This window comes from Amphiura filiformis, chromosome 11, assembly GCF_039555335.1.
Source record: "Amphiura filiformis chromosome 11, Afil_fr2py, whole genome shotgun sequence".
Classification (NCBI taxonomy): Eukaryota; Metazoa; Echinodermata; class Ophiuroidea; order Amphilepidida; family Amphiuridae; genus Amphiura; species Amphiura filiformis.
Window position 1 is genome coordinate 16,292,404 of NC_092638.1, and position 65,394 is coordinate 16,357,797.

General features: G+C 38.3%; 1 protein-coding gene and 2 long non-coding RNA genes across 3 annotated transcripts; all 3 read right to left on the reverse strand.

The window, feature by feature from the left end:
- Window positions 1-1,458: 1,458 nt before the first annotated feature.
- LOC140164433 (squalene monooxygenase-like) lies at window positions 1,459-50,568 on the reverse strand. Its single transcript, XM_072187712.1, has 10 exons — window positions 50,454-50,568; window positions 46,180-46,331; window positions 11,160-11,370; window positions 8,084-8,243; window positions 6,743-6,839; window positions 5,156-5,444; window positions 4,725-4,943; window positions 4,377-4,493; window positions 4,006-4,108; window positions 1,459-3,303 (listed from the first exon to the last, which is right to left on the reverse strand). The coding sequence occupies exons 2-10, from the start codon at window positions 46,288-46,290 to the stop codon at window positions 3,138-3,140; spliced, it is 1,473 nt and encodes a 490-aa protein (XP_072043813.1). The 5' UTR covers window positions 46,291-46,331; window positions 50,454-50,568; the 3' UTR covers window positions 1,459-3,137.
- On the reverse strand, window positions 25,737-30,830 carry LOC140164430 (uncharacterized). Its single transcript, XR_011860525.1, has 4 exons — window positions 30,545-30,830; window positions 29,039-29,167; window positions 27,787-27,848; window positions 25,737-26,023 (listed from the first exon to the last, which is right to left on the reverse strand). It is a non-coding gene; the product is annotated as an uncharacterized lncRNA (long non-coding RNA).
- LOC140164431 (uncharacterized) lies at window positions 38,386-44,159 on the reverse strand. The gene is made up of 4 exons (XR_011860526.1): window positions 43,874-44,159; window positions 42,362-42,490; window positions 41,102-41,163; window positions 38,386-38,671 (listed from the first exon to the last, which is right to left on the reverse strand). It is a non-coding gene; the product is annotated as an uncharacterized lncRNA (long non-coding RNA).
- Window positions 50,569-65,394: the final 14,826 nt, after the last annotated feature.

Below are 65,394 nucleotides of genomic sequence, written 5' to 3' on the forward strand. Positions count from 1 at the left end.
TTATTTTTGGCCCGTGGACACTTTTGGTTGGATTCGACCATAAAATATGCTGACAAAAACTAGCAAGACCATAATTAGTGTAATGTGTTTACTTTAGTGATAATAGAAAAATATTCAACAAAATAATTTGAGATGTATACCAATTTAAACATGCAGTGTTCCTGAAACACATTAGGCGATTTGCTTCCAAATAAAATTTCCTTTAAAAAGGAATGGGGTGTCGAATGGGAAATAACATCTGATGGGCTGATACAGTGGACATTTTGATGTAAGTTTGTTTCCTGTAGGTGGCTTAAAAACCTAATTTAAGAGACATTTCTAGACCCATATACAGAATTTGTGTAGGGCCTCTAGAGTGGTTCAGCCACAAATGCGCTTAAAATCGGCAAATTTTGACCCCTAATAAATTTAGGTGTTCTAGTTTTTTGTAGCCTATCTGAAAGAATGTAGTCTAATGTTACTAGGAACATATAAGATTTGTTTTGTATTTTTTGTGTTTTGATACTAAGTTGACGCTTCCAAAATTGCAAATTTTCGACTAACGTAGTCAGTCAGGTGCCAAAGTGACGCATATTTGCCTATGTACAGCACCAAAGTGGAACTTTGACCCGCAATAAAAATGTGCGCCAACAAGATCCCATCTTACTTTTTGTGCCGGATGCCGAATTGGCATTATTTTGCATGAGCACTTTGACCTCTATTGAATTAGTGTGCCCACATGATCCCACTTTTTTTTTACTTGTTAAATCAGTTATAGGGCCTACATAAGCCCCTTTATCCAATCATCCAAAAAGGAAGATGGGATCTTGTTGGTGCACATTTTTATTGTGGGTCAAAGTTCCACTTTTGTGCTGCACATAGGCAAAATAATGCCAATTCGGCACAAAGTATGAACTTTGACCTCTATTGAATTAGTGCGCCCACATGATCCCACTTTTTTTTTACTTGTTATCAGTTATACATAAGCCCCTTTATCCAATCATCCAAAAAGTAAGATGGGATCTTGTTGGCGCACATTTGTATTGCGGGTCAAAGTCAAGTTCCACTTTGGTGCTGCACATAGGCAAATATGCGTCACTTTGGCACAAAGCTTGACCTTTGACCTCTTTTAATTAGTGCGCCCACATGATCCCAATTAGCTGTTGCTTGTTTTTTGTCTACTGGTCGCCAAAGAAGCTAGACGATGAAAAATAAAATTGGGATCTTGTTGGCGCATCTTTTTGTGATGCAGTAAAAAGCCCACATTGTGCTGCGCGTCATTGTTCGAGTGGGAATCCGGAAAAAGAGGTCAAATTGACCTCCAAAAGTCCATTTTCAAAAAATCAGAAAAATATGAAGATCAAGAGATCCCAAGCTAATTTTTTCAGTTCTTGCAGAGAATTACCTCTTCTTTGATGAAATGCTATTCGGAGAGTCAGGTGATGTTGGCGCGCGATAATATAGGCGTGCAAAAATAGGAAATTTTGACCTTTGACCTCTGTTAACTCGGTGCACCAACGAAATCCCAAACATTTTTTGCTGAAAAATGAAACTTGCCATGGAGGTCTTTAATTTCAAACTTGTTCGGACTTGGGATCTTGATGGCGCAGCCCGTTATGATGCTTTGAAGTTTGCACGAGGGCGCTTTTAATCAAATCATTGGATTTGCTGATTTTGTGCGCCATCAAGATCCAAATTTTTTTTCTTGGTTTTTGTAATGTAACCATTTGGTACTTTGTTTGCTAGCTTCCCAAGTGGACTACTTACTTTCGATTGTGGTTAACTTGCTTAACATGGTTGTCTATGGATGAGATTGTCGGATTTCTGGCCTACTAAAATTGGCCATGATGTAATACATCTTTAAATAAATCTGGCTTGTGATCGGTCGCCCAGATCTCGTTATGGTTTAAATCCTCCGGGCACGTGCCATTACCATGAACTACATCGTACACAACTATCTGTGGTATTTGCGGCGCTTTTGTGTTGGCGCGAAAGTTAAACTCTCATCATACATCTAGCGCGTCTAGTACTATACCATGCTTAGTGCTTGTGGTTAAATGGGATTGATAAACAAGTATGATTGACAGCGTGTATTAGAGAACAAAGTCCCGGGGTAAAGTTCTTCTTGAATCCAATGTACATAGTCGGATTTTTTACTCGGGCTTTCGCGATCAATAAACTGGTAGATTCCAAAATCAGAATTGTTCAGTATTGAAGTGAGCCATTATAATTTATGCACTTGCATTCAATAACATAGGCCTACGTATACTTTATTTTAACTGTCACTACTTATATAAACACTTTATGACCATTTTACTGTTTAATTTTAATAAACATCAGTATAATTTTGAGTCCAACAGGATGTGTTCATCATGATTAATAATAACATATTTTTTCTTATCAGAACGTTCCGATTGAAATGTACACTATTTTACATTTTTACAAGGTTAAAACATGAAATTATTTGCCTAAAGAGTCACGTGAAAGACCTTGGTTTCATACAAAAAAATAACCTGTAAAAGTTAAATAATATATTCTGTGAATTTTGTTCATTTTGAACAATTCCAAGTAAAAACGAGGTGATTTACTCACGTTTTTAGTGACGTTTCACCAATACACTAGTGGCTTCTTCAGACTGGCAACTCATCACATCTGACTGCTTGGTTTTATAGGGAACAGGATGCACCGTGGAGGGCGTGATGAGTTGGTCAAATATGTTGTTGAGTGCGTAGGCCCCATCGTCCTTGTTTAGAGTGTCATGTCCTTTTCGGCGGATCCAGATGGCTTCTTTCAGCCACCTGGTGGTCTTGTCGGCTTCACGATCAATAACTTTTGAGTCCTCCCAATTGATGGAGTGATTTGTAGAGGCCACATGGTGCATCCTGTTGCCTATAAAAGCAAGCAGTCAGATGTGATGAGTTGCCAGTCTGAAGAAGCCACTAGTGTAGTGGTGAAACGTCACTAAAAACGTGAGTAAATCACCTCGTTTTTACTTGGAATTGTTCAAAATGAACAAAATTCACAGTTTATATCAACATTCCTAATGAACTTGTTCAAAGATTTAAATAATATATAGTTACAAATTAAGAAATGGACAAAAAAGATGTCCATTTATCTTTGTATTCATTAACGAATATGGGAGAGAAAAATTTACAGTTTTACACATCGGCAGAAATAATGCTCCGATATTTGGTGATTATACCATAGATATCTTGAACTGTTTTCCACGGTTGTATCAGACTACGCCATGTTATACATTGTAGAACTGCATCGCGACAAGTGTTGTACATCAACGTCCTCAGCAAACCTTCATCAACATTCAGCCTAGAAAAAACACAAAGACAACTAAATAGTAATACCATATTCAATGACGTTGTTCAAGTAAATGTGAGTATAAATGTTAATCCACCTTCACAAAAACAAAGGGCCAGGTATAGATCTGTCTAGAAAAGAAAAGAAATAATTATGCACTTTTGCTTAAGGCAGAGGTAATTTGATTTGATTATTTGGGTAAATTCAAGGAAAACACACGCGCAAAAAATGGCCTCCAGAATGCAATGCGCGCGGGCTAGTTTTTTTGGCCTTTTATATGACTTCGGCAATCACAACATTATGCCTTATATGTTAGAAAAATAATTATCAAGCACGAATCACATGGTTTTATTTAAAACAAACTCATATTGACCGTAAAAATGAATAAAAACAGCTGGCTCTCAACACGCGATATTTAAAATTCCCGCGCCAAAATTATCCAGTGCAATGACGTCATGGTTATATGTGCTCATTTGTTGTCAGCCTTCATTGTATTACTGGGACGTCATTGCACTCGACAATCTTGGCGCCCGGGGATTTTGAATATCGCGTGTTGAGAGACGGCTGTTTTAATTCGTTTTTATGGTAAATATGAGTTTGTTTAAAATAAAACCACATGATTCGTGCTTGATAATTGAATTAACATTAAGGCATAATGTTGAGATTGCCGGAGACATCCTTTTGATTTCTTCTACTGAAACCAAATTGACTTACAGAGAAAACAAGTCGTATGCCGCTTGTTGTATTTCACGTGGAACGCCTTTCTCAAGATCCTTGGTATTACGCATAAGAGCATGTCGTAATTTCACTGAAGAGCCTTCGAAAGAACAAAACATATTCAGACGAATATGCAGGATTATCAGAGACACAAATGATGTGATAATCATAATTTGTGCTTAATTGGTTGCACAATAAATATATTAAAAATGATTCTGATGAAAATGGACCTTCTTTTGTAATACTAACGTTTGAGTGTCTAAATATACATATCATAATCCCCCACACTCCCACATCCTATATACTTTCGCGTGCGTGCGTGCGACCTTAAAAGTTAAAGGCTTAATGTACGATCTGAATCTACGTACTTTGTCGTTCTGCTCCCAGTACGTTGACTATGTGTGATGTCATGTTAATGGTCCACGAGTAGGATTTTCTTTGCTTCATAAAAAGCTCCTTCTGCTTCAAGAATGCTTCATCGTCACCTGGAAACAATAACAAAAATCAATTTGGTGAATTTTTGTTTCCATTTTATTCCATTTTATATAAATGATACATCTGAAAGCGCTTTAACAGAGAATACACAATAAAAAAAATTAACTTACATATTGACATATATTGACATTTATTATACTAAGACGTCATAACACTGTTGCAAATAGATGTTCATTCTTAAGACACACTTTGATACGTCAGTAAATGACTAAAATCCTTACTTAAATCTGGAATATCACTCAAAGCTCGTTGCCAAAATTTGACGTCGTTGAGAGCAACCGACATACCACTGGCCCCCATTTGATCTCTGGAATTAAAGGCTTCACCCAGGATTAACACACCCGGGAGATTGTCATTTGAAGCTGGGGTTCGCTTACATTGAAGACACTTGAAGTAGGATTGACGCTTTAAAGTTTCTTGTGCTGGAATTTGAATAAAATCTGGAAAAAAACATTTCAAGGGAATAATAAAGTAAAAATGCATGGGTTACTGCAAGTTTGTGACACTTTTAATACCGCAATTTATAGGAAGTTTTTAGCAAGTAACTTTATACTAATTTTTGACCACTTTGGACAATTTCCCATGTGTCATGGCATGGGGCCGTATGTTCAATATTATGTGTAAACTGCTATATTGCGTGAAATAGTAATACCTGGAAGATTTGGTACGACCTTAGTCTCCAGAAATTGGGCAGTATTATCAGGTTTGTTCCGAAATGCGATGAGCACCCGCGATGTTGTATCGTCTACCCTGTATGTTATAGTCTGTACCAGTGGACTCCCGATGCGTACCTCAGCATACGATGGGTCAGGGTGCTGAACGTTTCTAAGCTCGATGCCGATGATGTAAGATTCTGTTTCTGAATCCGGTACATTTGGGGATACCTTTCGGAACTTAGAATAAGGTCCGTCGCTAATAACAGTCAGCGGTGCTCGTTTTAACTGTAAAAGTACATAAAAACATTAACGTTGATTAGTCCGGCGGATGATGATTTGTAAACCCGATTTAAACCAACGTCAAAGATATGTTGTACAAATGGTCCCAGGTCCCGGGTTTGCCCTCACATCGCGCCGCTCCACGCGTTGATCAATTACCCGGGGGTCCCAAATTTAGTTTAGGTGGGGATGTGCGACTGGGATTACGAGCTATTACGAAAACTACCCGACTTTAAACCAAATTTGACGAAATACACATAAATCAATACACAAGCCGATTTTCAGCAATTTTCAAATCGATCCCCGCGCCTAAGAAGCTATAGGGCTATTCCCTACTTCCCATCATTACATGCACTATTCCAAGGGGTACTTCCGCCTGTCGGGTGTCGAAAAGCACATCATCTCCCCTGTTCATCACATTCTGGAATACGGACATTTCGGCTGGTGCCGTCATCGAAAAAAGGATTCACAAAACAACATTTCTATGCGTTATTGACATTGAGTCGTCAGGAAAAAGTTTCCTCTTATCGAAACCTAACCTAAAAAGAAAGATTTTCAAAAGTGATAAGAATTTGCATTGACTTCCCCTCAAACACGCATCACAGCATCACATTCGCCCTCAGATACTGACTGTTCCCTCGAATCCATCAAGAGCTTCCATCATGCTATACTCAAGGAAGATGTTAAAGATGGTTGGTGACAGCAGACAACCTTGTCAGACTCCATCTCGTGTAAGAAACCACTCACTGATTTCATCTCTTAGCAGTACAGCACTCTTAGATGCGACGTACAATGCTTCAATTGCATTCACAATTCCATTTACTGATGTTGAACTTTCCGATATATCGACCACTCCACCGCTTTGCTCAAGCGGCAGCACGCACCGCTTGGAGTTGAATTCAAATCAACCCGGAGCGGTGCCGCTCTGACATATGAGAAAAAAATACGATTTGGAGCGGTACTGAGCGGCAAGAGTGGGTTTAAGAGGCATGCCGATGCCGCTCAGCGGTGTGCCGCTCCGCTTGCAGACAAGTGCAAGCATCATGATGAAGCGTCACGCCGCTCAGCGGCAAGTGGCAGAAAGTATGAAACCAACATTATGGCCAATTCAACCTCTGAAGTGGAGGAGCATGGTTCGGCAGTAATAGATGTCTATTTTAATCTGTTCTAAAGGAAATTTGTTCTGTGTATGGGGTGGGGTGGGTGGGGATGTGTGGGGTTGTTTCCGGAGCGAAATCAAATGAGTAAAACATCATACATTTATTCTACTATAGGAGAATAATGTACTGAATCCGATAATATACCTTAACATCTTGCGAATCCTTTTCCCGATATTTCACCCCGGTAACGCGTCCGTTGTCTTTCACCAGTTCTGTCACGACTCCTTCGATTAACTCTACCCTAAATTAAAGAAAACAGTATGCAACATGTTTTAAGGGAAGTAGCATGCTAACATGCTACCCACCGCGCCAAATACAGATGAGGTAGGCTCAATACTGATGTATTTAGCCTACAATAGTATTAGCTCATTGTTTATGTTCTTATGATTGACCCTAACGATTCATCCTGTGATAACAAAAGAAATGACGACAATAGGATGAGACCGAATTGGAATATCTTCCCACATATGCGCGGGGTATCCCAGATGCCCGCGTTATTTTAAGTTTGGATGAAATATCTGTTACGAATCAGGACCATTATTAAACGATTATCGTCCAGCAAGGGGCTGTGCAATAATTATGAGCCCTGGGAGAGGGTAAAATTGGAGGGGGGGCAAGAATTTTTGGCGAGCCGAAAGGGGGGCGCAAGCAATTTTTTGGCGATCCGAGAGGTGGGGGTAAGCGATTTTTGGCACACATTCATGGGGCGCCTTGTAAATAAAACGCTCTAAAAAGGTTTAGGAAAACATGCAAATTTCCTGTTCGCAACATTATCTGGACCATTTAAAGGTTTGAAAATTGGGATCCCAAAAATTTGGCATGTGTAAAGGGGGGGGGGACGAAGATATTTTGACGGGCCGAGAGGAGGGAAAGCGATTTTTGGCAGGCCGAGAGGGGGGATAATAATTATTGCACAGGCACTAAGTCGCCATATAACATGACTGTATAAAATATAGGCTATTTTGAATTACAGCCTAGTCTTATAAGCTCTTATATAGGCTATAGGCAAAAATCGCTGTATGTACACATCATTGGGCAAATTCTTCTATTCAGTGGCGTAGCCGGGGGAGGGGCAGTACACGACTGGCCTTGGGGGAAAAAGTTTTGTGCGCACTGCTTGTGCATGGTGAAGAAACAAAGTACATGTTGCACCAATCTGCCTGTTGACGTTGCCACATAAGTTTGCCTCTCACACTATAAGGTACAACATCTTTTTGGTCCTATAGCGCTATCGGTGCCCGAATAGGTACCGATGACTCGTACCCTGAACATTTGTACAGTGTATGCAACTGTTAATTATTTTGTTTGATACAATTTATTACATCTCCAGGAGTGATGTTAAGTGTCATCGGTACATAACCGGGCACCGATAGTTCTATAGGACCAAATTCAATGTGGTGCCTAATGGGCTAAGCTTCACTACTGCGTAAAGACACCACCTGTCCCTTTATACACGTGATATTATGAAGTTGATTCAATACTTACGTAGGTTCCGCCTGTGCATGTTTTCGCAGGGGCTGCACGATGTTCCAATGACGAGTTATCATGCCAACTTGGGAGTAAGTTATTTTAGTTTTCAAACCAGTTTCGTAGTCAGATACAACCAGGCCAGCAAATGGCATTCCTTTCAAGTCCTTAACTACACCTGAAAACATAATGTGATGTGCCCAGAGTAATTTAATTTGATCACAGTAAACAAAGTCGGGACTAGTTATGGATTGGGTATTCCCTATAATGTGAAATGGATATGACATCATGTTGGAAATTCCATGAAGAGTTGTAATGTGAGAGGTTAATGTTTATAATTGGACTTGGGAATTTCCAGATTATATCATGTTGTTTATGAAGTAATTGGCTATTAATAGAATGGGATATTTTGGTATTTAGTATGTAAGAAAATGTACAATGATTCTTGAGAGAGATTATTACGGTGTTGTTGTGGGCTAGTTCATGTGCTTACAGTCCATATGCCTGAGACTGTCCTACTATCCAGTAATAACGGAGAAGATCTCAAAGTGCGTACCTCTTCCGAAAGGAATATATTCTTCTATCGACTTAATTGCTGAAGTCTGGTTTATGAAGTGTAAGTGGAAGCAGGGGGACTGCATGCTAGGCAGGGCAGTTTTCCATTGAAATTGTGTGAAAGGTGAAAAGAGCACCATTTTGGAGATTGTCATCTGTGTCAGCATTTTATGCAAAGGATATACTAATTAAATAAAAGTCTTCAGTGGACTTCGCTGAACAGTGATCTTCGCAGGACAAGTGAATAAGGATTATATACATCAGAACATTGTAATCAACAATATGAAGAAGGCTGCTGTTTAAATCCATATTATAACATTTCCATACAAAATAGATTGTACTTCTTTGCCATAAAATGGTAGCTTTCAGTGTCAGATATATCCCCTTTTAATTTTGAGCCGAACAACTAAGGCAAAGCAAAGAAAATTGGAATTAACTACCAGCGCCGATGTCGCCAATACGTATCACTCCTTCGGTCACCGTAACGCACGCCATGTACGTACTGTGTTATGAACATCGCGTATGCGTTCGACTAATATTTCCATCGTAATAATAAAACAACGGCCACGATCGCAAACCGTAGTCTCCTACAAAACTAGTTTGGTTACGCCCCCTCCACATGTGGTAGGAGCGTAACCAAACTGGCCGCGTAGGAGACTAACTCTGAGGCCGCACTCGCTGTCCTAATCCAAATAGTGCGAGATGTTTCGAGTGATAGAGGTGAAGTTTATGATGTTGTTTCTTTGCAAATTCCCAATGTTTTTCGCGTCCAAATGTATTGGGAACTTTCATAATGATTGCATATGATCACTTTTTAAAAAATTAAAAAAAGATCGTACATTAAGGCTTTAAGTAACATTACTAAAGAGTGTATTAATTTGATTGATTCTGACTGATTGTTTGTATTTATGTTGACTCACAAAATTATTTTTAAATCGTACCTTACTTTTGATTTAAGATTTAGATTTAGAAACTTAATCAAACAGCGTATTTTGAAGTGAATTCGGGTACAAAGTGTTTTTTGCCCTTAACAATCCTTTGAATAATAAATCCTGCTTTTCAATCACAGATACGTGTAAAAAGAAACATTTTACAATGTGGTTGTTTTGAATTCAGAAATGATTTTACTAAACAATTAGTTATTAAAATTTCTATTAAAAATTCGTTACAAACCCGCATGGTCAAAACATCTTCGCTAGCGAAGTGTTACGCGTAATCCGATTATCTCTATGTCACTGGATCATGCTTTTGAGTTCTGCACGACGATCGAAATGATCGCAACACGGAGTCTATGGCATGTACTACCAATATCAAAAGGTGCGTGATCCAGTTACCAAGGAGTTATGTAACCACTTCGCTGGCGAATTATTTGGTTGCCTTAGGAGGCCGAACAAAATTAGGTTTATATCGAAATTGCAAAGAAAATGTTCCGAAATTCGGACTGTCTTCAACTTTTTGAGTATTCCTCAATTACTATATCAGCTTTTATTTTGATTGAAGGACTTCGTTGGTATTAACCTGAGCAGTAACTCCGCCTGTCAAAACAATCAAGTCCGTTCTACCCTCGGCATTTACATTACAGAGAAGAAATGTTGAAAGAAGAACATCAGAGCATACTGCTTCAATAAATACTGACTGAAAAAAATGTGTTGGGTCTTTTTGTTACGCTTGTACAACCTTCGCAAATGTTTGAAATTTCGTTTTGTAGAGGTTTCAGCCGATCCAAAAAGATGTCCAAATGTGACGAAATAAGATATTTGAACAGACACAAGGCCAAGGGACGCCATCACCTTCCACCCACCTATGACTCGGTCATCCATTCACCTGACCGGCGGAGGTCAACATCCGTTGCTACTTCCGGTCAGATGACCCAATCTCTCGCTATCGACAAAATCAACATTACTCGGCTTTGAAGACCAGTGGATGCTGGTCGCAGGCCACCAAACTTCACAATGTATATTCGTGAGAACTTTGTTTAAACTTGTACTTTCTCGATAAGGCTGAGTAAAAAAAAATACATGTTTCTCGTTCGCGCCCTCCTCATTTTTTGAAGATTTTTCAAATTTCTTTTTATTTTGTAAACTTTCAGATATAACTTGTTGAAAAAGATGTTTCAGAAGTTGAAACTTATTTTATGGCTTTGTAAATGCATAATACATTATTTAAGAAGAGTTTTGTGATCACTAGAGGGGTCTACCTCTCAAAACAATAATAAAATAAAAGGGCCTCCTCCTTTTCTCAGATATCAATCTGTATGTCGAATACCCGAAATATGGTGTCAAATACATGTATTTAGTGTCGTTTTCCAATAAAAAATAGAAAATAAAAAGCCCCTCATTCTCCTAATTTTTAAAAACCCGGACGAGAAACATGTTTTTATTTTTACTTGGCCTAAGATATTTCAAGTATTGAAACAATAATGTATCCAATTGTTATTTAGTTTTACAATTATAGGTTATTTTCCAAGGGTTTAGGCCCTAGACACTTTTTGAGCGCAGTATATCTTTTAAGGCCTATTCTTGGAGAATGTTAATATTACCATTGAGGCCCATGTCTAGTAGCGTCCTCATTCCTCCAGGCTGAAGTCCCTCTCCTTTGAAATCAGTACTGGGAGGCTGCGACATATCCCGTTCTATCATCACAACTCGTCTTCCACCTTTACCTAATACTGCTGCCAAAGACGCACCTGCTATGCCCGCTCCGATGATAACTATTTCCGGGTCATTGGTTGAAAAATTACAACTTTTACTCTATTGAAATAAACAAAGACGTTACGTACATTAATATAGGCCTACATCTAGTATTATTAGTGTTACTCGGTGGCACACAGTGACATCGCCCCGATATCTTCATGGTAGAAATCGCCATGGTAGGTTGAATCCACAGCCACCCATGGCCATTTTATTCGGACCTTATGACATGCATAATTAGCGAAGTGACCTGACTCAGGCTACTGTCAATAGATGGGGTATTTGATTTCTCGCTGTGTGAGTATGCTTGTATACGACATTGCGGTCAATGGTTATACTGTCTCCACTTGAGTGAGTGCCGCTATAGCCTGCTGCACGCTGTAGTCCATACAGGACCAACGCAATATAAAATTAGAGTTTTGGTCAAATTTTGAGTTCAAAACGCACGGCCAATTTTCAAAGCGCACGCTAACGACTATCATATCTGTTCAACACGTATTTTCAAGTGTATGAGACCAAATCTGGTTTCTTGAGAAAAAAATCATGGCGGGAGATATTCATCATTTTCTAACCCAGTATCCGAAGATTTTCGTCTGATATCAAAATCGTGCATAGCAATTCACGTGTATCGATCCCGTGTATTCATTTTAATGTCTCTGCTACACCAAATAATTATTAGCCAGGCGATGTCGGTGTGTGGCAGTGGCGTAGGCAAGGCTGTGTCAAAGCCGGGCAAGCTGGGCGGGGCAAGGGCAGGACAACTTATAAGGGGGGAAACATTTGACGAAACTTGTCACAAATGAGCTAAAAAGTAAAAAAAATGCCAAAAATTCTTAAATATTAGGGCGGCCAGCATCCTGGAGGGGGCAAGACACAGGGAGCATGTTGATGCCCTCGGCTAAATACTGCTGTATAAATGACCCTTAAGCAGACATCAGGTGTAGGCTATTTGCGTGACATTGCATATAAATACACCATTAAAATGGAAGTAGAAAAGTTACAGGATAGAAAAGCTACACCCCTGAACACCAAATTCCTACGGCCCTGGTGGTCTTATTTACTATTTACAAATTAACCAATGTATATCACCATTCTTCCATGATATCACGGTTTGTTAGCATGCAAAACCGCGTCATTATTTTAAAGCTGAACACTGATGGCGCTATTTATCTTAAATCGTGTTTTCATCATTACAAGGAATAGACACTGATATAATGGCATTAAAACATCAGAAAATTAAAAAAAACACCTTTTTATCATGATAACTTATATTATTTGGCTAAATTGATTTCAATATATTTAAATAGCGCCCTCAATTTGCACACAAATATACAGTTTATAGAATAAAAAATACCTCAAAAAAGCAGAAAAAGATGAATTAGTTGGAAAAGAAAAGAAAATCTATGTTAAAAAGAGCTGGAAATATAATGTACATATTAGTGTGATAGTTGTTGGTATTATCCAGGTCTGGAATTGAACATTAAATAATATTTTGTTAGAAAATTAAATACTGTGATCACATCATATGTAAAAGATGGCTCTCGCACGTTGCTGTTCGTTTAAGGCGGGTGACCCAATCGAGAGTCCCATTTCCCACGTAACCCCATCAAAATAGAGAGAGTGGGCATCAGACGAAAGGTCATAATTTTAGGAGTGTTTTCTTCAGACATGTTACATAATTATGAACAAAATATCGGTTGCCCCATGCATCCCCCATGATGGAAACCACAGGACCTGTTCTATGAAGGCACTGTGACAGGATTTCTTTTAATATTCATGTTGGAAACAATCATATTACATGTACGCAAAACTGGGAATCAGATTGTTTTAGTGATAGGATTGTTTTAGCGATAGGTCTGTCTTTAATAGGTTTGTTTGGCAAATCGGAATTTATCATACTGCAGTTAATGTTCATTTTCCTATACATAATACACAGTACTCTGACCATTCACGCGTGACCTCTACAAACAGTGTATGTTATAGGTATATGGGTATTGCCGTTAACGTCACTGTGTGAAAAATAACTGGCCAATATTTAAAGTACTCTCTGAAATTCTAGAAAATGTAGTTTTGTAACATGTCCTAAATTTTTAGCTAATTTAGGTGTTTGGAAATATTCGCACTTTGGTGTTTTAGTGTATGTTATAGGCATAGGGCATTGCCTAGTTAACGTCACTGTGTGAAAAATAACCGGCCAATATTTAAAGTACTCTCTGGAATTCTAGAAAATATAGTTAAAATTGTAACATGTCCTAAATTTTTAGCTAATTTAGGTGGTTGGAAATACCGTATTCGCACTTTGGTGTTTTAGGAAGGATATGTAAACGACAGATGACACCAAAAAAAAATGAACAAATTATTTCCAAACCGTGTTTAGTCTACAACCATTATGTTTCTCATTTTCAAGAATGCTGGTTAACAATATGCAGACTATTGTCTCATTTGAGAAACACAGGCCCACCAGTTTTGTTACCTTTCGTTTGCTTTATAATCGTTCACCCAACTGAAACTATAATACCAGCTCATTGCAATATCGCACAGGTAAAACAGAAATATGTGTAGTGTGGATTTAACCAGAGAAGATCTGATTTAACATGAGCTGGTTTTCAATGAGTGTTATCTTGGTTTAATAGCTTTTAACGGGGTTCAAGTCAAAGTTCGTGGTGAATTCTACTGTAGACAAAACTGCATCATGTCCAAATTTGATAATAATGTAAAGTATTCCATGCCTTATTCAGGAATAACCAGGCTGTCAAGGGAGAAGTTGTGCCCGGTAGATTTACATTCTTAGAACTTGAGGGATCCTAGATGGTTCAAGGTTACGAGCTTCCTCTTAACTCACATTCATAGACTTCAAGAAGGCCTTTGATTCCATCAGCAGAAAGGTTATGTTCTTATAGTGATGCGACATTATGGAATATCACAAACTGTAGTCAACGCCATTGCGCACTATACGACAACTCAAAAGTACTGGTAGAAGGCAACATTGATGTGTCCACAGAAGTTGTGCAGTGTGATGTTCTGTAGTCAAAGCCATCACTTTTGAGCGCACTATACAACAACTCAAAAGGTACGGTACACAGTGTCAACACCCTGTATTATAAATATTTTTGTGTCAGTTCCTGAAGAACTGACTCCTTCTCCTACAGGTTTGACGATCACGTGACAAATCGAATCTGTGACGTCAATATTAATATCGATATCAATTTAAGGCTGTTCTAGTTAAATTACATACCCATTGGCATTTTGGCTGTTCCATTTAATTTACATACTCCCTCTGAAATAATGACCCCAAAATAGCTGTTCCATTTAATTTACATACTCCCTCTGGAAAAAAAATGGCTGTTCCATCCGCTGAGAAATCAACATTTCCTTCTGCCTGTGCACTTAGTCCATGAATTGATCCTGATTTGCATTGTCGTATAGAGTTATTTTTTGTACACAACAGGGATAAACAGGGATGTTACTATTGTTTAACTAAATGAAGCATACTTTTGCTTTTATCTTTCTTTGTCCTTTATTAATTATAAATTAGGTGATTTTATTAATATAATTCTTTGTTTCAGCGACCCTGGGGTAAACAGACAAACAAAAACATGGGTCAAAATCCTTCAATTTCTGTGAAAATTGAACAAAAAGTACCCAAATCCCTACATTTTATATCTCCCTGTGTTATAAACAAATTTTATACGTCACATTTAAAATCATTTAAAACGACTTACAAATTGCCTTATGCTATAATGGGGTCTTATACATTTGTATTGTGTGAACTTTGTTTTTAAATGCCTTTGGCTTCCAGGTTAGTTTCTCGAAGCTGGTGAGGAGTATTGGGGTGTAACTTGGTAGGGTGGTGGTAAGTGGCTGCCCTAAGACTTGATGCAATTTTTGGCGCAAAATATGCAAATTACGTAGCTAATTTGCATATTTAACTTAAAAATTGTTTTTGTTTTTTGTTTGCCATTTCGAAGAACCGGTGAGGCGTATAGGGATGTAACTTGATGAGGTTGTGGTAAGCGGCAGTCGTAAGATCCGATGCGATTTTTGTCGCAAGATATGCAAATTAGTCACCACATTTGCCTATTTTTTATTTGTCGAAATGATTTTGGCCATTTTTCGGAACTGGTGAGGCATATAGAAATGTAATTTGGTGGGGTGATGGTTAAGAGCAGTCTTAAGATCAGATGCTATTTTTGTCACAAAATATGCAAATCAGCAACCTCATTTCCTTTTTTTCTATTTTTAAAAACGCTTTTTGCCATTTTCCAGAACTGGTAGGGGGTATATAGATGTAACTTGGTAGCGTGGTTGTAAAGGGGCAGTCTTAAGATCCCACGTGATTTTTGTCGCAAAATATTCAAATTAGTCACCTCATTTGCATATTTGTTTATTTTTAAAAGGCTTTTTGCCATTTTTTGGAACTGGTGAGGCGTATAGAGATTTAACTTGGTGGGATGGTGGTAAGGGGCAGTCTTAAGATCCCATGTGATTTTTGTGTAAAATATGCAAATTAGCTACCTGATTTGCATATTTTTTTATTTTTAAAAACGTTTTTAGCTAGAATAGAAGGCTGACGTTGCGCCAAAACACGTATGTAAGTGTATAATTATTTAATGATAAATGAACTACCACTAAATGTTCCTGTCAGTGCTGCAAAACTTCTCATGCAATTCCATCTTTAACATTACATTCAAATAATAATTACATTGTAAATTGGAATTGACACCAATTTTTTTAGGAATTATTGTTTTCATAGCTCCATACTCCGTGAAATCAATATTCTATTGTTGACATAGATAAAGAAAGTTTACATATGCATTGTGAAATACACGTGTGATCGAATATTCAATACGAGCACCTGGATTTTAGGTGAATGGGCTATTTGTGTTCCTTTATATAATTGTAATTCTCAAAATTAAATATATCAGAATTTTAACTTACGATTTAAAAATCGTTACGCCAAAAATGCAGTAAAAATGTATCCAGAGCCAACAGCAATGGTCGCTAATCCGGGGGGGGGGGGGGCACTCACATTTTTTTTGGGTAGGGGTGTGCCACCGCCAGTTTCGAACTCGGGGTCTAGGGAACTGATCGCCCGTCAAATAAGGAGGTCTAGGGAACTGATTGGCCGGTCAAAAAGGGGGTCTTGGGAACTGATCAGCCGCCAATGGGGGTCTCGAGAACTGATCCAGGGTAATTTTCAATTTTTTTTGGTTTTTTTGCCACATATTTTCGAAAGAATAAATTTCGATTCTTGTCAAAAATTGTGCATCGAATTAAGTATATCAGGATGAAAAATAAATTAAATTTATCTCAACATCTGGACCTGGATCATTCCAAGCAGAATGTCTGCATCACACCGGGCATCACACTTGAATCCAGATTAGGGACCAATCGTTATTTACGGCAGGGTGGGGAATGGGCGTTTTGGAAAAAATATATCGACAACAAATTTCGTGTTCCCCCCTCCCGTCAGCTCAAAATTTCCGCGTTCCCCCTTGTTTCCCCAATTTCTCCATTAAAACTTCACAATCCCCCCTCCTAGCTCCTGGTTCAACTAAAAATTTCAGGTTTCCCCCTCTCAAGACTAAAAAAGAAATTGTGTGCCCCCTAAATTATCCCCTTACTCCCCTGCCATAAATAACGATCGCTCCCTTAGTAGGCCTACAGGGATCTATTCTATACGATGATTATTTTTGGGTGGATCATCTAGAAAGGATAAAATTCAAATTGAGAAAATATTCTAGGTATGATTTGTACTATAAAATCCAGATCATAAAAAAATGCCAAATAGCCCTACTTTCTCATACTGAATAATTATAGCAGTAGGCCTACTACAAGCAAACCTGAGAATTAAGATGAGCAAACCCATCTATACTGTTTTTCCTTCTCAATATTTCCGCGAAGAAATACATGATTACTTTTATGTGAATGAATGGAGCCATGAATGTCAAGTGTGCAGAATTCGGCAGTCTTTCCACCAGGCTGATAGATCGAAAATCACTTCTAAATTCACTATTCGGGCCAGCCAATGAAGTGTACATATTTGAGGTACTACAGTCATAATATTTACTTCCAGTTTTATTCCCAATGATGGTCTCAATTCATCAAAATGTTCATGTCACCATCAGCCGAAAAGTCCGATGATTTTCAATGTCATGACCACACACACAGCTCGCTCGGTCGAGTGATGTTTACATTTTGAAAACAATCACAAACGGCCCAGTGTTGCCTAAAAAGGAGCCCAAAATTCACCTTATTCCTTACAATGTGTTAAATGGGGAAGAAAATGATGGAAAATCCCCATTGAAGGAAGCATTGTGCTTGCAAAAAAGTAGCTTTTGGGCTTGTAAACGTAGCACGGAAAACATGCCAATGAGAGCTGAGATGATGAATTCTGTGAGTCTAGCGAACGGCTAGAAAAAAAATCGGGTCATCAAGAGCGGCAATCAATGAATTCAGGGGGTCTAGGGAACGGCCAGCGGCTCTGAAAAAGGGGGTCGTCGCCGCGGCACATACCCGTATAGCTGGGAAATGTGAGTGCCCCCCCCCCCGGGTCGCTAATTAGTGTATTTAATTTCAAGTTAGTGTATTAAAAACAAAACCTGGGGTTTACCTCAAAACAAATCGAATTTCCTTGTAATAGCAACACCATATGGGATACTAGAGCATGCGCAAATCGTAATAATTTGTAGAATAGAACTTGGTGGTATCTCACATGATAGTCGTACTATGCTTAGCCTGAGTCGCTCGGCCTATGATCTCGAACAAAATCGCCATGCGTAGCTATTGAAAAACAAGAGGATTCGTCGTACTATCACGGGAATTTTTGACACGAAGATATAGGGATGATGACGATGTGCGGTACACCTAATGGTAGATGCCAACATCTCCGATCCCCGGCTCCGATTCTTTTGATGTGTCCACAGGAGGCAGGGGGGGTGGGACGTTGAGGTTTCGATACTAGATTTGGGATTTTGAGGTTGCAAATGGCGCGAAACTTTGTGTTAAAACCAATGGTGACATATCCGCTAAGATCGATTACGTTGCCCAATTTCCGTCATCAATATCATTTAAACTACCGAACGCACCTCCACAAGTTTTGGAATATAGCTAGAAAACGTTATTTTAAGCAACTTTTTTCGGCTCACCTCAGAGGTGGAGCGAAGAAATTTTGAGATAAAAGCATTTGAAATTTGAGATTTCGCGGGGTTTTGGGGGATTTTTAGTTTAAAATTTGCCGTTGCATTAATCTCTTCAACAGACTCAAAAGCAGTCGATTGTGTGGGAAGAGGTTATAGTAGCGTACTGGATGTACTGTTTCATAGATGGACAAGTACATTGTAGCTCGTCGCCGGTTATTTCCTGGTGATACGAAGCATCAGCATGGTATGGAGAAGTCAGCTCTTCTGTTTACAAACAAACTCATGAACTAATAGCTCTGTTTACAAACGTGATGACAACCTGAGCATATTTAGTATACTTGATGGTGAGTGTGCGGAGTATTAAATTGGTATAGTAATTTCACTGAGTCGCTTTCTCGAACTCACTGTTTTCGTAGGGTCACGCCACGGACACTGCCACTGCACTGATGCAGAAAGCTTATAATTATTGCGAGCGAGCACACTGATCAGTGCACATGTGCATGATGTCCCGCATGATGTGTCTCTAGTCCACAATAATTATCCATCTCATGATCTATTATAATTATCAGGGGCGGAGAGGGGGAGCGCACCTGGCGCGAGCCCCCTCTATTTTTTGCAGAGCGGCGCCTGACTTCATGTATTTTTACAGAGCGGCGCCGAGCCGCGGCGGCAGTGGCGGTTGCTCGGCGCCCCCTCTATTGAAAATTCCTGGATCCGCCCCTGATTATAAACTGTCACTGTAAACTGTGTAACCCTGACCATGCTGACCTTGGCCATGGTAATTGCCGTAATTGTAATTTCACTAAACTTTTAACCCTTCGTAACTCATTACCGTTCGACGCGTTCACGTTCGTAAAGTTACGAATACCCAATACTATATGTAACTTAAGGGTACTGTTCGTAAGTAAGTTTAGTGAAATGGAACTTACGACTCGTCACAAGTTACGAATAATTTTGAGACTTACAAAAGCTTTGTAAAGCTTAGTCAAGTTAGTGAAATGGACACCTTGATCAAACTGTAACCCTGGGGCTGGGCGCTGGGGCACTTAACACAAATGACCATACAAGTATGTTCCCCGGAAAGACCCCCTATTTTGGATTTTGCAGGTCTGAAAGACCCCTATAAGTGACCAAACTAGAGCTTCAAAAGACCCTTGATTTTGGTAATTTCAGCTCTAGAAGGTTTTGTCAGGCAATTTTCAGCCAGAAAGCAAAGAAAGACCCTTGATTTTGACTGTTCGCAGCTCCAAAAGTCCCCATTTTGCTTGTTTGAAGCTCCAAAAGACCCCCTTTTACCGGGGCAGCTCCCAAAGACCCACCACTTCAAAATTCCAGGGGAACATACCCACCAAATTTTGTTGATGTGCCCCCCCGGCCGTAACCCTGCCTATCCCCTACTACCCCTAATAACTAGTGACGTACTTGACGCTTTAATGTTTTTTGTAATTGTAGTAGGCCTACAGCTTTTAAATGCATGTATGTAAACACGGCAATAATTTGAGCCAACTCATCCGATTTAAATTTGAATAAACATTACTGGAGTTTTCACAGACATCACTCTCTCGAGGAAGTCAAATGGACTATTATGCCTCGCCGACTTCGGGCGGGGGGGGGGGGGCTTTTTTGAATGCCGAGCCCTGACCATGTCTCGGCCCCATACAACATGGAATTTCCCCAATCGCTGTCCATGGACTTCCACAATGTGATTGTCTTGGTGCCTAGCAGGAAGTTGCAGAGTTGCCTGGCTGTCCTGCCTACTGCCAATATGAACTTTTTATTTATCATCAGGATGATGGATTATCTCAGAATAATTAATTATCTCAGAATAACTGATTATCTCAGAATAATTGATTATCTCACTCAGATTCTCAGGATAATTGATTATCTCAATTTATATTGCAAATAGGGACATTGACAGGACTTGAGATAATTGTTGAGATAATTTGAGAAAATACATTATCTCAAGATGTCTGGAGATGATAAATTATCTTGATAGTAAATTATAAATTATCTTGAGATCATTATCGTGAGATAATCAATTATCTTCAGATGATCAATTACCCTGAGATAATAAATTACCTTGAGACAATTATCTCAAGATAAATATATGGAATTATCTCAAGATAAATATCTCCATAATCTTTTTGTCCAGAGATAAATCCCGGGAAGATAAATATCTTGAGATAATAAATAATCTTGTCATGATAATAAATTATCTCGAAAAAATACATTATCTCAAGATGTTATTTATCTGGAGATCATAAATTATCTTGATTAGTAAATTATCTTGATAATCTCTAGATGATTAATTTACCCTGAGATAATCAATTATCCCAAGATAATTAATCATTCTGAGATAATCCATTAACCTGAGACAATTATCTTTAGATAAATGGAAATAATGAATTACTGTAGGCCCTATCTCAAGATAAATATCTCCATTAAAAACCTCTCTCTATATATCTTTTTGTCCAGAGATAAATATCTCATGATGATAAATTATCTTGAGATAATTGATAAGTCACTCGAAAAAATACATTATCTCTAAATCTTTTTTATCTGGAGATCAATATGTTGAGATAATCTTGAGATAAATTATCTTGAAATAATAAGTTATAAGATGACTCATCTCAAAGTAATTTATTATTTCAAGACTCTAATTTGTTATCTTTTATAGATAAGTGTCTCAAGAAATTATCTTGAGATAAGTTTTATTAATAAATCTCAAGATAACAAATTATCTCAAGAGAATACATCATCTCAAAACCTTTTTCTGGAACTAATAAATTATATAAAATCATCTCAAGATAAATATATGGTGATGATAAATAGCTTTATGATACATTATCTCAATATATATTTTTGAAGTTAAATATATATGGAGATAATAGTAATAATGTCAAGATGATAATGTATTATCTCAACTTAATTGATCATCCAGAGGCTATTTAAAGCAAGTACATGTAAAAAGCTTTTCTTTTTAATTTTTTATGTCATGTAAAATTATTGTTATTATTGTCTTCTGTTTTTTACAGGAAGCATGCATGATGGTTTGGAAAATGGACCTTGTGATGGCTATACCATGGACATAGGAAACCATTGATTTTTGAATCAACAGCGGGAACTATTCTTGGTGGTTATTCAATGGAGCTCAATGGATTTTTCAACCGCAAACTTCTCACATAGCACTATAACATGATAAATCGTTTGGATTTAAGTACCAGCATTCAGCAGTTGGGGAAAAAAATCAGCATAGTTGAATGAAATACTTAATTGTTAGTAGTTAATGGCATTATGTCAAAGTCTGGCTAACGTTGCGACTAATGAGACATTGCACTGTTTCACTGTTTGATGAACTCCAATAATAAACTAAAGGTTAGATCTGCACAATAATTATTTGTGAACAAAAATATTTATGGAAATGATTGTGCTCCTGGAGAACAAAACTATGGTAAAGAGCTCCAGAATTACTCCAATAATTACATAAACAACTGAATAATGCACCAACTGCCTGCCAAGATTATAATACAGGACATTGATATGATACAGGGTCTTTGAAAGAGCTGTGCAGTCAGAAAATTTAATATATAATGGCACAACAAAAATGATCAGAATAGAGTATGATGTTGCGTGGTATTAAGGGGGTACTACACCCCTCGATAAATTTGTGTCTATTTTTGCATTTTTCTCACAAACTAATAACACAGTGATAACAAAAGTTTTTAGGGCAAGGAATCCAATTACTACACTGGAATTTCAGTGACCCAAGACAAGCGGTTTGTTATTTATGATAAGAAATAAGGTACCACTAGGATGTACCTCGTTTCCTATCATATACTAAACCGCTTGTCTTGAGTCACTGAAATTTCAGTGTAGTAATTGGATTCCTTGCCCTAATAATATACATAACTTTTGTTACCAGTGTGTTATTATTTTTTGAGAAAAAAAAAAAAAATAGTCACAAATTTACCACATGGGTGTAGTACCCCCTTATTCAAAGCATCTGCCAATTTTTTTTTTTTTTTTTTTTTTAATTTTGAAAATGAACCCATATGGTCTGGATAACAATTTGAAAATTGCACCTCAATAGGTGTATAGTGTATAGTTTCTTGCATTCACAGTTCCGATTATTACAACATATGGGTCAAAAATATTTTTGCAAGCTATAAAAATTTCCATTCTGAAATTAAAGAGGAAACCCAGCCAGAGCAGTTCTTCTGGGATAAACCAAACCTGCCTGGTTATCAAATTAGTTAGTGACAATTTACAAGTGACTTAACTAATGCATATTTATACTATGCCAGGGTCATTTGTTTGGCAATATTTTCTTAACATGATCAAAGACATTTCACTCCCTGGAGGTTTGATTCACCCCGGAATAACTACTCTGGCGGGGCTTCCTCTTTAAGGTGGTACGTACTACACCCCCTGATAAATTTTGTGACTAATTTTGCATTTTTCTCACAAAATAACTACACACTGGTAATAAAAGTTATGTATATTATAGAGGCAAGGAATCCAATTACTTCACTGCAATTTCAGTGATTCAAGACAGGTGGTTCATTATATAAATGGGGTACATTCTAGCGGTACCTCTTTTCTTATCATAACGTACCACTTGTCTTGAGTCACTGAAATTCCAGTATAGTATCTGGATTCCTTGCCCCTATATACATAACTTTTGTTACCAGTGTATTATTATTTATAGTCACAAATTTATCAAGGGGTGTAGTACCACCTGCAAAAATAAAAACCTAGTAAAAATTTCCAGCTATGCAGTAATGGTGATGGTGCTCTTGGAGCATATGATCACAGTGAATCCATGTTGCAACCATGTAGCATCATAGGGCACGGGGCACATGCCCCCCCAATTGATTGCAAAGTTTAGAAAATCCAATTGGAAAATTGCCGGAAAATGGATTGTGCCCCCTCAATCAGCAGCCCTCGAATTAACCCACGGCACCCACAGCATTTTGCCGTGGGTGCCCATCCCCACTGCCATAATGCCCTCAAAATATGTCCTTTACCCAAGGCAGTCACTTGCTGTGCCCTCTAATGAAGTTGCCGTCGGTGCCCCGGCCCAGCCCCTTCATAATAAAATCATATATCTATGTTTGTGTGTGTTTTCTTCACTTTTGAGAAATTGCCTTGGCGCCCTTCTCAAATTTAATTTTCAACAGTTGCCATGATGATGCCCTCTTGAAATATTACAAACTGCCGTGCTGCCTTGCCTTTTGAGTGAAAATCTAAGGCAATTAACAACTTGCCCTAAAAAGTTGCTGTGCCCCTTCAGATCCTTAATTCGAGGCCTGTCAATCAGACACAGATGCTTTAATTACCCCCCCCAATATGATGACCTATGCTATGCCACTGATTACTTCTATTTGATCATTGATGGTGCGTAACATTTAACCTTGGTCCTTTTGGCTCAAACACATAAAACTGGAATGAAAGCCCCAAGTAGGTCAAATTATGCATCTCTTGACTGGAATTTTCAAATTTCGCAAGGTTGTCAACCAACCATACTTCCATACAGCAATAATCCGCAAAGAAAAAATGGCAAACCATCTTCTCTGCAACTGAACTATGCGGAGTCTGATACCATTGTTTATATGATATTTACCCATCTTACATGTATTTCTATTCCTACTCAAATGCAACACTGAAATAAATTCAAGCAAAGCAAATGATTATGCTTTTAATTTATTATTATTTTCATTTTTATACAGTATACAAAGTCATGATTGTTAACATCATCTGCCAGTGGTTGTGTTAAAAGTTACCAAATTTGCCTTCAATAATGTAAAGTAAATCTTCAGATACCAATTTAAGAGGTTTAATAAAATGTTATTTTTATATAGCATGGTTCTACTAAGTCTTGAGATTGTAGTCATTCTTCTCTAATCTTTAATGTTCATTTGCATTTTTCCCCATTTTTTGGTAATAGCTTGTGTTCATAATTCAAAATCTTCATTTCATGAAGAACTAGCTCAGTTTGCTGATCGCAAGGCCATATATTGCCACATGACTGAGTTAGCTGGGAGTGTTTCAAAATACTTGCATTTCCTGACAATAATGATATAAAATAATTGGATGGTTTGAACCCAATCGCACATTTATTGGTCGAGCTATGAGTTTTAAAATATTGGGACGAGACAAAGTCAAGTCCAATATTTTTTAACTCAAAGCGAGACCAATAAATTTTGTATTGGGTGAAAAAATCTTCCAATTTTATCATTATGTTTTCAGAATCTTTTTGGTCAAAAACATGACTTTTGGTAAAAATGTGATTTTTGGTAAAAATGTGGTTTTTGGTCAAAATGTGATTTTTGGTCAAAAATGAGTTTTGGTCAAAAAATTGTGAAAAACCATTTTTTGGGGAAAAGTGAGCCTATCCAACACAGTCCGAGTTTTGAGTCCAAGTGTTGATTATATTGGACTCTTTAACTCTGTACAAAGTATAGGAAGGAAGATTCTGAGAACATAATAGAAATAAATTGAGTGTATGGGCGCATGGGGTTAGTTGCACCTTTGAGTCAAAAGAGTTCAGTGTGGGGCACTAATTGGGGATGGAGGACTACTTAGGTTAAATCATGATATGACTGCTCTTGTGTTTTTAACCAAGAACAAATTTGTTTACTTCCCAGGGGGGTCACTCCCATTGTGGCATGTACACCATCTGCGATAATAAAAATGCGTAAAAAGGGTAGTTTTTCGTGGGTAGGCACGATACGTGTGTATCGTGTTTAAGGTGTTAAAAACATGAAAAAAGGGTAGCAAAATTGCAATTGCTAATACGTGGAAATGAAATTTAGGGTATGAAATTTGATGCAAGGAACAAAATCCCTGTATATGTTTAGGGTATCGTTTTAGACAAGGGTTAAATCCTTGTTTAGGGTGCATTTCAAAAGTTGATTATCACGGGAGGTGTACAAGCCACAATGGGAGTGACCCCCTGCAGGTTTATTTAACCAGTCGGTCCGGGCAGACGCAAGCTCGGGCCCTGATAAGGCCATGCTCAAACAAAAGGCTCAACCCAAAGCCTAAAAGCTTACAAGAATGATGTTCTCAGCTGTCTATCCAATCTATCACTACAAGATTCCTATTTTGGCCATCTGCAGACTGGTACACACAAAGTACCTACACAGTACCAATTATGCCACTGCACAGGATCCACCAGCAGTGGTACTGCACTGGTTCTAAACTGGTACTCACCTGGTACTGCACAGTACCAGCCAGATATATGTACCTCCGACTACCTCAGCGATGGTGTACCTGTGCAGGCAGCCCAATATGAATCATAGTGTAACTGAGCTTCATAATATTAATCCTAAAACACTTGTTGTCACAGTCCACTGCTTAGATTTAATTTCTAAATTGGAATGTAAAATCTAAAAGTTACTTGTCGATTGCTTGTTGCCACAAATGGCACTGTAGTACACCAGTACACAGACTCGCAGAGGAATGTTTATTGCAACTTTTCGATCTCAAATATGGTTCCTGACTACCAGTTGCCTGAGTTATCAGTTTCCAGGGCTTGGTCAATCTTTTGCCTTACCACACACACCAACCTATAAATTTAAAAGAAATAGAATAAAATATTGTTTCACATCGAACAAGTTTTTACTGCAAATTGAAAATGATATGTAGGATACAGTGATATTCTGGGAGACAAATTACTGCTGGTGGCAAACATTGGCAAAATGGTGCAAGTGATTATGAAAATGCCACTGTTAGCGACGACATTTCAAATTCATTTCAAAGCAGTTTGAGGTACCGGTACTCACGCTTTCTTACATGTAGCTCCAACTTCCACTGACATTCTCCGCACAAAGGTGTGAGGTGTACACCACAGCCACAAGAGGGCACACAGAAAAAATAAATTATCAAAAAATTCACAACTATTTTCCTCACATGAAGTTAAATTAAAGAAATCTTTTTTTTTTTACATCAGTGTAAATTTTGAGCACATTTGAAGGTGTAAGGTGACCAAAACTGTGACTGAAACTATAGTCTCTTCCCGGAGACTGGCTTAATCACAAATGAATGAGCAAGGGTTTGCTGTAATAAATACAATGTACATTTGCCTACCAAATCACAGTTACTTGGCATGGGCCAATTACATATTTAGCATTTTAAATCAAAAAATGATGATTTAAAATTGTATTTAAATATAATGCAGGTTTTTCACAACATCCTTAACCCTGCAGTCACATGGCTGCTCACTACAAAAGGGTTGTAATGTTAGCAATACAGCAGGTTTTTTTGGGTTGGATTATTTAATGAGTTTGTGTCCCTATGTGTAGTAAACTAAAAATCAGTGGCTAAAATACAATGTACATGGCAAATTCCTGAATTTTGCTGAAACTGCAGCCCATTCATGGTGGATGATCATGGAATTGTCTACATTAGGGACTGTTCACAAACACTTGTTGGGGGGAGGGGCTGATGCAAAAAGGGGGCTCTTAGTTTTGACCCTTCTAGGGGGTGAGGGGCTCTGAAAAAATTGACCACAAATTTTCCCGGGAAAATTGAGTATATGGGGTTGACCCATAATTTTCATGTGAAAAAGGGGGCCCTGAAATTTTTGAGATCTGAAAAAGGGGGCCCAAAAAATTTTCACGATGAAATTTTTTTGCATCAGGGCCCCCAACAAGTGTTTGTGAACGGTTCCTTAATCGATTTTACTGTATGATTATGATACATGTGTATATACGAGGGGGTATCCAAAAGTTTGTGACATCACCCAGAAGTGAAAGAGCTATATTGATGAAATTTTGTCAGTGTAATCACTGGTCCTTATGTACATTATGGTTCAAAAATGGTCTCATAAATGTATGTTTACTTTCTTTCCAGGTGGCGCTAGATGGGCAGTAGGCGCATTACCTTTTCATGATAAGATCCTCCACTTTCTTGAGTTTCTTCACTGTGGCCGCGCCATCCATAAGTGATGGACGTCCACTTCTTGGCTAATCTGTGAGGGACATTTGGCCAGTTTGGAAATTCCTTTTTCAAAAAGCAACAGTGCAATATGATGGGCAATCATCACCGTAGATAGCTTTCATTTCATCATAGATTTTATGAGCATTGTAGGCCTAACCCTTCAAATGCAGGAACCTTAATCACGCTACGTTCCTCAATTTTCACCATCTTGCAGGTTATGCGCCTAGCTACTGCCCACCTAGTGCCATCTGGATAGAAAGTAAACTTATACTTATGAGACCATTTCTGAACCATAATGTACATAAGGACCAGTGATTACACTGACATAATTTCATGAAAATAGCTCTTTCACTTCTGGGTGATGTCAATGTACATGTCATCATAGACTTACTTGCAAACTCATTTTGTGTGGCATGGTGGTGCAGGGCTCTAGCCTTCTCCTGTCTTTTTCTCCTGATGACATGAAGAAAGAAATGCAAATTTAGATATCAAAATTTGAGGAAAATTGAGGTACATAATACATTAGATGCATGCATAAACTCCTCTAGTTGATTAATTTCACAAAAGTGAGGTTGAGCTTTACCCAAGGAAAATCTAGTACTTGGACGTAAAAAACAAGCAAATACAAACAGACAGTACAAGTACCCACACAGATTTGGTGCCCTCATTTGTATTTACGAACTACACTGTATTGGTAAGCACCGGAAAAATCTATGATTTTTGAGAGCAAATTTTGCGCATCAATTTCACAAAATTCCTGATTTGTGTGATTTATCCATAATATTACCAAAATGTGCATTTTTCCCAAAAGTTCAAATTTGCATTTTTAAAATTAAATTACGCGGCGCAGAGTTGAATTCGTTAAAATTAAGTCCTATGAGCAGTGGCGTACTGTGGCCGCCCCTACCCCGGGGGGCTGAAGAAAATTCAATTTTGCCGCCCCTTCCTCAGCAGCCCGAAAAGGTTGCCCCAATTTTTTTACAGTCGTTTGAAAAAGTGAAGAACAAAAAAAAAAAAAAGGATTTCTAGGCGCTAGTGCCCTAAAATTAACACATTTTGATATATAGTACAATTTTTTCAAATTTTCCGCCCTTTTTCTTTACTAATTCTTTTTGCCGCCCTTCTTCTTCCGCTGCCCTTCGATTTGGCCACCCCTGCTTTGACTCCGGGGGCTGGCGCCCCTAAAGCCCCCCCAAAATATGCGCATGATGAGGGCGGTCGACTGCATATCCGTCAGTACACACTTTTCAATACGGAATAAATGCTAACCTCATCGTGACATCATCCAAGCAGCAAAGTTCATTTCCCATGGAAAAAGCATGTATTGACGGATATGCAGTTTACCATTCTGCTATGGTCTATTTTCTATACCGGTACTTTTTTCTGCATGAATTGTATTACAGATCACCATGGGTTCTTTCAATTTTGTGAAAACTTATGGTTTTTTTTGGAAAATGAATACTTTAAAAATGGGTATCTTGGAAAAATCTTAAAATTCGTGGCCAAACCTTAAATTTGTGATTATACCCAAAATATGTGAATGTTAGTGTTTCACATACATTGTACATATCTTTTGAGATTGATTTTTTTTAACTTCAATTACCAAGAATGAAGATGTAAATTCATGATGAATTAATACATACCCTTTTCTTTCTTCCTTTGTGTGCTGCTTTGCTTGTAGCTCGATCTTCCCCGTCAAAAACAACTATGGGCGTAACATTTTGCCTAACCAACACATCTACTGCTTAGCAGAAATCATTGACATACCGTACCTGTAAGAACCATAATTGCATAAAAGTGACATAAAAATTGGTTGATATACAACTTGTCCCTATCCCAACCCACCCCTTGACCAGTAGCGTATCTGTGGCAGGGGTCACTCTGCACCCCCCCCCCCCATGGCTTTGACCACGAAGGAAAACCTGAAAATTATGCTAAATCAGCCAATATTTTACACCTCTGCCTGAGAAAATCTACCCTGTGACCGGGTAAATCTACCGCACACCAGGATTTTGCCCGCTCTGACAAGTGACCCCAATACACGGTACACCACTGCCCTTGACAACATAGTCTACCCATCCCTTGACAATATATATAGTCAACTACCTTAGCTTTATTCCCTCCAGCAAGCAAGGGACAGGTTGGTCACTGGTCAGTGACGAGTTGCCTTCAAAAAATGTGGTGCAGGTTGACGCAAGGACAGGTTGGCATAGGAACGGCTTGTCATGTCTATCTTGTCATGTATTCTTAAAAATTTACTTCATTAGGAATGTGACCAGGTAACATTAAAACCAATCAACGGTACAGGATGTAGGTAACCTAGGCAAACCTTAGTTAACACATTTACTAGTCAGCGAATTCGCCGCGACCGGGGCCCCAACACAATGCATATTTACATAGAAATTTGAATTTTTTTCGAGAATAGGTGGGTGAAGGAAACCTACATAAATATGTTTTCTATACTTCACTTGACCCATATATATGATTTTTATGGTGATAATCAAGTCGCACATGGAATTTTAGAGGATTTTGATAGCAGTTCCATTAAAAAAAGCTGCCATCGCCATGAGACTAAGATCTAGAAACACCCCGAAATGCCGTTTTGGGGAATTTTGCTAGCTGAATCTTTTTGATGAAAGTCAATCTTTGACAAGATGTAACTTTGCTACGGAAAGTGCTATGAAAAAAAGGTTTTCAGTTTTGGCTTAGTTTACTCAAGGGCTTTAATTTGATATATAAAACGATGCAATTTGATGGCAAATTTGAATTCACCTAGCATACCTACAGGATGCTTTTTTGGTCACACAGCTATAAAAAGACAATTTTCATGGTTTAGAATAGGAGATTAATGAAAAATAAGCCCTTAATCCTTTCCTTCATCACCGAATACAAGTCACACACTTAAAATAATTTCTTAATATATGAATAGTATTGTAAATAATTGTGGTTCTTGAGAAATATGTCAATTATGAAGATTTTGCGTTTCAACTCTTTTCACATCATAATTTAATACAGAACCACAAGATCTACAAAATTGTAACTGGATTCAGCACCACACCCGATTTAAAATGATCATAACAAATTTCACTACATGTAGATGGTATACCATCTACATTACATAGTATTTAATAAGCTTAAGCTTAACTTACTTTCGTGGATCAATTCCAGGTTGTGCAGCAGTGTATAGATCCATAAATTGATGCGTCAATGCCTGTACTTCACCACCCAAATCCGCGGCAGAAACCCTGGCAGAAACTTTATTTTCTATATTCTTGAATTTTGGGAGTAAAGATTTAATTCCCATTGTCACGATTCGATTGTAACCGTGTGTTGAAGCTGGTCAACTCCGGGATTGTTTATTTACGATCAGCTGATTGAAGATCACAGGCTGTTTTTAACGGCTGACATCGCTAATTGTTCAAAATGCGCATGCGCTAGACATGCGCATAAAACAAATCGTGTTCCCGTGGTGTTGCCGTCGGGATTGCCCTGGAATTGCCAGAGAAGTATGTCCCACCCCCCCTGGGGGGTGGGACGTTGAGGTTTCGATACTAGATTTGGGATTTTGAGGTTGCAAATGGCGCGAAACTTTGTGTTAAAACCAATGGTGACATATCCGCTAAGATCGATTACGTTGCCCAATTTCCGTCATCAATATCATTTAAACTACCGAACGCACCTCCACAAGTTTTGGAATATAGCTAGAAAACGTTATTTTAAGCAACTTTTTTCGGCTCACCTCAGAGGTGGAGCGAAGAAATTTTGAGATAAAAGCATTTGAAATTTGAGATTTCGCGGGGTTTTGGGGATTTTTAGTTTAAAATTTGCCGTTGCATTAATCTCTTCAACAGACTCAAAAGCAGTCGATTGTGTGGGAAGAGGTTATAGTAGCGTACTGGATGTACTGTTTCATAGATGGACAAGTACATTGTAGCTCGTCGCCGGTTATTTCCTGGTGATACGAAGCATCAGCATGGTATGGAGAAGTCAGCTCTTCTGTTTACAAACAAACTCATGAACTAATAGCTCTGTTTACAAACGTGATGACAACCTGAGCATATTTAGTATACTTGATGGTGAGTGTGCGGAGTATTAAATTGGTATAGTAATTTCACTGAGTCGCTTTCTCGAACTCACTGTTTTCGTAGGGTCACGCCACGGACACTGCCACTGCACTGATGCAGAAAGCTTATAATTATTGCGAGCGAGCACACTGATCAGTGCACATGTGCATGATGTCCCGCATGATGTGTCTCTAGTCCACAATAATTATCCATCTCATGATCTATTATAATTATCAGGGGCGGAGAGGGGGAGCGCACCTGGCGCGAGCCCCCTCTATTTTTGCAGAGCGGCGCCTGACTTCATGTATTTTTACAGAGCGGCGCCGAGCCGCGGCGGCAGTGGCGGTTGCTCGGCGCCCCCTCTATTGAAAATTCCTGGATCCGCCCCTGATTATAAACTGTCACTGTAAACTGTGTAACCCTGACCATGCTGACCTTGGCCATGGTAATTGCCGTAATTGTAATTTCACTAAACTTTTAACCCTTCGTAACTCATTACCGTTCGACGCGTTCACGTTCGTAAAGTTACGAATACCCAATACTAGATGTAACTTAAGGGTACTGTTCGTAAGTAAGTTTAGTGAAATGGAACTTACGACTCGTCACAAGTTACGAATAATTTTGAGACTTACAAAAGCTTTGTAAAGCTTAGTCAAGTTAGTGAAATGGACACCTTGATCAAACTGTAACCCTGGGGCTGGGCGCTGGGGGCACTTAACACAAATGACCATACAAGTATGTTCCCCCGGAAAGACCCCCTATTTTGGATTTTGCAGGTCTGAAAGACCCCCTATAAGTGACCAAACTAGAGCTTCAAAAGACCCTTGATTTTGGTAATTTCAGCTCTAGAAGGTTTTGTCAGGCAATTTTCAGCCAGAAAGCAAAGAAAGACCCTTGATTTTGACTGTTCGCAGCTCCAAAAGTCCCCATTTTGCTTGTTTGAAGCTCCAAAAGGCCCCCTTTTACCGGGGCAGCGCCCAAAGACCCACCACTTCAAAATTCCAGGGGAACATACCCACCAAATTTTGTTGATGTGCCCCCCGGCCGTAACCCTGCCTATCCCTACTACCCCTAATAACTAGTGACGTACTTGACGCTTTAATGTTTTTTGTAATTGTAGTAGGCCTACAGCTTTTAAATGCATGTATGTAAACACGGCAATAATTTGAGCCAACTCATCCGATTTAAATTTGAATAAACATTACTGGAGTTTTCACAGACATCACTCTCTCGAGGAAGTCAAATGGACTATTATGCCTCGCCGACTTCGGGCAGGGGAGCTTTTTGAATGCCGAGCCCTGACCCCGTCTCGGCCCCATACAACATGGAATTTCCCCAATCGCTGTCCATGGACTTCCACCATGTGATTGTCTTGGTGCCTAGCAGGAAGTTGCAGAGTTGCCTGGCTGTCCTGCCTACTGCCAATATGAACTTTTATTTATCATCAGGATGATGGATTATCTCAGAATAATTAATTATCTCAGAATAACTGATTATCTCAGAATAATTGATTATCTCACTCAGATTCTCAGGATAATTGATTATCTCAATTTATATTGCAAATAGGGACATTGACAGGACTTGAGATAATTGTTGAGATAATTTGAGAAAATACATTATCTCAAGATGTCTGGAGATGATAAATTATCTTGATAGTAAATTATAAATTATCTTGAGATCATTATCGTGAGATAATCAATTATCTTCAGATGATCAATTACCCTGAGATAATAAATTACCTTGAGACAATTATCTCAAGATAAATATATGGAATTATCTCAAGATAAATATCTCCATAATCTTTTTGTCCAGAGATAAATCCCGGGAAGATAAATATCTTGAGATAATAAATAATCTTGTCATGATAATAAATTATCTCGAAAAATACATTATCTCAAGATGTTATTTATCTGGAGATCATAAATTATCTTGATTAGTAAATTATCTTGATAATCTCTAGATGATTAATTTACCTGAGATAATCAATTATCCCAAGATAATTAATCATTCTGAGATAATCCATTAACCTGAGACAATTATCTTTAGATAAATGGAAATAATGAATTACTGTAGGCCCTATCTCAAGATAAATATCTCCATTAAAAACCTCTCTCTATATATCTTTTGTCCAGAGATAAATATCTCATGATGATAAATTATCTTGAGATAATTGATAAGTCACTCGAAAAAATACATTATCTCTAAATCTTTTTTATCTGGAGATCAATATGTTGAGATAATCTTGAGATAAATTATCTTGAAATAATAAGTTATAAGATGACTCATCTCAAAGTAATTTATTATTTCAAGACTCTAATTTGTTATCTTTTATAGATAAGTGTCTCAAGAAATTATCTTGAGATAAGTTTTATTAATAAATCTCAAGATAACAAATTATCTCAAGAGAATACATCATCTCAAAACCTTTTTCTGGAACTAATAAATTATATAAAATCATCTCAAGATAAATATATGGTGATGATAAATAGCTCTTATGATACATTATCTCAATATATATTTTTGAAGTTAAATATATATGGAGATAATAGTAATAATGTCAAGATGATAATGTATTATCTCAACTTAATTGATCATCCAGAGGCTATTTAAAGCAAGTACATGTAAAAAGCTTTTCTTTTTAATTTTTTATGTCATGTAAAATTATTGTTATTATTGTCTTCTGTTTTTTACAGGAAGCATGCATGATGGTTTGGAAAATGGACCTTGTGATGGCTATACCATGGACATAGGAAACCATTGATTTTGAATCAACAGCGGAACTATTCTTGGTGGTTATTCAATGGAGCTCAATGGATTTTTCAACCGCAAACTTCTCACATAGCACTATAACATGATAAATCGTTTGGATTTAAGTACCAGCAATCAGAAGATAAGGAAAAAAATCAGCATAGTTGAATGAAATACTTAATTGTTAGTAGTTAATGGCATTATGTCAAAGTCTGGCTAACGTTGCGACTAATGAGACATTGCACTGTTTCACTGTTTGATGAACTCCAATAATAAACTAAAGGTTAGATCTGCACAATAATTATTTGTGAACAAAAATATTTATGGAAATGATTGTGCTCCTGGAGAACAAAACTATGGTAAAGAGCTCCAGAATTACTCCAATAATTACATAAACAACTGAATAATGCACCAACTGCCTGCCAAGATTATAATACAGGACATTGATATGATACAGGGTCTTTGAAAGAGCTGTGCAGTCAGAAAATTTAATATATAATGGCACAACAAAAATGATCAGAATAGAGTATGATGTTGCGTGGTATTAAGGGTACTACACCCCTCGATAAATTTGTGTCTATTTTTGCATTTTCTCACAAACTAATAACACAGTGATAACAAAAGTTTTTAGGGCAAGGAATCCAATTACTACACTGGAATTTCAGTGACCCAAGACAAGCGGTTTGTTATTTATGATAAGAAATAAGGTACCACTAGGATGTACCTCGTTTCCTATCATATACTAAACCGCTTGTCTTGAGTCACTGAAACTTCAGTGTAGTAATTGATTCCTTGCCCCAATAATATACATAACTTTTGTTACCAGTGTGTTATTATTTTTTGAGAAAAATGCAAAAAAATAGTCACAAATTACCACATGGGTGTAGTACCCCTTATTCAAAGCATCTGCCAATTTTTTTTTTTTTTTTTAAATTTTGAAAATGAACCCATATGGTCTGGATAACAATTTGAAAATTGCACCTCAATAGGTGTATAGTGTATAGTTTCTTGCATTCACAGTTCCGATTATTACAACATATGGGTCAAAAATATTTTTGCAAGCTATAAAAATTTCCATTCTGAAATTAAAGAGGAAACCCAGCCAGAGCAGTTCTTCTGGGATAAACCAAACCTGCCTGGTTATCAAATTAGTTAGTGACAATTTACAAGTGACTTAACTAATGCATATTTATACTATGCCAGGGTCATTTGTTTGGCAATATTTTCTTAACATGATCAAAGACATTTCACTCCCTGGAGGTTTGATTCACCCCGGAAGAACTACTCTGGCGGGGCTTCCTCTTTAAGGTGGTACGTACTACACCCCCTGATAAATTTTGTGACTAATTTTGCATTTTTCTCACAAAATAACTACACACTGGTAATAAAAGTTATGTATATTATAGAGGCAAGGAATCCAATTACTTCACTGCAATTTCAGTGATTCAAGACAGGTGGTTCATTATATAAATGGGGTACATTCTAGCGGTACCTCTTTTCTTATCATAACGTACCACTTGTCTTGAGTCACTGAAATTCAGTATAGTATCTGGATTCCTTTTCCCCTATATACATAACTTTTGTTACCAGTGTATTATTATTTATAGTCACAAATTTATCAAGGGGTGTAGTACCACCTGCAAAAATAAAAACCTAGTAAAATTTCCAGCTATGCAGTAATGGTGATGGTGCTCTTGGAGCATATGATCACAGTGAATCCATGTTGCAACCATGTAGCATCATAGGGCACGGGGCACATGCCCCCCAATTGATTGCAAAGTTTAGAAAATCCAATTGGAAAATTGCCGGAAAATGGATTGTGCCCCCTCAATCAGCAGCCCTCGAATTAACCCACGGCACCCACAGCATTTTGCCGTGGGTGCCCATCCCCACTGCCATAATGCCCTCAAAATATGTCCTTTACCCAAGGCAGTCACTTGCTGTGCCCTCTAATGAAGTTGCCGTCGGTGCCCCGGCCCAGCCCCTTCATAATAAAATCATATATCTATGTTTGTGTGTGTTTTCTTCACTTTTGAGAAATTGCCTTGGCGCCCTTCTCAAATTTAATTTTCAACAGTTGCCATGATGATGCCCTCTTGAAATATTACAAACTGCCGTGCTGCCTTGCCTTTTGAGTGAAAATCTAAGGCAATTAACAACTTGCCCTAAAAAGTTGCTGTGCCCCTTCAGATCCTTAATTCGAGGCCTGTCAATCAGACACAGATGCTTTAATTACCCCCCCAATATGATGACCTATGCTATGCCACTGATTACTTCTATTTGATCATTGATGGTGCGTAACATTTAACCTTGGTCCTTTTTGGCTCAAACACATAAAACTGGAATGAAAGCCCCAAGTAGGTCAAATTATGCATCTCTTGACTGGAATTTTCAAATTTCGCAAGGTTGTCAACCAACCATACTTCCATACAGCAATAATCCGCAAAGAAAAAAATGGCAAACCATCTTCTCTGCAACTGAACTATGCGGAGTCTGATACCATTGTTTATATGATATTTACCCATCTTACATGTATTTCTATTCCTACTCAAATGCAACACTGAAATAAATTCAAGCAAAGCAAATGATTATGCTTTTAATTTATTATTATTTTCATTTTATACAGTATACAAAGTCATGATTGTTAACATCATCTGCCAGTGGTTGTGTTAAAAGTTACCAAATTTGCCTTCAATAATGTAAAGTAAATCTTCAGATACCATGTAAAGAGGTTTAATAAAATGTTATTTTTATATAGCATGGTTCTACTAAGTCTTGAGATTGTAGTCATTCTTCTCTAATCTTTAATGTTCATTTGCATTTTTTCCCCATTTTTTTGGTAATAGCTTGTGTTCATAATTCAAAATCTTCATTTCATGAAGAACTAGCTCAGTTTGCTGATCGCAAGGCCATATATTGCCACATGACTGAGTTAGCTGGGAGTGTTTCAAAATACTTGCATTTCCCTGACAATAATGATATAAAATATGGTTTGAACCCAATACGCACATTTATTGGTCGAGCTATGAGTTTTAAAATATTGGACGAGACAAAGTCAAGTCCAATATTTTTTAACTCAAAGCGAGACCAATAAATTTTGTATTGGGTGAAAAAACATCCAATTTTATCATTATGTTTTCAGAATCTTTTTGGTCAAAACATGACTTTTGGTAAAAATGTGATTTTTGGTAAAAAATGTGGTTTTTGGTCAAAATGTGATTTTTGGTCAAAAATGAGTTTTGGTCAAAAATTGTGGAAAACAATTTTTTGGGGAAAAGTGAGCCTATCCAACACAGTCCAAGTTTTGAGTCCAAGTGTTGATTATATTGGACTCTTTAACTCTGTACAAAGTATAGGAAGGAAGATTCTGAGAACATAATAGAAATAAATTGAGTGTATGGGCGCATGGGGTTAGTTGCACCTTTGAGTCAAAAGAGTTCAGTGTGGGGCACTAATTGGGGGATGGAGGACTACTTAGGTTAAATCATGATATGACTGCTCTTGTGTTTTTTAACCAAGAACAAATTTGTTTACTTCCCAGGGGGGTCACTCCCATTGTGGCATGTACACCATCTGCGATAATAAAAATGCGTAAAAGGGTAGTTTTTCGTGGGTAGGCACGATACGTGTGTATCGTGTTTAAGGTGTTAAAAACATGAAAAAAGGGTAGCAAAATTGCAATTGCTAATACGTGGAAATGAAATTTAGGGTATGAAATTTGATGCAAGGAACAAAATCCCTGTATATGTTTAGGGTATCGTTTTAGACAAGGGTTAAATCCTTGTTTAGGGTGCATTTCAAAAGTTGATTATCACGGGAGGTGTACAGGCCACAATGGGAGTGACCCCCTGCAGGTTTATTTAACCAGTCGGTCCGGGCAGACGCAAGCTCGGGCCCTGATAAGGCCATGCTCAAACAAAAGGCTCAACCCAAAGCCTAAAAGCTTACAAGAATGATGTTCTCAGCTGTCTATCCAATCTATCACTACAAGATTCCTATTTTGGCCATCTGCAGACTGGTACACACAAAGTACCTACACAGTACCAATTATGCCACTGCACAGGATCCACCAGCAGTGGTACTGCACTGGTTCTAAACTGGTACTCACCTGGTACTGCACAGTACCAGCCAGATATATGTACCTCCGACTACCTCAGCGATGGTGTACCTGTGCAGGCAGCCCAATATGAATCATAGTGTAACTGAGCTTCATAATATTAATCCTAAAACACTTGTTGTCACAGTCCACTGCTTAGATTTAATTTCTAAATTGGAATGTAAAATCTAAAAGTTACTTGTCGATTGCTTGTTGCCACAAATGGCACTGTAGTACACCAGTACACAGACTCGCAGAGGAATGTTTATTGCAACTTTTCGATCTCAAATATGGTTCCTGACTACCAGTTGCCTGAGTTATCAGTTTCCAGGGCTTGGTCAATCTTTTGCCTTACCACACACACCAACCTATAAATTTAAAAAGAAATAGAATAAAATATTGTTTCACATCGAACAAGTTTTTACTGCAAATTGAAAATGATATGTAGGATACAGTGATATTCTGGGAGACAAATTACTGCTGGTGGCAAACATTGGCAAAATGGTGCAAGTGATTATGAAAATGCCACTGTTAGCGACGACATTTCAAATTCATTTCAAAGCAGTTTGAGGTACCGGTACTCACGCTTTCTTACATGTAGCTCCAACTTCCACTGACATTCTCCGCACAAAGGTGTGAGGTGTACACCACAGCCACAAGAGGGCACACAGAAAAATAAATTATCAAAAAAAATTCACAACTATTTTCCTCACATGAAGTTAAATTAAAGAAATCTTTTTTTTTTTTTACATCAGTGTAAATTTTGAGCACATTTGAAGGTGTAAGGTGACCAAAACTGTGACTGAAACTATAGTCTCTTCCCGGAGACTGGCTTAATCACAAATGAATGAGCAAGGGTTTGCTGTAATAAATACAATGTACATTTGCCTACCAAATCACAGTTACTTGGCATGGGCCAATTACATATTTAGCATTTTAAATCAAAAAATGATGATTTAAAATTGTATTTAAATATAATGCAGGTTTTTCACAACATCCTTAACCCTGCAGTAACATGGCTGCTCACTACAAAAGGGTTGTAATGTTAGCAATACAGCAGGTTTTTTTGGGTTGGATTATTTAAGGGCTGGGGTATGAACGTTTGGACAGTATTTATTTTGGGACATTAGAGCACAGCAGACATATCGAATTGCATTCTGAATACGAAGAATGTCATTCTGATATCAAATAATTTAGATTTTTTGTTATTTGCAATTTAATACACATTTTATGGCAAATCATTAAAAATTGATATTTTTGATATTTAGCAGTACTTGAAGTAAACTTTATAAATCTGATGATTTATACTTAAAGTGTATGTAGGTGGGATGAAAAGCCGACGATCAATTGAAAATTTTGACCTTTCGTATTGAAGATATGGATTTTTTTTCCCAAAACACCAACAAAAATTAGGTCTTTTGGGAAAAAATCCATATCTTCAATATGAAAGGTCAAAATTTTCAATTGACGTCGGCTTTTTCCCTCCTGCTACATACACTTTAAAATATATCAATAGATTTATATAATTTACTTCGAGGACTGTTATATATCAAAAATTTGAAAAATATCAAATTTTTATAATTTGTCATAAAATTTGTATTATATTGTGATTTTCAAAAATGAAAATTATTTGATATCAGAAAGACATGCTTCGTATTCAGAATGCAATTCGATAGGTCTGAGGTGCTCTCATGTCCCACAAAAAATACTGTCGAAACGCAATACTACGCTCATTTTAGATCCCTTAATGAGTTTGTGTCCCTATGTGTAGTAAACTAAAAATCAGTGGCTAAAATACAATGTACATGGCAAATTCCTGAATTTTGCTGAAACTGCAGCCCATTCATGGTGGATGATCATGGAATTGTCTACATTAGGGACTGTTCACAAACACTTGTTGGGGGGAGGGGCTGATGCAAAAAGGGGGCTCTTAGTTTTGACCCTTCTAGGGGGTGAGGGGCTCTGAAAAAATTGACCACAAATTTTCCCTGGAAAATTGAGTATATGGGGTTGACCCATAATTTTCATGTGAAAAAGGGGCCCTGAAATTTTGAGATCTGAAAAGGGGGGACCGTAAAATTTTCACGATGAAATTTTTTTTGCATCAGGGCCCCCAACAAGTGTTTGTGAACGGTTCCTTAATCGATTTTACTGTATGATTATGATACATGTGTATATACGAGGGGGTATCCAAAAGTTTGTGACATCACCCAGAAGTGAAAGAGCTATATTGATGAAATTTTGTCAGTGTAATCACTGGTCCTTATGTACATTATGGTTCAAAAATGGTCTCATAAATGTATGTTTACTTTCTTTCCAGGTGGCGCTAGATGGGCAGTAGGCGCATTACCTTTTCATGATAAGATCCTCCACTTTCTTGAGTTTCTTCACTGTGGCCGCGCCATCCATAAGTGATGGACGTCCACTTCTTGGCTAATCTGTGAGGGACATTTGGCCAGTTTGGAAATTCCTTTTTCAAAAAGCAACAGTGCAATATGATGGGCAATCATCACCGTAGATAGCTTTCATTTCATCATAGATTTTATGAGCATTGTAGGCCTAACCCTTCAAATGCAGGAACCTTAATCACGCTACGTTCCTCAATTTTCACCATCTTGCAGGTTATGCGCCTAGCTACTGCCCACCTAGTGCCATCTGGATAGAAAGTAAACTTATACTTATGAGACCATTTCTGAACCATAATGTACATAAGGACCAGTGATTACACTGACATAATTTCATGAAAATAGCTCTTTCACTTCTGGGTGATGTCAATGTACATGTCATCATAGACTTACTTGCAAACTCATTTTGTGTGGCATGGTGGTGCAGGGCTCTAGCCTTCTCCTGTCTTTTTCTCCTGATGACATGAAGAAAGAAATGCAAATTTAGATATCAAAATTTGAGGAAAATTGAGGTACATAATACATTAGATGCATGCATAAACTCCTCTAGTTGATTAATTTCACAAAAGTGAGGTTGAGCTTTACCCAAGGAAAATCTAGTACTTGGACGTAAAAAACAAGCAAATACAAACAGACAGTACAAGTACCCACACAGATTTGGTGCCCTCATTTGTATTTACGAACTACACTGTATTGGTAAGCACCGGAAAAATCTATGATTTTTGAGAGCAAATTTGCGCATCAATTTCACAAAATTCCTGATTTGTGTGATTTATCCATAATATTACCAAAATGTGCATTTTTCCCAAAAAGTTCAAATTTGCATTTTTTAAAATTAAATTACGCGGCGCAGAGTTGAATTCGTTAAAATTAAGTCCTATGAGCAGTGGCGTACTGTGGCCGCCCCTACCCCGGGGGGCTGAAGAAAATTCAATTTTGCCGCCCCTTCCTCAGCAGCCCGAAAAGGTTGCCCCAATTTTTTTACGGTCGTTTGAAAAAGTGAAGAACAAAAAAAAAAAAAAAGGATTTCTAGGCGCTAGTGCCCTAAAATTAACACATTTTGATATATAGTACAATTTTTTTCAAATTTTCCGCCCCTTTTTCTTTACTAATTCTTTTTGCCGCCCCTTCTTCTTCCGCTGCCCCTTCGATTTGGCCACCCCCTGCTTTGACTCCGGGGGGCTGGCGCCCCCAAAGCCCCCCCAAAATATGCGCATGATGAGGGCGGTCGACTGCATATCCGTCAGTACACACTTTTCAATACGGAATAAATGCTAACCTCATCGTGACATCATCCAAGCAGCAAAGTTCATTTCCCATGGAAAAAGCATGTATTGACGGATATGCAGTTTACCATTCTGCTATGGTCTATTTTCTATACCGGTACTTTTTTCTGCATGAATTGTATTACAGATCACCATGGGTTCTTTCAATTTTGTGAAAACTTATGGGTTTTTTTGGAAAATGAATACTTTAAAAATGGGTATCTTGGAAAAATCTTAAAATTCGTGGCCAAACCTTAAATTCGCGATTATACCCAAAATATGTGAATGTTAGTGTTTCACATACATTGTACATATCTTTTGAGATTGATTTTTTTTAACTTCAATTACCAAGAATGAAGATGTAAATTCATGATGAATTAATACATACCCTTTTCTTTCTTCCTTTGTGTGCTGCTTTGCTTGTAGCTCGATCTTCCCCGTCAAAAACAACTATGGGCGTAACATTTTGCCTAACCAACACATCTACTGCTTAGCAGAAATCATTGACATACCGTACCTGTAAGAACCATAATTGCATAAAAGTGACATAAAAATTGGTTGATATACAACTTGTCCCTATCCCAACCCACCCCTTGACCAGTAGCGTATCTGTGGCAGGGGTCCCTCTGCACCCCCCCCCCCCCATGGCTTTGACCACGAAGGAAAACCTGAAAAATTATGCTAAATCAGCCAATATTTTACACCTCTGCCTGAGAAAATCTACCCTGTGACCGGGTAAATCTACCGCACACCAGGATTTTGCCCGCTCTGACAAGTGACCCCAATACACGGTACACCACTGCCCTTGACAACATAGTCTACCCATCCCTTGACAATATATATAGTCAACTACCTTAGCTTTATTCCCTCCAGCAAGCAAGGGACAGGTTGGTCACTGGTCAGTGACGAGTTGCCTTCAAAAAATGTGGTGCAGGTTGACGCAAGGACAGGTTGGCATAGGAACGGCTTGTCATGTCTATCTTGTCATGTATTCTTAAAAATTTACTTCATTAGGAATGTGACCAGGTAACATTAAAACCAATCAACGGTACAGGATGTAGGTAACCTAGGCAAACCTTAGTTAACACATTTACTAGTCAGCGAATTCGCCGCGACCGGGGCCCCAACACAATGCATATTTACATAGAAATTTGAATTTTTTTCGAGAATAGGTGGGTGAAGGAAACCTACATAAATATGTTTTCTATACTTCACTTGACCCATATATATGATTTTTTATGGTGATAATCAAGTCGCACATGGAATTTTAGAGGATTTTGATAGCAGTTCCATTAAAAAAAGCTGCCATCGCCATGAGACTAAGATCTAGAAACACCCCGAAATGCCGTTTTGGGAATTTTGCTAGCTGAATCTTTTTGATGAAAGTCAATCTTTGACAAGATGTAACTTTGCTACGGAAAGTGCTATGAAAAAAAGGTTTTCAGTTTTGGCTTAGTTTACTCAAGGGCTTTAATTTGATATATAAAACGATGCAATTTGATGGCAAATTTGAATTCACCTAGCATACCTACAGGATGCTTTTTTGGTCACACAGCTATAAAAAGACAATTTTCATGGTTTAGAATAGGAGATTAATGAAAAATAAGCCCTTAATCCTTTCCTTCATCACCGAATACAAGTCACACACTTAAAATAATTTCTTAATATATGAATAGTATTGTAAATAATTGTGGTTCTTGAGAAATATGTCAATTATGAAGATTTTGCGTTTCAACTCTTTTCACATCATAATTTAATACAGAACCACAAGATCTACAAAATTGTAACTGGATTCAGCACCACACCCGATTTAAAATGATCATAACAAATTTCACTACATGTAGATGGTATACCATCTACATTACATAGTATTTAATAAATAAGCTTAAGCTTAACTTACTTTCGTGGATCAATTCCAGGTTGTGCAGCAGTGTATAGATCCATAAATTGATGCGTCAATGCCTGTACTTCACCACCCAAATCCGCGGCAGAAACCCTGGCAGAAACTTTATTTTCTATATTCTTGAATTTTGGGAGTAAAGATTTAATTCCCATTGTCACGATTCGATTGTAACCGTGTGTTGAAGCTGGTCAACTCCGGGATTGTTTATTTACGATCAGCTGATTGAAGATCACAGGCTGTTTTTAACGGCTGACATCGCTAATTGTTCAAAATGCGCATGCGCTAGACATGCGCATAAAACAAATCGTGTTCCCGTGGTGTTGCCGTCGGGATTGCCCTGGAATTGCCAGAGAAGTATGTCCCACCCCCCCCTGACAGGAGGTGATGTTCTGTATTCAACGCCATCACTTTTGAGCGCACTATACAACAACTCAAAAAGTACGGTACATATACACCAAAACAGATGGCAACATATCCGATCCCCGTCTCCGATCATTTTGCCTTTTGATATGTCCATGTGAGTTCTGCAGTGTGATGTTCTGTAGTCAATGCCATATCACACGCAACAACTCAAAAAGTACGGTCCCAGCAAACACAAAAACGTTTTTAAAATGTTTTAAATTTGTTATATTTTGGGTTTTGGTTGAGGTAAAAACGTTTTAATAACATTAAAATGTCGGGTTATATAAAGGTTATGAAAACGTTTTGTATGAAAACACACTACAACAATATTTTTAAAATGTTTTTGAAATGTCATTGTAAACTATTTTTGCAAACATTTTTGGCCAAATATTTTGTCAACACCTATGTTATGTTATGTTAAAATATTTGCACCCAGCAAACACAGAAATGTTCTTAAAATGTTTTTTACAAAACGTTTTAATAACATTTAAATGTCGCGTTATATAAAGGTCGTGAAAACATTTTAAAAACGTTATTGTAAATATTTTGGGCAAACATTTTTTGCAAAATATTTTTTCAACCCCAAAATAACATACTGTTTAGAATGATTTGTACAAATTTTTCAAAAATGTTTTGGAATGTTATTAAAACGTTTTTATACCCTTTATATAACCCGACATTTAAATGTTTTCTGTTTGCTGTGCAGTAAATTACCAACAAACGTTATTTAATGTTATGAAAACGTTTTATACCATTAATGTACCCTTTATATAACCCGACATTTAAATGTTTTCTGACAACCTTTTATAACCTTTTGCGAATGATGTCGAAAACGTTTTGTGTTTGCTGGGGTAGAACTTATGGTAGATGGCAACATCTCCGATCCTCTTGATGTGTCCACGCGAGTTCTGCAGTGTGATGTTCTGGCTCCATTGCTATTTTATAGCGTTAGTAGACTTTCTTCTAAAGAAGTCCACCTCCGATCTGATCTTGAATCCAGTTCGCTCTAGTCAAAACTATTAAACGGAGAGATTAGCATTCGCCAACACTCAGCACCATAGGAGAATCATTTTTATGGGCACGCAGGTAATATGGAATAATTTCGCTTTCGCAGAGATGGATAATAGGAAACCTCTCCACAGATGTTCCAAAATGCACACCATAATGCCTTTCAACTCTCACTCGTTATCTCTCACCCAAAGTTGATTTATAGATAAGAATTTTAAGTTTCTTATCTCTCAAAGACTCAACCCATTTATAATTTCCACTTGAAACTATTCGGGCCACCATGATTTCATAGGCTAAGCTAGCCTGGCTTGTGCATTTTGGAAGATTGTTCAGCAAATATTAATTGACCTGAACAAATCTGTCAAACCTTTGTCCCTGTTTATGCAACCCTGATATATTAATCATTCCTTATCTAGCAATATAGATTGTGCAATGAAATTCAGATAATGCTTATTATGAGCCATTTATAGCAAATGATGTTTTTGTAAAACTCGGGTTTCCGCGAGTGGTACCCAGTGGATATTATGCCTCTGTCACACATCGCCGGATCGGCCCTACGTACAAGAAACGGATGGTATTTTAGTAAATCCGTTGTTGTTCGTAAATGTTCGTTTTATGTTCTTTTTATATCCTGCTATCATCCGCCTGCTATCATTCATGCTAACATTTTCTTCCATGGATACTAAAACAAGGCAATAGGACTTTGCTGCAACTTTCAAATCTTGGGTTACTTTCATTAAAATGTACGCTGCGCTGCGACATGAATATATTGAGACCAGAAATAAATTCTGCTTCCCAAATTTGGCATATATAAAATCAACCGTTTAGGAATAATGGCCATTATCTAAAGGGGTTAATTACTTTTTGGTAGATATTTATTATAATGTGGGTACCTTAGTTTCGGTGTGTTGAACTTGAGCCGGGCGAGCCGAGGCGAAACGATAAATTGCTATGATAGCAATGGTAGCTGCAACTATTCCAATGCCAATCAGGAATCCCTCCATAATTGGTTACACTTCTTATGATATCAAAACATCAATTGAACCTAGAGTAGAGATTTATACGTGTTGGTAGTAGACATTAAACATGTTAAATGTCCCAATGTCCCAATACTTTCAGAGTGACCATACTCCGTCATCAGCGGTGTGATACTGGTGAATGATTGATGTATGATGACCTTTACTACTTGTTGACAATGTCCTTTTTGACCTTTTGGAAGGTGTTGCTAGAAGCAAAGCTAAGTGTCATAGATTTTAAAAGTTCTCGGCCCCGTCCCTATTAAGAGTGGGGCTGGCCCGGGGGGGCTGGTCTCTTTCTTGATGAGAATCGCTCTCTCACTTTTCTCGGCAATAGTTTTTCTTCTCTGCAGAGCACTTTGTCAGTTGTCAGTGTTAGCATCCTCATCCGTGATCATGTCTTGTGCGCTTATGGTGCTCTGTTATTGCTGATGTATCGGTGTCGGCAGTGTGTTACTGTTCTTTTAGACGTTCTCCTAAACCTCGCATCGTTTCTCTCACGTAAACTCTGTCTCAATCTCCACAGGGAATGCGGTACACCACTCCTGATTTTTCATAATTCCGTGGTTTATCCTTGAGCGCGACAAGTACTTGACAGAGAGTTTGATTTTTTTTTTTAAAGACTGTGGAGATGTTGTAATTGCCGAACAATGTTTTGATTTTTTTCTGACAAGTTCTGAACGTAGGGGACTACTACAAATGTTTTCTTTTTTGAAGCTTTTTGAAGAGGAGTCCGCGACACTATGAGATTGATTGCTCTTAGATATCTTAACTTGAGCTCGTTCGAAACTCCAATCTGCATAGCCACAGCGTTTCAGCGCCGGTTTGACGTGATTGAGTTCGTGATCTTTGTCTTCCGAGGCAGTGACCAAGAAAAGTGAGATAAGCGATTTTCATCGAGACTAGCCCCATCCTTAATAGGGACGGGGGCCGATAACTTTCCAAAATCTATGACACTTTGCGTCTAGAAACACCTTCCAAAAGGTCAAAAAAGTACATTGTCAACAAGACGTAAAGGTCACACATCAGTCATTCATCGGTATCACACCGCTGATGACGGAGTATGGTCACTCTGAAATTATTCGGACAAAACGTTAACGTTAGTGTTGTTGACTAGTTTTAAGCTTCTCTTTCTATTGAACCTGAACAGAAGACAACCGACTTCATTGATATTGATAGATAGAGATGATTATTGTTCGGAGGAAGGCACATAATAAATCATTGGTGAGTATCTTACACATGTACCACGGAAATTTAAGGTTTGAGCTGACGGCATAAGGGGGTCTTTTGGAGCTGTGAACAGTAAAAATCAAGGGTCTTTCCTGGCTTTCTGGATGAATATTGCCTGACAAAATGTGAGGAATGAGTAATTTAGGAGTCTGTGAGTTGAAATTATACAAATCAAGGGTCATATGATATCAATTTGTAAGCGCTCTTTAGCAAAGTCATAGTTCATTGAATTTACAACCGTATGACAAAACAGGCGAACTTGAAAATAATAACTTTTTGCACAAGATTTGTAATTTAAAGAGAATTGGCCATTATTTATTCTAGTGACGCTAGTATACATGGTATATGGACAATATAAGTGTGCTTTTTTCATTTAATGACATAAAATTTGAAAAATATTGTAAGGAACACTTGAGGTTTTGACTTTTAAAACCTACATTTTGGTCAAAAATGTGCTTGGATAGGTAGTTTTCAACAGATTTTCCACATTCGTCTTGCTATAACATTGAATTGCATGCATTATCGGTTGACCTAGTGACGAAAAGTGTTTTTAGTGATAGCTTTCGTTTGATATAAACGAAATTCTAATTGGATGAAGGAAAGGCTTGAGGTTTCGACAAAAACCAATCAAAGAGGCCCATTTTTCAGCTAGAAGTTCAATAGCTCTTACATTGCTATGCACTTAACCGTGTAGTGTAATCAAAGACTGTGCGGAGACAATTCACTGCTTGCTTAAGAGCTCTTGGACGAAAATGTGTGCTCAGGTGTATCGAGGTGTAAACTATGCGCATGATGGTTTATAAGAGAATCATTTTTGTATAGGAACCTTTCCATACTATGCTTTCGGAGCTGTATATTTTGGTCAAATTTATGGGGTCTTTCGGAGCTGCGAAATCCAAAAACCGGGGAACATCCCGTATGGTCATTTATGTTAAGTGCCCCCTCCCCGCGGGGTTTATGTTATTTATAACTTAGGCCTATTGAACATTATTTGTGAACACAATATAGTGAGGAATCATCTCCGGCACATAATAATCAGAATTTGTTTTAAACAGTCTGGTCCGTCCTGGTTTTCCGCGACCGCTTTGGTCACTAATTTCCGTGATAATCCGGCAATCAGTTGACGATTTCTTGCCCTCTACTTGATTGGCAGTAGTAAGAGGGTCAGGAATGGTCTTACGCTTGTCCTTGCGCTTGTCCTTATCTTTAGCCATATACCGAAAGTCCAATTGCGCTTACGGTATTCGCAATGTCAAAAAAGCGGACTTAATATTCGACAGAAAGTCGCCAATAATCAACAAAAGGGCAAGTCCATCACAACATCCTAGGACTTCTTCTGATGAAGATGTGTGTCACACATCGAAAAATCAAGGTATAACTTTTAGGGTACGCGAGGTATTGTTGGTCGAAGCAACCAAATAAAAATCGATTTTCATTGTCTAAATCAATAATTATGTTATTGAAAAATAACACTTTGATATTTTGCAAAAATTCATTTTACAAATCATATGCTTTGAAATCTTGCTTGATTTATTGTTGTTAATGAGCTATGTACGTTTTACAAAAGTGTTGTTGTTTCAGCCCTCTTTACAACATAACTCAAGAACCACGGGACCCACAAAAGTATATCTGTGATATTTGAATTCTTCTACACACTGACACTCGCTATGAAATGATCAATGCAGTTTTTGTCAAAGCTCACTACCATTCGCGAGATGCTGTGAACTACCAAATCGCAACTGTTTAAAATAGTTACTAAGCTTAATAGTTGGATTTTTTTTGAGCTGAACTTCAGTTGAAATTGAAATATGCTCCAATTTATATCCAACTGGTTTCAAATTGTTCCTTTGGCAAAAATAAATCAAAATGAGAAAAGTTGCATTGTTTTGGATGTCCTGTTACATAAGTAATGTCACAAAATAGGTCAAGGTCAATACGGCTCTATGGATTTGATGTTCTCTGCCATGTTACCAGGGTAACAAACCACCTAAGATAACTATTCTTTTATTAAATGCTTTTGCAAGCGGAACATGCAATATGAGGGTATATACGCTAGCGCGATCGCCTTTTAATCTCGAGATCGTGGGTTCGAGTCCCGACAGGACCGGAAGTGGCTTTAGAAGGCGCAGGATACTTCCGTGAGAGGTTTGTGACAGAAATGGTGGCAGCGGTGGGATCTTGTGTTTCGAAAGGGTTTATAGGCATTCATATAATGACTGGCCGAGTATTCCTTGTAGCAAGGACGACCAGGCAGAAAGTAAGGCACGAGGACGTGCCTTACGAGGAGGGGGTATTGTCACGGAGGTAAGCGTTGGTGTTACCTGACGGGGATGTCCTCTTTTGGTCTATACGCTAGCGCGCTCGTCTTTTAATCCCGAGCCTCGTGGGTTCGAGTCTAGACAAGACCCGAAGTGGATCGAGATGGCGCAGGATACTTTCGTGAGCGGTTTGTGAAATACTACAACATACAAGATCTTTGATACTACTACCACTGATTATACATGGGTCCTTTTCATGTCATAGAGAAAAAGTAAGGAGGAAGCCTTGATCAATTTAAGGCTACAATAGCATCGATATAAGAAAACGGTCAGTTTTCGAAATGTTTTAACATTAATTTATAGATAAAAATCTATAATGAACAGTTATGATGAATATTTTCAATTGCGAATAGCTTTTGGGCTGGTTTTGACCTGAATTTATTAACCCAATTCATTTTAGCACCAAAATTCTGAACTTTCATTTTCGAATCTATGCAAAGTGTATTAAACGACACCGATACATCTGACTGCCATGTTGTATAAAAAAACACTGTTTAATGTTTCAGAGAATAAGTCTATTATCAATGTGCCTTTGTATATAAAGCTATAAAAATGACTATAATAATTGCTCATTTTGGAGATCAAAGATGAATGAAAATTTACCTGTTTTACGAGTGAAATTACGACACATACAAACAAGACAAACTTGTAGCAGTTAATGTTCCCTTGTTCTCGTTTGGCTGCCAATGTCATGTACACACTATACGGAATACGTACGTAGACCTATATCATGCACTATGTTCCGCTCCAAAGAAGTTCTTTGGAGCGGAACATAGTGCCACCCCGGGAATACCATACAACTTTTGAACCCGACCCTGAGAATAAAGAACTATAAAGATCTCGCCACGTTTCAAGTTCAGCAGTCGGTTCGGCAGTACTTCATTTTCCAATTCTGGAAGTATTTCCGATAAGGCATTGCAGTGTGACGGGACCGAGCGGCTAGGTACGTAGCAAGTGGTTTTATTGGTGGGTTTGCCGCAGCTAGAATCCGGCTACGCACTGGAGGAGTCTGTGATGGACCTCAAAGAAAACTACAGTGATATCTTGTTTTACTTCAGTGGCGTAACCAGCGGGGGGGGGCTGGAGCCCCCATTTTGAACCCTTGCCCCCTGTTTGCCCCCCCAAACCAAAAAAAAAAGTTAAAGTAGGCCTACTTCTGAGAGTTATTAATTAACCTCATATCTGGTCATTTTAACCTTAAAAAACACAAATTTTTGCGCGCTTCGCGCGCATTTATTCCACTTTTTTACCATATGTCACCAGTTTAGCTTTAATATGCCAAAAATTTTCGCGCGCTACGCGCGCATTTGTACCATACACTTCTTTTGTCGCCAAAAGGTGCTGGATTCCTGCCCCCTCATTTATTATGTTTGCCCCGCTTGCCCACCCAAATGAAAATGTCTAGTTACGCCACTGTTTTACTTCAACAATGTATTACTGATTTATTCGTGGCGCTTGTCTTATCTGTATAACATACTACGGGCTTCCAAAATATACTTTATCTCCACAAAGTAATAGCATCTCACATATTAATCAACACTAGCTTTTGATCTGGTCAGCAGGCTGTCTCACGCGTCACACAAGTTGCCGTACCACCAATAACACGCTACACAACGGCACCGGCAACAGTCTGATTTGTAAACCCGGGCCAAATTAACATACTATAAAAATTCCCTTTAAAGGGAAAGCCAGCCTCAATGTAGAAGAGGTCTTGTAATTAGTTTTGGTCAATGTGAAAGGCATTTTTAGGATCACGGCTTACTACATCCATGTTACATGACAGTCCACCAAACCATCAACGGTGAGAAGATGTACACTGAAACTGCAGAAAACATTAACTCCTAATCTCCTGTCAACTCTTTAATTCATTATTGTTCATTATTATTAATTCATTATTGTTCTCTAAATTGTTCTGTTCTGGTTTTATTTGTCTTTTCAGCTTTTTACCCACGATATTTCAATTTCCATCATTTTTAATACCATAACTTACGAACTCAATTTCTTCGCTTAGGAATGTCCGATTTTATTGGGGAAAACGGCGTTGTGGAGCAAAATAGCTCTTTATGTGAAAGCCTCCAAATTTATAAGCTGTCCAAAAGATGTCTGTTTTTGACATGATACGCCACATTTCTTAAAGACCCATTCAGTGATCCCATTGCAAGAGTAAAAAAATTAAAATTGTTTATAAATTGCTTAAAAGAGAAGGATAGGCCTAAGTCATTCAAATTGTCATTTGGTATTTTTGAAATGCCAAATTTGGCAAAAAATGAAGAAAACAGCAGTACTGACGAAGTTCAAGCCCCGCCATTCAAATACTTGTAGCTAATTTTAGATACTGTCAGTATCTAAAAATACAGATTCGTGTAAAATGTCTTATTTTGTCTTAAATAGGCCTACACGGCTTTTGGCTGAACCATTCGCAGACTTAGCACATCTATGTAATAATAAAGGTACGGTACCAAAATTTTGATGATTTTTACAATCGTCCGGATGAGCAAATCACTGAATGGGCCTTTAATATTAATAATAGATAAGCTGCCTTTAAAAATATTATTGACAATGTTGAGAGTAGGAATTACCTTGAAAAATGTCACAAAAATACAACATGCCAGTTATATTCCGGTCTGAAACGATCAGACAATATTTTAAACATTAATAACATCATAAACCCAAATCGTGAAAAAATCACCCCGGGTAGATTTTTGGCTATTTCTCCATTTACGATCCTGCCCAAAAGTGTCTGCTTTCGATATACCACGTCACAAATACTACACTGCACTGACTGCAGGTTTTAGTTAAAAGGGCATTTCGTGATCCACAGCATCATCCCTAACTTTTCTCAAAAAAGTTGAGATTTTTATATCACTGGAAACCTCTGGCTACATAATGTTTATGTACAAAATATTTCTTGCAGATTAATTCGTTAGCAAAGTAATCGTGAAATTTGAATTTCGTTCTGGTATACCAGAACAAAATTGCAACACATTGTGTACACATAACCATGCATAACTCGTAAAGGCAAAATCGGAATCAACTGAAATTTTTTAGAATAAGCTTTTTTTGTGGATATCTACTGAAAAATGTCATAAAAAGAGGATGCTAGGATCACGAAATACTCCTTAAATTCGCCATATAACATAATATAAACTCACCTTACATGTACATTTTTTATTTTAAAATAATTTGATATTAATTCGCAATGTATAGTTTACTATATGATAGATGGTGGCAAGAACATTTATAAAGGACTGATTACTCACTGCAATCTTCACTCTTGTGTGTTTTGACTGTAAGTTTATGAATCAAATAAAAAAGATAGAAAGTAGCTTCACTTACGTTATGTGTCATTTTATTTATAACATAGAAGTTATTAAATTAATAAAGTAAGACAATTTATTTATCTATAAGTGCATGTCAAATGGGTACATTGTTCAATACTATAGGCCTACATGCATAAATTATGCCCATATTATAGCTAGGCCCTAAAAACTTTATTTTGCATCGGATTTTTCCGTTGAAAAGGCAAAACTGATGTTCATGATAGCAACTATTTCATCAATAGCATTTTGAGTCATTTTTATCCATAAAACGACACAGGATAGGATAGATAATTACTTTGACATCAATATGGTCCATATGATGAAGATTTTGATTCTTAGATCTGTTATCAACATGATATCACGCTGTTCAGTGGTCAAGGACCCCGGGTCAAAGACACTGAAATGACATACTTTTCTTCTGCTGACCATATGATGCTGTATATTAACTATTATTGTTACATTTTAGGCCTATACCTAAAACTTTTAAAGTCATATTAATTCAAACATAACTTTGGTAATACTCACTCGTTTTCATTCGTTGAAACGGCAAAACATACTTACTTTTCCTTACACATCGAATTAAAATATTTAAAAAAAAATTCAACCACAAAAAGTTTTAACAAAAAGTCATTCCAATACCAATAAAAATTAATCTCTTGAGCAAACTGACCCCATCCCAGAAACAGGTACCAGCCCGATGGGCTGGCGAAAATACGCCACTCCGGGATCTAAAATGTACCACGCCAGAATCTAAAATGTACCACGCCAGAATCTAAAATGTACCACGCCAGAATCTAAAATGTACCACGCCAGAATCAAATAAGAAAAATGTGTTAATATAATTATATAACATGTAAGGCCTATAAAAATCTAAGTTATTTTGTACAAAATGAAAAATTGGGCATAGTGGTCTCGCGCGGCACCATGCCAATATCAACGACACTTGCGCACGACATGGCAAGCATGTATTGGCAAGGTATCATCATACAATTTGACAAATATATATAAAACACAACTATTTATTGGCAAACGAAAAATTGGGCAGCATAGCCCCACGCGGCGCATGCCAATAGGTATAATACATGCAAATGACATGCATTGGCACATATTAATATTTTGAAAAATACTTCTAAGTTTTTGAACGCGATTGAAAATTTGCGCATAAAGGCCCCCTCTAGGTCCGGCTCTAGGTGCCGACCAGATTTTCAACAATACATAAAAGATGACATACCCGGGTATGTATCTTTATGTATCATCACTATCTTAAAATTACAACATAATAAAACAATATAGATTTCAACAGACTATGTGTTATAAACAATAGCACTATAGCCTGTATGATAGTTGAAACCCATAGATCCTTTATTTCCCCGAGCTCATTCTCCCCTATTCCCAAGGCGAATTCTCTTATGTCCGTGAGAAATTCGGTCTCCCCGGTGTCTGACTCTGGTTGATCCCCTGTCTCGCAAATTGGTTCGGTACGCCCGCCATCGGTCGCCAGCCTTGGTCCCTCCTCATAGGTGGCCTCCCCCAGGACCATTGGTTTGGCCTCATTTCGTTTCCCTGCTATCTTGCAGGACAATTCCGATCCCGGATTCCGATACATGTGTCCTTCCTGATGACACTCAAAACATGCCAATGGGCGTTCACATTGCCACCAAACATGATCACGGCCTCCACATTTGCGACACTCACTCCACTGGTCAACCCTTCCACCAGCTTGCTGGGGACAGGACCTCTGCATAATGCCCTGGCTCTCCACATTTGAAGCATCTCCGTGGAAAGTCTTGACGAGCTGGAGGACGCGGACTCACTCTACCAGTTGGCGGGGGTTGCTGTGACTTTGCTGCAGGAGATGGCCGAGGACTCTTATTAACTGGACCTTGAGCCCCAGCACTCATAGTCTTCTCCATTCCGTCCACCTTCTCCAGCAAGACCCTCGCCATTTCATCTTGGCTCTGGTATCCAAGATTATCACTTCTCTCTACCCTACCAGAAGCAACTTCGGGCCTGGCTTGCTTAACTGACCTCAAGTCACGCTCCATCTCGCTCACACGTGCAATGAACTCACTCACTTCAGAATCTCTGGGTGAGTAGTCTCTCTCTTCAGTCGCTATTCTACTATAGCCAAAATGCTTCCCACGACCCATGGTTTGTTCTGTCTTGCAGAATGACTCTACATTCTCAGCAAGCCCTATAGCATCCACCAGAATTTTAGGGGTCGACCGGAAGAGTTCCTTGCGCAACTCGGTATCCGCTATCGCCCTCTTGAAATGTCCTCTGGCTATATAATCTTTCTCCGCTTTCTCGAACTTTGGGTGCGCCAAATCCACAAGTCTTTTATCTGCTTCCCCAGTTCACGGAGGCTCTCTCCTTGTTTCTGCTCACGCCGAGAAAGAGACAGGAAGTAATTCTCAGGACACTCACGTGGGCCGAACTCTCGTTAAGCACCTTCACCACTTTGGCATAACGAGCCTCGCGTGGATTAATGTCATTCACGTTCAGCGTGGCCAGTGCCTCATCTTGGCAACAAGAAAACATCTGGAATGCTGCTTCCCTATCTGACCAGCCATTGTAATCTCTACACGCATCAAACTGGGCGGCAAAGTCCTTAAATGAGCCTTTCCCATTGAACTTTGGGGCTTCATACTTCCTCGTTTCTTAACTGTGTCGTCTGCACTCGTGGACTCATCCGTGGATGTCAGTGCAGATTTATTCTTCTTCCTTCCCCGTGACTTCTTCCCCTTTGAAGACTTCTTTTTACCTGACTTCACTCCTGAGTGTGATTCAGTCTCATCCTCACTGGACTCCTTGGACTCTCTCAGTAGCTTTGCCGCTGCAGTGCTCCTTTTGGCCCCTTTTCTGACTTTCTTAGGCTGGTCCTCACTTTCGGACACTGTTTCAGAGTCACTCCCACTGCTACTGCTACTCTCAGCTTCACTCTTTGCTTTTATTTCTTTCTTCTTCCTGGACACCGATGCTCTCTTGGAAGATGATTTAGGCCTAAAGTCGGACTCTGATTCACTTTCACTGCTAGTTTCAGTCTCGCTAGCTAATTGTGACTTCTTCGAACATGTCCTTAATTTATTCTTCTTCTTCTTGGACTGTTTATCTCCAACTTGATCTGACTTAGTCTCCTGGCCATGCAGAGTGTCCTTTTCTTTTGTCTTTCCCGAAAGGGATCCAAACTTGGCCTCAAATTGGCTTTTCCCCTTCAGCCTCTTATCACGCCTTAAGGGGGTGGCTGGCTTTGCTCTGCAGTGTCACTATCTTTGTGCCCTCGGCGCAGTCACTTTCTTCTACTCTGCCGACTTTGTTTCTTAGACTGCTGTCTCACTTCTTCTCCTGAATTGGAATCATCGGTCTGACAGCCTACTTCCACTCCTTCTCTGGATGGCCATGCCATATTCACAGGCCCGTACTTTTGCTCACGCTCTCTGTCTTGCAATGCTCGTAATTTTGCCACTCGGAGTTCTTTCTCTCGGTCCAGCCTCTCAATTTCCATTTGAAGTGCCTGACTCTCAGTGTTCTTTCCCCATTCTTTCCCCAGGTTTCTTCGCGTTTTTCTCGCCATTTCTCGTTCCACCCTCTCACACTCTTCCTGCTCTCTACGACTACTACCTTGGAACTGGTTTATTCTCTCCTGCCTCTCTCGTGCTCTCTCATTTTCCTCTATTTGTTCTTTTTCCCGTTCCCTGCGCGCTGCGTGCCATCTCCAGGTTTTGCACATCCCGAGCTTCTCTCTCTTATGGATCCGTGCTACTACCTTTTGATCCATTGCCTCTCTCTTTCATGCACTGAAAAGCAAACATACACGTGCACGGAACCACAACACAGTGTCTGTTGAAATCACATCAGAGAAATAATAATGATGATAAAAATACCATAACATCTTACCAATAACTTTCCGTGGGCACTCAATATTCACATATTATAAAAATAAAAATACATGAATATTTAAATATACTTCACACAATTTATAGGCCTAAATAAGATCATAGGCCCTGTACATGACATGATTTGTAATAAAGACCTAATTGATTTAAAATAGTATCTGGGTGTGACTTGCGCGAGTTCCACATAAATACTCTGATCCAAATGTTAAAGCCTCTATGATTTGACAAAATGTAATTCCGTTATACAAATGCTTTTAGCTGAGGCTACAATGTTTGCATACTAATAATAATCATGAATAATGTTGGGATGTGCCCTGAGTAATTTAATTTAATTTAATTATTTAATTTGGTTTACAAGCTGAAAGTATGTCATGAGATGGGAAACCCCCTTGTACGTGCAAGATAATGGTGTGGAAAGTCATTTTGGAATTCCCCCAAAATTATTGTAAACAAAGTCAGATCTATGTTTGGAACTTGGAAATCCTCAGTTCATTATTGCACCATCAGGAAAACCCCAGGAAGTGATGTAATGTGAAAGGTGAATGTGTATAATTAATCTTGGGAAATCCCAAGATTGCAGCAATGTTGTGAAAATGTGATTGAAGTAATGGTTTATTAATAGATGATGGGTTTTTGCATGAGTACTGGTATAAAAAGCTGGATGCTTAAGTTGGGACTTTACAGAATGTCATGGGAGATTGTACACTCCACATGTGTGTGATGGTCTTCGTGCTTCAAAAAAGAAGTACATTTTAACCAGTTTGTGTAGCCATTAATTGAGCTATTTTAATACAGCAACGAAGGAGATAGCGAGCAAACAAATGTGCTCTTCCTCATCAAAGGATTAAAGTTCTTCTGTCGAATTGCTGGAGTTTGCTGGGTTTGTGAAGGCCACGCATCTGTCAAAAACAGCGGAGCTGAGTTCAAGAAACATGTTCCCTGAAGAAAGAGAGAATGGTGAAAGAAACGCCATTTTTGGAGAAAGCAGCGCAAGGAGATATATTTGTGAGAGAAAGCAGCGCAAGGAGATATATTTGTGGAGAAGGCAGCGCAAAGGAGATTGGAGAAAGCATCATCATTTTCGTATGAGGATTTTATACGCAAGGATTTATAAATGCAAGTGTACAATGGACTTCGCTGATTTTCGCAGGACAAGTGAATAAGGATATATTACATCAGTCGTCCAGAACAATGCAAGAACTCTAGAATCACCAACAAGAAGACCGCTGGTTAAGTACCGATAGAATAAAACTGATTGTGTGATTTTATTGTAATTGTGTTATATGTACCAAGCATACTTTGTTTTCAATTAAAGACTTAGATTTTGTTAGCTTAAAATCAAACAGTGTATTTGTGTTGTGCATTCGTGTGAGTTCGGGTAAAAGGTGATTTTGGCCTTGAGTCAGTACGACTCGTAACAATGTCAAAAGTCAGACAATATTGTAAACACATAAAAAAAATGTGAAAAGTGAGAAAGAGAGTGAGAGTATTATTTTCCAAACGAAAATAATACAACGTGAAAATATAATAATCCCTATATAATATTATACGCAACTCGCCATCTCAAATAATTAATTAATCCAAAATCCGAAATATTATTCGGGAAAAACCGGAATAATTGATGCAATTAGCGCATGTACATGTGTATGTGCCACTTAGCAATGCGCTGTGCGGTACGTGTACCTTTGACCTCATTGATAAGGCTATGCACAATCCTGCACGTACGCCAAGCCATGTCAGCAATAATGGAAACCATATAAATTTCATTACAAAAATAATCTAAGATAGACGAACTAAATCAGTCATTTCTCTCTTTCCGCTTTACCTAGAAACTCCTGTTACGTATCAACATGAGCAGCAAGGAATACCATATTGTTTAGAAACTATGATTTTGAAATACGAACACGATAAAGCATGATTTTGGGGGTGAATTTGTAGTCAAAAACAACAAGAAATGTGCAGGGATGCGCTATGCACCGTATACACGCACATGGAAAATAAAACAACAAAGCATCACTCGAATTGCTCGCACAAAAATCGCTTAAAACACATCCTAAAATTTATTTCATGACTCCCAAATCACCTCTACGTGTTCTATACATAATAATCTAATAAGTTAATTTGGAATGATTTAATTCCTAGAACCATTTATAATAGCTTATAATAATAAAAATAACAAAATAATAACGGAAGAACAAGAGAGATATAATTACCTAAAATGTACCACGCCAGAATGGAAATTTTCCATCCTGGAGTGGAAAAGAAGCGCCAATCAGCGCGGCTCTCATTACCAGTTAATTGATTGATTGATAATGACGTAATGCAGAAATGAATTTAAAGGCGCACTACGTGATTTGGAAAATAAAATTAAAGGATACTAAATAATAATATTTAATATTTCGAATCCCGTCACAGCAGCAATATCAGGGTAGTCTACTTTAAAGAACTTTCAAACTTTCTAATCTTTGGCACGATCGTATTTTTTTGGGGCATACACGCTACATTGGGTTTCAATTGTGTTCTTTGTAAAAAAAAAAAAAAAAAAGTTCTGTAGCCAAGAAACAGGTTCTTTGTAGAACCTTAAACTTGAAGAACCTTCCAAGGAATCTTAAAGAAAGAACCCTCAAAAGGTTCTTAGTAGAACAGAAAAAATGTTCTTTCTCCAAGGAAATGATTTTTAGTACCAAAAGGGTTAACACTACCGTACATTTTACTTTTCTTAACTTTGTGATGAGTCCCTGAATGAATGAATTAGAATGTCCCCAGGCCTATTTAAATCTTTAAGGTTCTTTATAGAACTTTTAAAGGTTCTTTTTAGAACCTTATTACTGCTTAGGGTTCTGCATACAGGACAAAAAAAAGGTTCTAAGTTGAACCTTTTTTCTGAGAGTGTATCTTCAATACGAAAGGTCAAAGCTGGGCAGATTATTACCACAATTGTGCATTTGGTGATACAAGCACCAAAATTGGCACACAAGTTTCTGTTTGGTCACTAAATACAAAAATAACGTTAGCCAAATTAAAATCCAAGATGGCCGCCATTTTTCAAGATGGCCGCCATCGAATGATGGATATTAATGTTGTGGTGGATAAAGTTGAAATACAAGCACAAAAAATTGGATTTAACTGTTCTTTGGGCCTTCCTATGGGCCAATAACAACATATCAGCCACTTAAAAATCCAAGATGGCCGCCAGGGGTGCCATTTTTAAAGATGGCCGCCATTTAAGGGCAAATATTGATATAACCGAAGATCAAAAGGATATACAAGGACCTTGTCGAGACAAGAATCAACAACTTGTATCTACAAGGTGGGTCCCATTTTCAAGATGGCTGTCATTATCAAGATGGCCGCCATTTTCAAGATGGCCGACACCATGCATCACAGCTTAGAAGTAAGCAGTTTGAAGTTAGTATCACATCACTCTTGCCTGTTGCTTCGTGATCAACCCCATTCTGTTGCCACTATCAAGCATGGCATGGACAAAATTAGAGACACAGTGGCATTATTGAATCCAGTACTATCATTGCTGCAGATCAACCACTTGCTACATTAGGCAAGCAGATTCAATGGTCCTGGCCTGAGAATTACAGTGAATACAAATTTGTGATCATGTTCGAAGGATTACACATCGAGATGGCTGCATTCCGATCCATTGGATCTCTTCTTAAAGATAGTGGTTGAACAAGTGCATTTACTAAAGCTGGGGTGTCATCGCCCGGTACTTCAGGGTCTTTCTTATTAGCTTCAAGCATCACAAGAACCCGCCAAGCACATCACATATTCAGCTATCGGTCTTTGTAGTCACGGAACTCACTATTCTGGTACTGATACGTTCATTCAGAGAAGCAACCTTTGCTTTGTACTGTGAGGCCTTGTCTGGAGAGTACTGATACCATACTTCTTTGCTAACAATAATTTCAATTATGCACGTTGAATACAATTTATGATAGGGATATGATGACCCTTGAGCAACGCCATCCTGAGATAGCCAATGAGTTTCGGAATGGAAATCATATCGGAACTTCTCAGCAATGGCTATAGACGAAGCTCATGAACAAGTCAATGCCGTTATTGAAGGTGACGGGGTGCAATTGGTGTGACTGAGGATCATCAGCCCTCAGAAGGTGGATGGTCGCTGACACTGAAGTCAGTCATCTGGTTTCGGAATATGAAGCAACATCAGAGGCTAAAGATGCAACAGTAAACACCAACCACCATGAGCAAACAATGAAAGTACAACAAGAGTTCCTGGACAAAGCTTGGAACCTAACCAAAGTTCTTCAAGACATGGGCAATTCTTTCCATGAGGAGTCAAGTGACTGGCTCTAAACATAAAGGACATTGCACAACCTAGTGTTCATGAACTACTTGGCAAACATTATGAAAGGGGCACTGAGAGATTTGGTGAGTTTATCAATCGACTAGAGAGCCAAGAACAAGACGTGTTCTATACATCCATCACAAAGAACACAATTAGCTTCTTCATTCAAGAATGTGCTGCCACTGATTCCAAGCAGAAAGCCACACTGTAACCTCTTCTCACAGCTCTTCATATGCTGGCAGTGTGGTATAAACGAGTTCTTCAAATATGAAAACCAGCCAGTTCCTGCATATCTGAGTGACAACGGAAAGCTATACACGTGCCCGAAATCTGGCCTTACTGACATTCTTCAATCTCAAGTGGTGTTACCAGACAAAGAGTCAGAAGTAGAGGCTATCGTTGTTGATGGATCAGCATTGATAAACTGTCTGCCCTCACGTACATCAACAACATTTGACGAATATGCCAGAGTAACTGTCATCCCATATGTATAAGCACTGTCTGCCAAGTACAAGATAACAGACAATGTCTTTGACGTCTACCTGCCATCCAGCTTAAAGTCTGAAATAAGATTGAAGCGAGGAGCAGGAGCCAGAAGACGGTGACAGGATGCGTGGTGCTGAGAACATTACCGAACTCTTCCATTTACCTGCAGACATAATCGCCGACATGGATACAGTCGACCCGGTAGTCGTAACTAAGGAGGAACTCAGCAATAATGTAATCAGTTTGGACGATATTTCGTCATGTAGCCACGAAGTGGCAGATACACGTCATTGCAATATCTACTTTGTCATCGTTGCAGGAACCTGGCCTGCAGAAATTGTGGCTTTCCTTTGTTCAATGATCATATCTTAGATGTATACCAATACATGAACACGTTGATGCAATTGGCCCTGAAAAGACTAATGGAATGCTGTTCGTTCACGCCTTTAGTGGTTGTGATATTGAGTCTGCCTTCCGTGGTAAAGCAAAGGCTGGCAAACCTGGAATGTGCATAATGGGGTATCAAATGTTTCCCCTCAAAACTAAGTAAATATCTGCCAACACTTGATGCTGCTGCTCTTGAGACAGGTTTGTAGTCACAATGTACGACAGGTCCAGCACTGCTACAAGAGTGAATGATGCACGGTCAGAACTTTTTGCTCGTAAGCAGAGATCATTTGATTCGATCCCACCTATTCGAGCTGCATTAAAACAGGCTGCCTACCGTACCAGGCAGGTATGATTTGGAGTCAATCAACATAGCCCAGCCAGAGAATTGGGGCTGGACACAGGAAGTTGATATTTGTAAGATCTTCTGGAGTACCTTTCCTCCTATTGCGACTATTGGCTAAGAACTAACAAAACGTGGATATACTAAGGAATGTCGTGGACGATGCAAGACTTGCAAGTGTTACAAATAGTGTCTTCCCCGTACACCACAGTGCTAATGTTCATGCCAGGCTCTTCAATTATGACACTACTTAAATATATATAAAGGCTTGTTAGTAAACTCATGGTTCCAACATATTTTTCAACATAGCCCCCCCCCCTTGACCTCAATGCACTTTGTCCAGCGGTGTGCCAGCATTCTGAAGCCCTCGTGGAAGAAAGCTTCATTTTGGGCCTCCAAATAGGACTCCACAGCCTCAATGACATCATTATCTGACTCATAATAGCATCCACGAATTTCGGATTTGTGTTTTGGAAACAGGTAGAAGTCAGATGGTGCCAGATCTGGTGAATAAGGAGGGTGGGGCAACAATTCAAAGCCTTACTTGGCAGCTTCAGCCACTGCAACTTGCGCTCTATAGACAGGGGCGTTGTCCTGCAACAGAAGGACCCCAGCCTGCAACTTTCCTCTGTGTTTTTCGTTAATAGGTTCTTTTAGCTGCTGCAGTTTTGACGCGTCGTAGTACTCTCCAGTGATGAAAGTCTTTGAAAGTAGTCAATCATAATGAAACCCTTGTTATCCCTAAAAACAGAGACCATGACCTTTCCAGCAGAAGCCACTTGTTTGAACTCGATCCCTTGGAGGTGGAGATCCACGATACTTCCACTGCTTGCTTTGATTTTTTGATTCTGGTTCAAAGTGATGAACCCATGTTTCATCATGGGTGACAATTCTGGAGTAAAAATGATCTGGATCAGTCTAAAAACGCGACAGAAGTTCCTTCGAAATGTCAGAAACGTCAAGTTTCTGATCTGGATTCAGCATTCTCGGCACCCGTCTTGCGGACAGCTTGCTTATGCCTAAGGTGTCAGTCAAAACACCTTGCACTGAACCATAACTAATGCCCATCTTGTCACTGAGCTATTTGTTGGATAATCAACAATTCAGCAGCCCATTTCTTTACATACTGTGGATTAGCTAGGAGAGGTATCACAAAGTGTGCTGACCATGTTCATGGATGGCCTTGGGTGTCATGCCCTTTTTATGAAGATATTTAATCACTGCGCAAGCTTCTTGTTTATCCAATATTGGATCTTTGCTGAATCTGAAGATTTTCAAAGGACCTCACCGGAAAATAATAAATGACAGATTTATGAATATCGGTGCATAACCTTATTAGGCAACATGCTTTTTAATTACAATGTAAATTTGGAGATGCTGCTATGCCTTCTAGGTGAGGATTAGAACGGTTTGATACCCCCCGTATATATATTGATGATTCGTTCTTGATAAATGACCAAATGAGTGGTTAACTGTAGCTTAACTGTATGACCATTTGATTCTTTGTAACATTAATATTTGTTATTCAATGGCGGCCATGTTGAATAAAATGGCGGCCATCTTGGATTTTCAAGTGGTTTTTATTTCTTCATGACAAGATCCACAAGGAGAGGGTAACTGCAACTTTTGGTGGTTGTATGACCAATTAATTGTTGTAACATCAATATATGTCATTCATTGGCGCCCATCTAGGAAAAAAAATAGCCGCCATCTTGAAAAATACAGTCGCCATCTTGGATTTTTTAAGTGTTTTATATTTCTGCTTGATAAGTGACACAAAGAAATGTTAGTTGCAACTTTTGGAGCTTGTATGACCAATATATTCTTTGTAACATTAATATGTGTCATTCAGTGGCGGCCATCTTGGAAAAATGGCGGCCATGTTGGATTTCAATTTGGCTAACGTTGTTTTTGTATATAGTGACCCAAAGGGAGTGTCTGTACCAATTTTGGTGCTTGTATCACTAAATGCACAATTGTGGCCATATAAGTCAATAATCTGCCCAGCTAGGTTTCAATCATCCTTGGCATTTCGTGCCAGCTACATACACTTTAATAACATCACTTAGATTTAAAAAGAAAAAAGTTTACTTCGACAACTGTTAAATAGGCCTATAAACAATATCAATTTTTAATCATTTGCCATACAATGTAAATTATACCGCGAATATCAACATTATTTGATATAATAACGACATTCTTATAAGTTATTCAGAATGCAACTTCTTATGTCTGATACGCTCTCATGTCCCACCAAAAATAATATCCAAACGCTCATACCCCAACCCTTAAAGCCATATTATAACATTTTCAAACAAAATAGATTAGCATTTCTTTGCCATAAAATGTTAACTTTTACTGTCAGATATATCCCCTTTTATTTTTGAGCCGAACAACTACGGCAAAGCAAAGAAAATTGGAATTTACTACCAGCGCACATATCGCCAATACGTACCACTCCTTCGGTCATGTTGTGGTACGACCCTTTGTTGTGTATATCACCGTCCCGCACGCCGTGTATGTACTGTGTGTTATGAACATCGTGTATGCATTCGACTAATAATTCCATCGTAATAATAAAGCGCCGGTTCCGGCGTTTTATTCAAAATCTCGGATTTTGACAAAACTACAGCACCTAGAGTCTTGATTTTTGCAGGGTATATTGGTTTAATAAAGTGCAATTTAATCGTGTAAAAAAAAGGAATTTTAAAAATTCAGTGAGGGCGTCTTCCTCAGCAAATGTTATAATATGGCTTTAAGTGCTTCTTTTTTTTTATTTGTGTCCCAG

Coding starts and splice junctions, on each gene's coding strand:
- LOC140164433 (XM_072187712.1), bottom strand. CDS start 46,290: ATGGAGGGATTCCTGATTGGCATTGGAATAGTTGCAGCTACCATTGCT. Junction 4,944..5,155: donor GGTCGTACCAAATCTTCCAG/GTATTACTATTT, acceptor GTTTTTTTCCAG/ATTTTATTCAAATTCCAGCA. Junction 3,304..4,005: donor GCATACGACTTGTTTTCTCT/GTAAGTCAATTT, acceptor TGTTTTTTCTAG/GCTGAATGTTGATGAAGGTT.